The 72089-nt window shown below is 43.1% G+C and overlaps 2 protein-coding genes across 5 annotated transcripts in view; both read right to left on the reverse strand.

The window, feature by feature from the left end:
- Window positions 1-3829: 3829 nt before the first annotated feature.
- mkxa (mohawk homeobox a) lies at window positions 3830-32707 on the reverse strand. Of its 3 annotated transcripts, none has more exons than XM_086191820.1 (7): window positions 32611-32707; window positions 31150-31413; window positions 28873-29032; window positions 26492-26645; window positions 20920-21279; window positions 5045-5078; window positions 3830-4687 (listed from the first exon to the last, which is right to left on the reverse strand). In XM_086191820.1, the coding sequence occupies exons 2-7, from the start codon at window positions 31323-31325 to the stop codon at window positions 4480-4482; spliced, it is 1092 nt and encodes a 363-aa protein (XP_086047946.1). In that variant the 5' UTR covers window positions 31326-31413; window positions 32611-32707; the 3' UTR covers window positions 3830-4479. The 3 variants fall into 3 exon arrangements, with proteins under 3 accessions (XP_086047946.1, XP_086047945.1, XP_086047947.1); XM_086191819.1 differs by having other exon boundaries at window positions 32538-32697; XM_086191821.1 differs by lacking the exon at window positions 32611-32707 and adding an exon at window positions 32454-32515.
- Window positions 32708-49498: 16791 nt separating this feature from the next.
- Window positions 49499-72089, reverse strand: part of odad2 (outer dynein arm docking complex subunit 2) — a 50917-nt gene continuing 28326 nt past the window's right edge. For both annotated transcript variants that reach the window (XM_086191981.1, XM_086191982.1), the window contains 10 exons: window positions 71731-71940; window positions 71141-71374; window positions 68695-68805; window positions 68356-68510; window positions 63080-63260; window positions 62926-62987; window positions 60573-60687; window positions 57854-58042; window positions 57444-57665; window positions 49499-49776 (listed from right to left, as the gene is read on the reverse strand). In XM_086191981.1, coding sequence (XP_086048107.1) covers window positions 49672-49776; window positions 57444-57665; window positions 57854-58042; window positions 60573-60687; window positions 62926-62987; window positions 63080-63260; window positions 68356-68510; window positions 68695-68805; window positions 71141-71374; window positions 71731-71940 — 1584 coding nt within the window. In that variant the 3' untranslated portion in view covers window positions 49499-49671. The remainder of the gene's footprint in view (window positions 49777-57443; window positions 57666-57853; window positions 58043-60572; window positions 60688-62925; window positions 62988-63079; window positions 63261-68355; window positions 68511-68694; window positions 68806-71140; window positions 71375-71730; window positions 71941-72089) is intronic.

The raw sequence follows: 72089 nt of genomic DNA on the forward strand, positions 1-72089 counted from the left end.
GTTAGTTTTGAGGCCTAATTTATCCACCAAGTAATCATACTTGTCCGGCCCTTTGTCCTCATTGTGATTAGATATGGTTCACATAGTGTCGTTGATCCGAGCGATGGCCTGCATGCATCGCCTCTTCAAACACCCATGAAGTTACAGTTCATCCAAAACAGCCCTGAATGGTTCTGAAACGATTGCAAGAGCAGACCAGGTTTTTGTTTTTTTCAATTCCTTCAGGAATCTAACGATTAGTCCCTGCATTTTTCTCATATTTGTGTCCAAGGGCAGGAAAAAGCACAAGACAAAGTCCTGCCTCTAATGAGCAGGGGCTCTTTGGAGCATCCTTCACAGCGAGGGAACTAATTACTTCAATATGCCATAGGAGTCACATTTCCTCATCAAATGGGAAATGATTTTCAGAGCGTCTGCGTTCTTGGATTTGGTTTTGTGTCGTTTCTACTGTTGGTGAGGTTCACTTTCTGGCAGACTGAAAAGCCAAGGTGAAGTCCGGAGTCTGGCGCGTCACGGGCCACGCTAAGAGGGTATCTCCACTCGTCTGTCTGCTTCTCTGGGATGACCATGAAGTTCTATGGCTTTTCAGACCCATCGGTAGCACACAGGATGCATCAGTGAAAAAGATGAAATGAGAGCCAGGCGGCATGGGAGATGAGGCAGTTTGGAGAATAAGGCTCAGGAAAGGTGCGGGTGCACCCATCCGGTGCAGTGAGGGGTCACGGGTTAAAAAAGAAAACTTGATAAGATTATTTCAGGATATTTATGTGAGGTAGGAACCATCCCGCAGCGCCACGGCGAGTTCCACCGGGAGTGATGCACTGCCAGGTAAACCGGTGGGTGTTTGCTCAGTCCGCAGGCTAAAACGTTTTGTTCTGACACAGGACGAAGGGCCTCCCAAAACTGGGCACATTCCAGCATCTTTATTCCTCCCAGTCAAATCATCGGCACTATCTTCTTTTTTCTTCCAGTATTTTTTATTTTGTCTTTTAGATTTGAGAGAGGTCTTTGTCTCAGCTCTGTGGTCGGAGCTCAGACTGAGAGCAGGTGCTGCCCTGGTAGAGACGTTAATAAAGACAAGGATGAAGGGGCTCTTAGGTAAGTGACATGCACTGAGTTCTCCCTCGACTTCCAGGCCCAAACAATGTATAAAAGGCACAATCTTCTCTTGATGGTATCAAACATGACGGTGCGCAGAGCTCTCCAGGTACCCAAGTCGCAGCGGAGGATACAGAAAACCCATCCATGGGGAAATCTGTCTTTAAAGCCATTTATTTTTGGCTGTCGCAGCCCTCGAAGTTCTGAGGAACTTTTTAATTCCAGGATGATGCTGTGGTCCGACACCACTCAAGCGGGTCACATGGCAGATGCACCTCGCCGCTGTGAACGTTCGTCTTTTCCGGCAGTTTGTCGTAAGTAGTCCGTGTGGCTCTTACAAACAACCTGCAAACATTTCCAAATTTGTGATCAGCTTCAGTTTGTGGTCTGTCTTTGAACCGGCTGAGGTCGGTGACATCAACCTAGGAAAAACAAACCAACAAAATTCTTCGCGTGGCCATTACTTTCCCATTCAGAAGGACTGTTTTTCCAATGAAAAGGTTCGATTGCATTGTTTTCCCCAGAGAAAACGATCAAATACCGCCAGTACTGAAAATCCTGTCTCTGTCAAAACAAATGAAAAAGAATCCAAATTTATATAAATGAATAGAAATGGATGTTTACAAATGATGTCATTTTGCTGTAGTTTATCTTCAGGTTTCCACCAGAACCGTTCATGCAGGAGGAAAACCTCCTGTCCTCTTTAATGTGAGTTCATTTGCGGTGAAATATGGTTTCAAAAATACTGATCCAATTGGATCCATTTCTCTTTCAATCACTATTTATCTTTTGATCAAAATTTGCGGTGTGGGCCAGGACGCACCTGTTTAACATCGGGAATGTTTTCTTATGTCGCATAAACCAAACCCAATAAAAACACACCGCAACGCCTTTTGTTTCATTCTGAGGTTTATTCATTGCTTTGACCAAGAAACACTCTTTATTAAAATAAATTTTGAAAGAGAGCAAATCGGACAATACAAGGAGATATGCATTTGGTCATTGGATTGAAAATCCAGTCTCTGTCAAAACAAACGAAAAAGAATCTAAATTTATATAACTTAACAATAAAAAAAAAAAAAATAAAAAAATATGGTCACAGATGTGGTTTTTTTTGTTTTGTTTTGTTTTTTTACAAAGTCCATGATAATAATTTATAGGCTTTAATTCAAACTGTTGCTTCCCACTTGTCCAAATGATTGTGAAAGCAGGGTTTATGCTCTAGAGAGGCATCTTCAGTACAAAAGGTTTTGGCACCATCAACCCCCTTGTTCGTCTTGGGAGTTGCCGAGGAGCGACTACAGGTAGCAACAACTAAAGCTGCCCCGTTGTCTCTGAGGCCTCCTTCCCTCAGTCCCTCTCTAACCAGAGAGCACGCGTCGTGTGAGGGTTTCAAGTGGTCAAGAGGTTCAGAAGTTCGAACAAAAGGAGTGGGCCCTTAGCCAACCTGTCCGGATTAAATGTATCACAACGTAGTAGCCCACAACCCGCATTGATGACGCAATCGTGCCTTGGGATTGGCTAGTGCAGTTCATTTAGCATGCTTCCTTAAAAGGAAAACAAAAACAACCATGATGTCGTCCTTCTGTTATTTTTTTCTCTTTTACAAGTTTAAGGCACAACCGTCCGTAAGGTTCGGATGGAATTTGCATTTTTTTTTTTTGATTAAAAGCCAAGAATGGCAAGTGTATGTTTTTTTTTTGTTTGTTTTGTTCTGGATTTTTTTTTTTTTTTTTTTTTTTTTTTTTACAGTTTACACATTCAAGACATACAAAGAAGGTCAAAAGTCATTTTGTGCAGCTTCGCTCCCTCCCTAATTCCTTAACATCAGCATGGTCCGGGTTGCCATAAAGAAAACAAGATGAGTGTATGTTTACACACATACACAGTACCTTGAAGAGATACAAAAATTCAAAATTCAGCAATCCTCATTTTCTGAACTTGGCATTTTCCCTCCATTTATAACATATACACAGTACATAAGTACTCTCTAAAAAGAGACTTTTTTTTTTTTCCATTGGATGACAAAAAAAAAGGTCTAAATGTGGTAGAGTTCAGGGGAGCCAAGTACAAGATTCTGACAGACACAAACAAAACCCCCAAAAACGACCACACATACACAAACCGGCAATAATAAATAATTTGATCTCCTGCTGACAAAGAGATGATACTGAAATGCACGTGAGTAAAGTCGAACATCAAAAAGCAGGGGGGGTAAAAAAAAAAAGAAAAAAAGTCCGACTTGTTAGCCTGTCCTCTGGCTTCTTGTAAACAGCAATTTGAATGTAATGCTAAGCAGCTGAGAAGGCTCAGAATCAAGAGTCCGGGGAGCTCACGGTGCCTTTTTTTTTTTTTTTTTCCTTTTTCTGTTTTGAGCACAAACATGAAAAAGTAACACCGTCCACATAAAGCACTGATAGCACTGAGAGAAAACATCCCTTTTAGGCCGTGACATTCCTCTGCTGACGTGTACTGTACAGAACCTTCGAACACGCCAGCCGAGTCTTCACATCTGTGTGAACGTGACATCATTTTGGTGCAGCTTTAGAACATTTCGGCAACTAAAACTACTGATAAGAAAGGAATCCTTCGCTGGTTCATAAAATCCAAGGGTGAGATGTTTGACTGAGACCAAACATATTCAGTTTACAGTCAAAATGACCACCCTAGTCAAAACAAACACAATGCCTTCAAGGAATCGCTGTGGCTCATTTTGGAGGAGAGATGTGTGTGTGTGTGTGTGTGTGTGTGTGTGTGTGTGTGTGTGTGTGTGTGTGTGTGTGCTTCTTGAATTCATCAGCTCCTTGGATGGTGACCTCATTCAGTCCTTAAGGCACATGCTGTGGTGAGGACTTTTCATTTATAAAACCCATCCTGGATTATCAGGGTGACTCGAAACCTTAAAATAATCCTTTACAAATTGCTAAGAGGCACCACGTCTATACTTCGCATTCACAACAATCTGTGAGTTACTTGTCTAAAGACCAAAGGCACAAAGGTTAAAAATACAAATTTTTGTTGCATAAAAAAGAGGAAATTTAAAAAAAAAAATCAGTCATTAAAAATAAGTTAAAATTACAAAAGTGTCTTGTTTTGAGGAAATACTGCGGTAAAACTATCTTGTTTTTCAGCCCAACAACAATGACAACAACAAAAAGAACGCTCAAGGCCTCTTTCACCGATTACCAAAAAGACAGTCTTCTGTTTTTGTTCAACACTTACTCAACTTTAACACCCTTCGTCCTCAAACAACAGTCAACTTTATATTTCGGGGGGGGGGGGGGGGGGGGGGGAGTTTATTTGGACTCCAGCGAGTTTGGTGAAACGAGAATGTGTGCTGGTTTGCATAGAGAGACACACGCATCAGGGCACATTTCTGGGCTAGTATTTTTGTACAAGTGGCACTTTAACAGTCTTGATCTCTGCTATATGAGAGGACTTCTGGATGATGCAGCTGGTGGTCCCGGAGGCGCTGTCCTTCCCCTGTGCCAAGTTGGTCAAGGCCATGGCGGCATTGATCTCCTTCCAGTATGTCTCGTCTTTGCCCTTCACCTTCTCCTTCTGCGCAGCTCCGACGCCACTGCTGCCACTGACGATCAGCAGCACATGCAAACATGCACACGAAAGAACAAAACAGAGAGAGGAGCGTTAGAGTTCAAGTTCAGCCTGGTAGGAATGAAAAACCAAGATTTCATCTTCAGCGTAAAGCACTGTAGGATCATTCTTAGGGGGGACAGGGGGTCACAAAGAGGGAGGTTGTGTAGCTCACAGCAAGTCTCCCTGTTATTAATCAGGGGAAACGACTGCTCAGTTAGAAGTTCCAGCTTCAAAATAGAGGATAATGTTCTTATAAAAGCATCGCATTCTTGAAACCTGTGTTGAGTTGGTCAGGTGTCAGGTGGTGTGGAGCACCACTGCCCAGTAACATTCACATCACGACACTCACTTGTCACATTTACTCGATCCGTGGTCTGTGGTTTCTGAAATTCAGATGAAGAAAAATTGCAATCAATCAATCCATCAATCAATCAATCCATCAATCGATCCGTGTGCAATCCTTGTGGTCAAAAACAAGGAGGGAAGAGACGCATCATGTATAGGAAACAGAGCAGGAGCAGAGAGGGGAGGGAAGGACAGTAAAGGAAAGAAAATCAACGATAAGGGAAAGGAAGGGAATAAATGTTCGTCTAAAAATACTGCACTTCTACTACATGGCTCGTTTGGCCACCACAAACGATCCTGTGCACGAGGGGAGCAACAACCAATTGCCATTGGTGACAAAAATCAACAACAAAATAGTTTCAAATGAACGCAAGTCTCTGTTTTTGGCGCCTGATTGAATGGCGCGTGGTGTCCAGGCTGTGGAATCGAACCGGTGCAGTATAATTTAACTACGTAAGTGAGACCTCTCGGTTCAAGTCTGCGTTCAAGCGATGGTGGCCGAAGCACAGAGGCTGGACAAAAAGGATGTTTTACAAGAAGCCATCAAGAAGCAAGGCGACTAATAGGATTGAGTTGAGAGATGCTGCGTATGACTCACATACTCCAGTCTCTATTATTTTGTTCTAAAACAAATGGGCCCCAGCCAATGTAATTGAGTTGTCTGAGGAAATCAGATTGAAAAAGACGGAGCATAACAGATTTAAGTGGGAATGAAAAAAAAAAAGCGAGTGAGTGAGAGAAAGATGGATGTCTGTTGTGTTTTTTTTTCTTCTCTTATGGGAGCAATTTTTTATCTCATATGTGAAACATTAGCAAGGAAAAACGAAGTCATTAAACAATGAAACCAACCTCTTCAGGGCAACCAGTGTGTTTACGTAAGCATGCTTTTCACTCTGAGAGAAAAACGATGCATTTCAGTGTGTGTGTGTGTGTGTGTGTGTGTGTGTGTGTGTGTGTGTGTGTGTGGGTTCAATGATGTATGTGTTTGTGCTGAACCTGTCGTCTGTCTTGGGTCCAGCTCTACTTGAGTTGTGCCCAGCAGTGAAGAGGATGACAAATGCTAGGTGTTTGATGAGGCATTAAATGAGAGCAGAGCATCTGGATTTCTGAGCTGTGCAGCCTTCAGGCACTTCGGTTCGGATAACTTAACACAAAGCTGAGGCAAAGTGAGCTTTTAAGAAGTTCAGTCTTGGCCAGGTATGGGTGATTTGCACACTTAACTATGTTCAAAGGTCGCAAATTCTCTTGGAACGTCCCTTTTGTCCAAAAGACCTGAGTCCCGGCTCTCTTGCACGTGACTGCTTTTCCATCACCCTTCCAGATGTCCATGCAGAAACACACGGAGCGACATCCAGTCCCCTGCCCCCTCCTGCCAGCTTTTAGGGTACAGCAAATATCTAAACGTGAACTGCTGTTTGAACGAGCTCAACAACCGAGTTGTGCTCTCACACGTTCCCTCAAATCCGTACCGGGAATTTCAATCTCGTGATTGTTATATTGTATAAAGGAACTGGAAAAGCAGTTTTAGATGTGAACCATCCTGCTTTACCAGCTCCAACCTGACCAAAACCATTTGTAAAGATCCAAAAGATGTGGATCCTCTCTTCTAGAGCCTAATTACACCAAAGGTTTTGCTCTGTCCTGCTTCCAAGAGTGTCCCCATGCCACCCCACAATTGGCAGTGCCCAGTTTGCAAGGCCTGGGTTAAATGTGGCCCCCACGATGACATGTCTGAAGTTGTCCTGTTTGTCATGTAAAAGGTGTATTCCACAGAGAGAGATGGTCATTGCTCTCTCCAATTTTCTGGTGTTGATCATTTTTAGGCAGAGAGAAATGCGTGTGCGCGCAGCGCGCGAGAGAGAGAGAGAGCGAGAGGGAGATGAGGATGCGATAACCTAGATGTCCTAACCACAAAATTAGATTTCAGGTTTTAGCCCCTCAAAGCATTCCAGCAAAATCCTCACATTCCTGTCTGGCCAAAACCTCACTGCTGCGCAATCTTCCCCTCCGTTTTTATCTCGTTTTATCGGTGAGTCCTTTTTCCTTCATTTATCTCACTCAGTTCCTTCATCTTCTGTCCTCCCCTTGTTCGCCTCTTACTGTAGCCATTTGCTGTAAGACCCCTGGATCCAGGTACTCCAGACTGACCTTTTGTGTGGCCCAGCCAAAACAAATGAAATGTTTCCTGTCTGTGTTTTAATAAATGGTAACTCTGCACTGTCAGGAATAAGCTCTCCTTCCACCACCTCAAAGGTTATTTTTGACAGCCTGTGTTGGAACGATCTCTACTTTTTTTTTTCTTTCATATTTGCCCCTTTTTAAGTTTGCATTTCATTAAAAAGTGTGAAAACATCCTCTGCACGCTATGTCCAATCGTCAGTTCCTTCCCCTCCTAGTCCCGAAGAAATGTAGAATTCATTTCACGTACGAATGTGTCATTCTCCATCATCACAACTGCTTCGTCACAGGCCTATTACACCGTTTTAATGTGACGTTCAGACTCCGCCAAGACCATCCTCAGTGTGTAGAGTGGGTGGTGACAGCAGCAACAGGGACAACTTCAGCTACATGGGAGTAAAATAATATGCAGGTTTTCTTGTGTCACTGTGGAGTGCAGTGTTTTTCTTTCCACCCACAACTTTAAGTGATTCCAGTGTGTATGAAGCAGCCACTGTCATGATGCTCCATTCACAACACACAGAACAAAACAATGTTTTCTGAGCCCGTAACCCCACCACACACACACACACACACACACACACACACACACACACACACACACACACACGCACGCACACATGCAAACACACAAACACACACACACAGCCTCAGAACCCGGGATGTGGAAATGCACCACTGCTCACAAAAACTCAGTTTCCAAAGTCCTGTGCCTAAAACATCAAAAGTCAGATTTTTTAAAACAACAGCTTTGCCAAAGACTCCATAAATCTCTAATAAATCACAGAGGACCTTTTATTATTTTCCCTCTCTTTTTTTTCCTTGTTTTTTTTCTGTTTCTTTTACTACTACACCTTCAGTCCACTGTTATTGCCTTTGGGGTTTTACTGACAGTGGGGTTTCAGGGATCGCCAAAGGGGAAAGCTAAGAACGCTGATGGTGTCTGGCGTTAAGCTGGATACCCAAAAATACTAGCTCACTCAACAGCACTGACGGGAGAACCAAACAAAAAAGTGAGGAAAAAAAACCCGACGAGTCATCACAAAAGAGAAAATAAGGAAAAACAAGCTGAGACAGATAAATTAGAGAGATTAGACAGAGGATGAGGTTACACCTGTTAAGACAACTGTGGAGGAAAGCGGCTGACTGTCTTCATTCCCATCTGGTGCTGTTGTTAGCAACATGCAACAATAAACAAGGCCAGCCCTGTTGCAAACCCATGGTCTGGGCTGAATTAAGCACGCAAATAAACGCACAAACATACACTTTTATATTGCACTTACAGTGCGTGGCAGGCTTTTGGCTGGCTGGTGATCTCATCCAAAGCAATTTAGCCTAAGTGTCAATTCTCCACCAAAAATTATGTGTTGCCAAAAACACACACACACACAAACCAAGCCCGTGACAGTTGGGGACTGAACAGTGCCACATGGATGACATGTTTTTTTGTAGGGTTTCCTCGACCAAAAGCCAGTGGGATGGGATTATCGCTGAAAATAAGCACCATTGCCAAAAAAAGTTTAAGGAACTCACACATTTTCTTTTGCAAGATCCTTATCACAAATGATCACCACTTTTACGACTTCTTCTTTTTTTTAAAAGTCGCGTGACGCGTGAGTCAAACGTCACCTCAGCTCTCAGCTTGGCACTTCTTAATTTTTGGCGTGATGAGATTTAATGTGCATGACAATATCTGTAAGCTCACTCGGTCATTTTGAAGTGCTGGTTTTGTTTTTTTGTTTTTTAAGAGACATAAATGCCTCAAATGTCAAAAGTGTGATATTTAATGATGAATTTTCTTCTGTGGAACAAAACATGAAAATACACTCAGCTGGTGGCAGCATTTCAGGCATTTAAGTGAAACCCCCTTTTTTTGAAAGAAAAAAACGACAACAAAACAAAACAAAACACCAACTTTGAGACGGGGGAACTGAAGATTCACCAATGTGAACTCATTCCTGGGTTTTAAGACTCGTTACTCCACCGCTCTATTGGACCTAATTGTCTCTTGGATTATCTTGGTAAGTTTTGCTCAGTGAGGTGATGGATTTATGACACCCACTTCTTTAAGGAACCTGATCGTGTTGACCTTATGACCTTCGCCTTGATCATCTCAAATCAGGTTCCTGGAAAAAAAAAGAGAAAAAAAGTCTTATTTCTTTATTCTGAGGTCATTTGTTGTGTTTATCTTCACTTATACGGAAGTACAGTCACAAGATCGAGAGAGAAAACTTCCTCATCCGGTGCCCTCACACTGCAGCGTGTTTAAAAGCTTTAGCTAATGAATGGTTAATTATCTAACATTCACATAGGATTTATAGAATAATGATGAGCCATCAGTCAGAGTCCCCAGGATGTAAATAACTACTGAAGCCAGCAAATACAAACGCACAGACATGGATGTTGGCCCAGACGCCCTCCAGCTGAAAGGAAAAAAAAGACACGACTGTTTGGGAATCTTTTTTTTTTTTTTTTAACAAAATGTTTATCCAATCAATGTCTCTGAAGGTCCAATAAAACTCTTAAATAAAATCTTAGAATTTTAGGATGATTTGATTGGATTATAAAGTCAATGTCTTATTAATCTGAATCACCTGATCTTGCCTCTTTATATTTCGGGGGAACAAACCTACAAGATGAAACCAAAATGGAGTGATAAGAGCGTACCTGTACTCTTCGGCGCGTCGGAATTTATCGGAGCACATCGAATAGCTAATGTGTAGCGAAGCGCTGCGCTTACGTGGCAAAGATAGCAAAGTGCAGAAGTTAAAGTTGAAAAACTTTCCCGTCGATGTTTCGTATTTAAAACCTGCAGGCAGTTGTCATGCGTGCCTTTACGTGATGAATCTACAAAGTATACTTTCATCATTCATGAGTCAATAATTGAGTCATCAGTTAGCAGGTGCGTAACTGAAAGGTGATGTTGAGAAGTTGTTTAGCACTGGGCCACAGGAGGGATTGTTAAAAGCTTGCAATGGTCAGAATGATCCACTTATTCCACCGATGCGTGATGACAGATAGTTGGACGCGCACGCAAACACAGAGAGGTCCAAAATCAACAACTGAAGAAGGGAAATGAGCTGAGCTGATTTCCACTGAAGCGTCATAGCGGTGTGCGGACCTGACGATCCGTCTGCCTCTGATCTGCGGCACAGGTCAAGAAGAGAACAGATTATCGTGTCATTACACAGCCTGCTCCTCAAGCAGCCCGTACAGCGCTAACGTTGAGTCAGGAGTTACTGTCAGCGCAGGTGAGTCATCACGCTGCGCTTGTGTCATGAGGAACCTCCTACGAAATGTGAAGTTTCTTTCGAACCACTCAGTTTGTAGACGTGGATTCTTGGGTAAGTCACTGCAAGCCAAATGCCAATCAAGGACAACATGACAAATGCTTCAGGCAATACGTTCCGACATCTCTAAACGCTATCTTTTCTATGAACCGAGCCCAAGCCACAGTCTTGACTAACAGGAGCTACGCAGAGCGATCGCCACTGTTTTGGGGTTCATCTTTCTTTCTAGATCTTTCTCAAATTCTGTTTTTAAACAGTCTGTGCTTGTTACAATGTCAAGACGAATCTGTAAATTAAGTTGGAGATTGCTTGGCACTCCTCTCGCCTGCCTGCTTTCTCTTGTGTGCATGCGTGTCCTCTCTCTGTGGAGGTCAGCATGTCTGTGGGGATGTCTTAGATTTAGATCAAACTTAGCCTGAATTCCACGCCTGTTCGGTTTGCCCGTTAAGAACAATTAGCTCTCATACATATTAAGTAGTACACACTGACACAGTGAGAGAGACATCAAGCCACTGCCCCCCCCCCCCCCCCCCAAAATTCTCTCCTCTCCCTTTTCATGTCTGTCTTGACGTTTTTTTCCACGTCTGCCCAGCAGATGACACAATGGTGTGGCAACAGTCAGGGCAGACGACCAAGACTCAACAATGAAGATCAGGCTTTGTGTCTTCTTCTGAGATGAAGAAATAATAACAGCCTTTCAGAGATGTGAACACTGCCAGGTTGTCATTTTGTTTACAAGTACCAGTAAACAGAGTGTAATCAAGGCCCCTTTAAGTCAGCCAAAGTGAGAGGAGTGTCTTGACTAAGAAGGGAATATGCTGTCAAAACAAGAGCGTCAGCGTCTTCTTTGTATGCGCGTGTTAGTGGGGGTCTGTGCCGTCTGCCATGGTGTCATGGAAGAACAACATCGCAGACGATGAACACGTGAGCCTCTTATCACTGCTTTGATACTGGAACAAAGAGAGACACAATCGGGTTTTCTCATCACAGGTTTCCAAGGAACATAACATCCTCCAGGATGAACTGATGTTGTTAGCGGTGCGCAAAACACACACATTAGGAAAAGAAGCAGAAACCACAAGTAAACATTATTTGGATTTTTAAGTGTTTTCATGTGCCCAAAAATATCTGTTTTTTTCATGGGCAGGAGGACAAATGATAGGTTTACTCTGCAGTCACCACATCATTATGTTGCAATTCCTAACAGTGGTAGGTTGAATGGCCCTCTCACACTGTGTGTGTGTGTGTGTGTGTGTGTGTGTGTGTGTGTGTGTGTGTGTGTGTGTGTGTGTGTGCTCTCTGTCCTTGCAAAGTCACACCTCTGCTTTCTCATTAAACCTCTCTCCCATGGGAACACAGTGTCAGCCTATTGTTCTAGACACGGCTACAATTTTTTTTTTTTTTTAAATGGAAACAATTTGGGTTTATACAGACCAGAGAAGTGCAGCTCAGTTTCCCTCACTGGGCAGGCAGCTGTATTCACTGATGACCTGATTGTGTGTATGTGTGTGTCCCAAAAAACCCTGGCGTGCAGACGATTTAAAAACAATCAGGTTGAGCGAGCTCATTATCCTGCACTCTTCCATTTGTATTTGAGCGGCTGAAGTATTACTGTGTCTGACCCGACGTTGGTCTGTTAACACTTTTCCGCGGAATGATGGTTAGAGACAAAAATGTATCATGTCACGGGTGTTCATGTCGCTACAAAGTACAGAATGAAATTCATCTGAAAATTCGCCCGTGTATTCTACACGATGTGCGTTTTATCTGCTGAAGGCTTTAGTTGTCACTTCTCACATGTCCGCCTACCCTAATTCAAAGCTAATACGATGATCTTTGCAATGTCATATTTGTCTGAGGTCATCGCACAACTCAAAAATGACATTTAAGAGAACGGAATGTAACTCCGTCCATCCATCCATCCAGTTTCTACCACTTATCCTGTTAAGGGGGGGTGGAGCCTATCGCAGCAGCCTTCAAGCGAGAGGTGGGGTTCACCCTGGACAGGTCACCAGTCCATCACAGGACCAACACATAGAGACAGACAACCATTCACACTCACAGTCACACCTACGGTCAATTTAGAGTATCAATCAGCCTCGTCCCCTCTTGATGTCTTTGGACTGTGGGAGGAAGCTGGAGTACCAGAGAGAACCCACGCAGGAACAGGGAGAACAAGCAGACTCCACCCTGCGCCTGCAACATACCGTTTTTTTTCAGTCTTCCCCTTAAATACTGTGCTCAAATGCCCTAAAATACACATATACACATACACACACACTTGATTTTACAACACACAATACTTTCAGCTGGTAATAGAACAATTGTTCAAGAGACCACTTCAGTACAAATGTCCATCTGGGCATGATTACACTGTACTACTTTCTACTCAGCACTTGCAGGAGGATGTGAGAGTGTAACAGGGACACAGGTTTGGAAGGTGACATCAGGTCCACTTAGCCTTGTCCCCAAGAGTTGAGTTTTTGTGTGTGTACTCGCCAGCTGATTCTCCGTTTTCGAAAGTTCTTTTTTTCCTGACCAATGAATTATTTAAATTTATTGTCGTGTGTATGTTGTTTGGGTGAGACGACCATTTAACCGAGGGCATGGAAAGATAAGTTCCATCCCTTCTGTTGAATTGTAGTGGTGATTCTATGTCAGTAAAACACCACACACACACACACACACACACACACACACACACACACACATTTATTCCAACCTCCATCTCTGTGTCTTTCCCCGACACCATGCTGTCTTTCTTCTCCTAGCAGGCCACCACTGTTGGAGAAACTCGGTTCTACATCTGATTGGAATAAGTACCTCCCTTCAGTCCTCTCATCCCTTCCACGCTGAATCCTGAAGCCTGACTTGAGCACAGTGAGCAGTGAGTCTTGGCAAAAGCAGTTGCTTGGAACATCTCCCCCGTCCCACTCTCTCTGTCTTGCCTTTCTCTTTTCCCATGAAATGGTGGAAAGAGCTGTTCTTAGCCAGTCAATCCACATCTTCAGATTCCTTAATTGAAGAGACCTCATCCATCACTGGGAATGAGAGATACCCCAGCGTTGTCTTCCCCATTGCTCCTTGGCCAACAAGGCGCTCTTTAAATTTACTACTGCCTCCCCCTCTCGTCTGTCTCAGCACCTGAGGGGTTTTGTTGTGCCATCAGGTATGAAAGTGATTCATTTCAAATTACTCATCAATTGAAATACCTTCAAGGATCACAAAGCATTTGAGCAATTGAGCGTTTTTAAATCAAGAAAACATTGGGACTGTAATACTGAAAACTCACAGTCAATGCAATTACTACTCAAGCAACCCTCGATGAGTACGTTGTTGTCCTCGTTGAGGTACGTAAGCACTACGCACTTTCACTTTACCCTAGAAAACATTGACCTTCCTCAACTGGTGTTGGGCACAAAGCTGAACTTTAGAGGTTAAAGGTGGGACAAACCCTTGCCTCTGTGATACGGTCCAAGGAACCAGAGTCCCCGATTGCCATTTTGACATGTTGTTCTTATAGAGAGGCACATGCGAATCTAAAATTCTCCATTTTTCAAGACTCAGTTTCATCTCAGTGGTCAGTCTCTGTGAAACTGACATCAGAATGCATTGAATAAATGTAGAATTACAGTTTTTTGTTGTTGTTTTTTTGTCTTCTTAGGGAAAGATTCCATGATGTGTTGGGCTTGGTATCATGAAAGTATCCTAGCATGATTTGGTCATAGTTTGTTTGTTTCTATCCTGCAAGGACATCTTAAAATAGCTCCTGTAAAAATCCTCCAATCATATTTTAATTCTTTTCCCCATGAACGTCCCTTTCTCAGTAGCTACCTTTTGCTACGATGCCCTGCCTACCGCCACTTCTGAACCAAGAGTACAGCTAAGCCCACTCACAGCTGAAACGTAAGCTAGTGGTGGACAGGCCATTTAATCAAGTTCAGATTATGATAAATAACCAGAAAGGGCGACATATAAACATTAAATTCCAGGTTAAGGGGTTAAGTTTAATTCTGCAGACTCTGAGCCACAGCTTGAACTCTGAGTTGATGAACACAGATTTTTCAGTTTCCCAACAGATACTGAGAACCACTTCATTCTGTGTTCAAGTCTATGCTCACCGTGATTTAAGAATGTTCTTGACTTCTATAAAAGGCTGTTATTAATGGGGCACTGATATAATAGTTAAGCTTTGCAAAAAGAGAGAGTGAGGCTGAATGATTGATTTAAATGCCTGACAGCTTTGTGAAACAAATCAATCAAAGACGTCTAAATAATAGAACTTAAAAATGTAACACATCAGATGGCAAATGTCTGAACGTACCTGTCGCCACTCTTGGTCCCACTCAGTCTGGTCAGGATAACAAATCCAAGGGTCACATCCAAACCTTTTCCTCTTGCATACACTTGTCTCCTATTGCCATCTGGTAAACAACAAAGTTTACTTGACTGATTTACATTAAGGGGCTGCATGGTGGTGCAGTGGTCAGCACTGTCGCCTCACAGCAAGAAGGTTCCGGGTTCGAGTCCCCGGCTCCAGCACAGGATCTTTCTGTGTGGAGTCTCCATGTTCTCCCTGTTCCTGTGTGGGTTCTCTCTGGTACTCCAGCTTCCTCCCACAGTCCAAAGACATCAAGAGGGGACGAGGCTGATTGATACTCTAAATTGACTGTAGGTGTGACTGTGAGTGTGAATGGTTGTCTGTCTCTATGTGTTGGCCCTGTGATGGACTGGTGACCTGTCCAGGGTGAACCCCGCCTCTCACCTGAAGGCTGCTGGGATAGGCTCCACCCCCCATGATCCTTAACAGGATAAGCAGAAGAAAATGGATGGATGGATTTTCATGAAGTTTATACACACTTCATTGATAATCTTTAATTGTGTATTAAAGAAACTTTTTTTTCAGTGCAATTTTTGTTACATTTCATTCAAATGGTTGAAAAGAATCCTCTTTTTTGCATTTGTGCTGAACAGGAGTACATAGATTGACTTGGGAGTTTATAGTGGGCATAACGGAACTGTTGTTTTTTTTTAAATGATCAAAACAATTGCTCTTTTAAAAGAGGTGCATCAGAAAAAAAATGGAAACCATTTACTGGCCACTGAGTTACTATTACTTTTCCCCATCGATGGAAACACTGGCATCTCTACATTCACCATCAAGCAAGTGGACTCAGCTGCAACCCGAGCGCATGAAAAAAACCTGGCAAAATGTACCACTGTCAACCCTGTTTAATATGTCTGACCAAGATCACTCAGTCTCCTTCCGCAGAAATGTTGGGAGTTATTTGGTGTATAATGATCTATATGATATTAGACGGGGTGAAATCTGGTACCAAGCAAGAACAAAAATATTCTGCCAGATTCCTGCCATTTAATATCCCATTAAAGGGTAATTTGGCATGAAACCCCTGGCATGTGTGATGGAATTCTACTGCTCCTTGCATTCAATGAAATTCCCTGCAGGCTTTGGACTGTAGGTGTGTGCGCTGGCGTGTGTTTGTACTGGAGATGTGGGTGTGCTTACATACTGACTGTGTGTGTGTGTGTGTGTGTGTGTGTGTGCGTGTGTGTGTGTGTGTGTGTGTGTGTGTGTGTGTGCGCGCACGCGGGTGTGTGTGCAAGTGAGTCATTTCAAGCCAGGAGAAGTTTAGTTTTCCACTGGGATAAAATCTACACTCTCCATCTCGTGCCACGTCTGACTGCCCTTTGTAGTCACAGATAACACAGTGGGTTCAGGCCATGACCATAACAGCCAACTAGCCCATTAATGGACCCTTATCCAATGAGGTGATGGTTGCCAGGCACATCACTTCTACTTTGACCAATCACAATTGGTTACATCAGGAATTCTGCAAAAGAATTTGCTAAGAGACACCATTTGTTTTCTTGCTCTCGAGCCTTTTCCTCCCCTCTGACTAAAAACGTCAGATATACTGTCATGGTCAAAAAGAAAAGGGGGGACACAGAGAGTTTCAGTTAGATTAATTTTCTGTGTATTTCTCTGTATAACTGATAAAACTACAGATTTATGTGAACTGACTATGGCTAAGAGAGACATTTGCTCTGATTAATAAAAACACTCTAGAAGTGTTTCCTGAGAAAGAGGAGTGTGTTCACCACAGTGATATGCGGAACATGCAGCACACGGGGGACAGAGGGTGCATGGGAGATGATGTAAACCCGAGATTAAAATGATTCCTCTCTGCCTCCCTCTTTCAGTTGCTTTGTCTGTGATGGAGAGATCAAAAGTGAAATTAACTTTTCATTTTCCTGACATTTCTTTGTTCTTTTCTTGGTCCTAGGGCCCCAGCAGGTGCTCTTTCCCATGAGTCAACACCGCCTCTACGAACTTTCCAGGCGAGGACTCTTAAGTTTCTCTCGCACTTGATGGAGTAACACTTATTTAAATGTGCCAGAGTCCAAGAAATCCAAGGGAGACACATCAGTGCCAAGGAATTAAATTAAGCACAGAGATAAAATAGTTACTGTCTATTAGAAACAGCAGGCTAGCCAAGTGAAGTAATCCTTTATTGGGATTTCTTTTATTAAAATCAAGTAGAGAGGGAGTTACAAAAGTCTCACTTGGTCTACGCGTCGCTTTCTCTCTCTCTCTCTCTCTCGCCTGTGAATCCTAGCAGGTGCTTCACTGTGAAAAAACCCAGTGTCTGTTCAGGTCACAAAGTTTCAAGTTTTCCGTCAGTACAACTGTAACCATGGCAGTTGATGCATTCAGTACAAACCTGTGAAACAATTACGCTCCCTTGTAGGAAACACATTTTTTCCACGAGAAAAACTTTGAACGAAACAAAGTAAAAAACCTGCTCTTCCCTCACAAGGTCTTGTCCCCTCTAACTCAAGAACCTCCACCTTCTAATCCACCCCGCTCGGCATTTCTATGTCCAAAACCTGCAAAAACTAAAGTAAGTGTCAGTCGGCCTAAATAAAGGCCTAGCAGGCCATCGTGCAAACATTTTCAACTTGCCTCAATGGTGCGCTTTACTTTTGCAAAGAGGTGCTTCTCCATCGGCACTCCCCTACCCGGAAAATGAGATCGGCCAGCGCCAACCTTTTAACGCCCATGAACAGGACCCAGAGGAACTCCCCAGCCTCACTGCTCCAACCCAGAGGAACTCCCCGGCGACGCCTGTCACTCCCTGCAACATGGAAGGCTTCCTGTTTCCTTTCAAATACCCTGAACTTAAGGTACTATTGCTCAGGCAGTATGTATTGTTTGGTTGGTCGGTTGCTTCTGAACTGACTTGAGTAACAGAAAAAAAACCCACTCATAAATATAGCAATAGTTATACTTGACAGATGAACAATAAATCTCACGACGGCATGGTGAAAGACCGAACTGAAATCATTCTGACTGATACTGACATGCAGTCATTTCAAATTTTGAGTGGATAATCATTTTCCAATTGCAATTTTCATTTTCGCTGAACACAACTTTAAAAGAACGATTCGGTGTCGTGAACTTTATCGGGTTCCGTGCGTTTTCGTACCCCCAGAGAACAAGACGTGCCCGTCTCTGCAGCACCACAACGCTTATGAACGCCCTGCATAGGAATTATTGATATTCCCTTCATCAGAAGACTGCAGCTCCTGAGATTTGTACACTGCGCCTGACCACACTGTTGCACAATGATCATTCTAACTTCATTCTTTAACATATCGTTTCAAATAGTGGAAACATTAACAAAGCTGTGGACTTTATTCGCGAAGAAATCAACCTTAATCGCATAAGAAATCATTTGGAAGCAAAGGTTTGAGATAACATTTTAAATCAAAGACAGGATATCGGTCATTTCACGGAATTCCTGCCTGATGCGATTCGATATTTCTGTCCACATAGATTTCCCCTAATATTTGCTCATGCTTCTTTTTGACTTTTGTTGCTGCTTTGGAGCTTGTAAGTCGCTGCTGCCGGAAAAAAAAAGATGCACTGAGTGTTAAATATGAAGGTAAGTCACTCAAAGTCTGTAAAGTGACATTTTCTATAGGATTATGGTTTTGTGAAGGATTGCGGTCCTTCTCATTTGTGGCGAGACACATTAAGAGCTCAAAACATGTGCAGCCAATCTAAAAGTAGGCAGCTGGAAAAATCATAAGAGGAGCAAAGCTTCTTAATCATGATTTGGATGGTCTTTTCTTTCAATATGCTGAAAATTAATGGCAGAAAGTGTCTTTTTTTTTTTTTTTTTTTTGAAGGAAGGGAGGTGAATGTGCTGTCGGCTACCTGAAATTCCATCGAGGAGAAATCTGTAGCATGGATTTAAAGAAAGCAATATTTTAAAGACATATTTTCAAAGAAGGTGTGAGATGAGACAATGTCATTTACACGAGCGAGGTTTGAAGTTGCGTTAAGGAAATGTCACATGACAGACAGACACACAAAGCGTGACAGTTTCAGCATCGCTCGCTGACCCCAACTTTCCCTCTGCGCACAAACACATGTTCCTACTAAACGGATCAACACAGCACAGGATGCAGAGGACGACGGAGCAACGGTCCACGATGGTTCGCTCAGTTCAGATGTCAACTGAGCGGTAGAACAAGCAAACTGCGTTCTGAAGTGGAAGCACTTTGAATCTCCCCATTTACAACAGCACCATAACTTACAACACTAAAAGGGTGTTTAACTCCGTCTGCCGTGACCGGAGTTATTTTCTGTCCTCGCCCCCACTGAGTCAACTTCCAGCAGGCAGCAGGCTGAGGGCTGACCATTCCAGGCTATCGCTCAGGGAAACAAGGGCAGAGAATGTTCACTTAACTCTTTCTTCTCAAATCAATAATTCATGAGAAAAACTTTTGGGATACAAAAAACAACCAACAACAACAAAAAAAAGCTTTTCTGCAGCCATAGCGTAGATCATGAGCTGCCACCTAATTTCTATCAAAACGAACAACATCAGAAACATCATCAACAACACCCCCTGGATAGACAACAATCGTCACCTCACGTACTTCACCTTCAAATCCTTACACATTCGACAAATTCTCCGTGTCGCCAAAATCTTTTAAGATATGAATAGTGTCCCGTTACTTGCATTCCTAAAAAAAAATACAGAAATATCATTGACCCACAGCATGAATGTCAACAAAGTGATGCTATCTATGACGGGGACAAGTGAGCGTTGCTCCAAGAGCTTGAACTCCTCTCCGAGGTGTTTTCAATTGTTCTTTAAAGTGAGCTTCATGTTGTCTGCCCAAAACCAACACACAGCCCGTTCGCCTTTGCCCCCGCTCGCCCAAAAGGACCTCACGGCAGGATCAAAGACCTGCAGATCAGTGGTCTGAGGGTGAGAATGTGTGTCTGGCTTATTAAAGACTGGTCAGAAGCACTGGCGGCGGGGGGGTTCTTTCTCTAGAGTACGTAAGAGGCAGCACACTCGTCACACTATGTCCCAGGGTGTGAATGCACGTTTTGTTTAATATTGGAGGCCTGAAGGTAATCTCCGCAACAAACACCATCCGCATCGCGCTGATCACGCCCAAGCGTAGTCATGGCGCACACCAAATGAAACAAAACAAACTTGGCGACAAGGACATAGAAGCCCTTTGTCAACATCCCCAACACAATGCCACCGCCAAGCAAATGAATGGCCAAATATCAAACGCTTCATCCTTACCGCATTTTCACTGCTGCCAGCGCTCAACCTCGTGCTACACACACAAACAACTGAAAACTGAGACGCCGCATCAAAATAAGTCCAAAACAGTTTTAGATGAAGGAAAATACGACTGAGAGTGAAATGAAACTCCAGTCAGAGAGCACATGTCGCTATCAAACGTTCCAAACCGTTGGAGTCTGTGGAATTGCTCTGGTTCACTGGGTTATCATCTCCCTGGCACACGTCGCAATCAGATCTTCGTTTACTGCTTCACCGACGCTTTTACAGGAATCTCAAATGTAATAATTTCATTTGGAAGCAAAAATGATTGATTTGGCTTTTTTTTTTTTTTTTTTTTTTGGTTGTGGAGAAAAATCTCCATTTTTATGCTGGCATGGATTTTTTTTTTTCCAACAGGAGGGCTGAAAACAGCCCCGGGGCTGAAAAGGTTAAATCGAACTGATACCTTTTTAAGGCGTGGGGCTGTCATAGCTGCATCTCCACTTCAGTGGTAATGAGAATCACATTCGACAACACAAGTGCCATGTGAAATAAAAAGAAAATAAAAAAAAAAGAGCAATGGGATGGAACATTGTGAGATGGTAGCAGCAGCGTGATACAAACGGAGGCAAGACGACAGGCAGAGGAGCAGCCAGTTGGAAATAATGGACCAGCTGCACAAATTAAAACAAAATGTGCAGAAGGAAGGGACAAAAAAAGAACAAAAGTGAAGGATGTTGTGTGTGTAAGAGAGACTCTGGAGGGGAAAGAATGCAAGAAATGTGGCTCCTTACCAGCCCGATAAACAAAGTTCGCCTCTGCCTCAGAGGAGGACGGTGAGAGCAGCTCATCATCATACTCATTGGAACTGAAGGAGCCCGAGTGGTTCCTCTTGCGAGCATCCATGATGGCATTGGCCACCATGACGTGGCGCAGCGAGTCATTCAGGTAGCGGTGCAGCAGACTGCTCTTGTACTTGGGAGGAGAGACATAGTCCTCAGCCAATGAGGCAGCTTCGGTCGCTGAGTGCAGCCCAGCTCCCATACCCATGGCCATGCCCATCATGGAGGAGCTCTCCTTCTTGATGACACTCTGGTACATGGGCTTGTTGAGCTCTTCAGGGCCAGTCTGAGTCCTCTGAGGGTTGTCCCCATCTAAACCATGGGGGGAGATTCGATGTTATTCAGATATACAGCGCACAAATGTGTTTTCCACATCTTAATATTGTATGACTGAGTATTTTAGCTGGAAGACTCACACCGTCCTGCATAGAACATAAGCCTTCTTTGACTTTTTTTTTTCTTTCTATCAAACGTGGAGCTGCTTATCTACTTAACTATTTTTAAAGGACCCATTTTAATTCTGGCTTTTCCAGCATCAACGTGAGCCACGCAGGAAATGAGCGTGATCCTGCAGAGACGGTGCTGTGACCTGCCCTTTTGATAACCCTTTAATTTGATCCTTTTAGAAGACGTAAATGACGTTTCTGGCAGATAGTAAAAAAAAATCAAAGGACCGAATTTTAAATTGCTTCATATCTCACGCTGGTCAACAATGGAGGCATGTAGCTGGAGTCATTATCAGCTGTGCAGTAAAGCACCGTTCAGTTGCATTCAGCCCATTTATGGAGCTAAATGGGGCCAATATGGTCGTTTATGACATGAAGATTTTTTTGTTGTTGTTTACAACTGATTTTTTTTTCTTTTGTTAAATAGAACAACTGATAAACCCCTGATTGTCTTCCATTAAATTTGGACCTCAGCTAGTAAAACCATAACTTATGCAATTAGCATCAATTCTCAGAGCGATCGCAGCCAATTTCCTCAGGAAGTGCCTCTCCCCTTTTGGATTATTTTCATATATTTTAAACGATTTCTTACAGAAAATACTTTTGACGGCGATGGAGAAACATGAAATGAAACATGGGACAAGGAGGCTCAAGCTAACTAGACATGAGATTTTATATCTTTTCAAATGACCAAAGTAGCCAACACCAGGCTAAAGATAACCTGTTAGAGTGAAACAATGTTCCATTTCAAACCCCCCCCCCCCACACACACACACACACACTGATGGCAAATCTTTATTACTTTCATAACCTATCAAATCCCATCATGCTTCACTCCAGAGAGCGCTTGGCCAAAATGCATGAAATAGCTACATTATCACATTACAGTATACATAAAAAAAGTAATCTTCCTGATGGCGCAACTCCATGATTAAGGTTGAGAAAGGGAAGTGAAGGGGAAGAAGAGCTCTGACTACACTTTCTAGACTGATTTATGCTTCCTGGGTGCCAAGAAAAGCCAAGCAACTGCTCCACAATAAATACATGAGCCTGAAAACGGCACAGTCAAGGAAGACAACTGGTTCTTATCACACCCAACAATGGGGAACGCAAAGGAGAGGTGAAAGGCCAACGCAGGTAAAATACAGCTAAACAGCACTGAGGCTTTAAATACAGCGGCACATCTGTGACCGGTCCCGTCTGCGGAGAGGAGCGAGTTTCTCCTGCTCCTGTCTGTGTCACGCAGCAGCGGCCAGCTGTGAGTTCTGTGAGAAGGATCGCTTATTTGGTAGCAGTAGTACTCCATGATCAGCTGCTCCGCATGCTGCTGTGTACTTTAACAACTGATTGATTCATTTTTATATCTAATGAAAAACAGAGCGACCCACAACATTGTACTATTACCTTACGTTTACTACCACGATTACTTTACATTTACTACTCCTGTTACCTTACGTTTACTACCCCTATTACTTTATGTTTACTACTACAATTACCTTATGTTTACTACCACGATTACTTTACATTTACTACTCCTGTTACCTTACGTGTGCTACTACTATTACCTTACTATTACTACTACTATTACCTTAAGTTTACTACTATTACCTTACGTTTACTACTACTATTACCTTACGTTTACGACTACGATTACCTTACATTTACTAATACTATTACCTTATGTTTACTACTACTATTACCTTAAGTTTACTACTATTACCTTATGTTTACTACTACTATTACTGTATATTTACTACTACGATTACCTTACGTTTACCACTACGATTACCTTACGTTTACTACTACTATTACTTTACATTTACTATTACTACCTTACATTTACTACTATGATTACCTTATGTTTACTACCGCGATTACCTTACGTTTACTACTATTATTACCTTATGTTTACTACTACTATTACTGTATATTTACTACTACGATTACCTTACATGTACCACTACGATTACCTTACGTTTACTAATACGATTACCTTATGTTTACTACTACGATTACTTTACGTTTATGACTAATATTACCTTACGTTTACTACTACTATTACTTTACATTTACTACTACTACCTTACATTTACTACTACGATTACCTTACGTTTACTACTACAATTACCTTACGTTTACTACTACTATTACCTTACGTTTACTCCTACTATTACCTAACATTTACTACTACTACCTTACATTTACTTCTACTACCTTACATTTACTACTACTATTACTTTACATTTACTACTACTACCTTACATTTACTACTACGATTACCTGACGTTTACTACTACAATTACCTTACGTTTACTACTACTATTACCTTACGTTTACTCCTACTATTACCTAACATTTACTACTACTACCTTACATTTACTTCTACTACCTTACATTTACTACTACTAAAAAAATAAATGAGTAAACAGGAAAATAGAGACATAAATAGGAAGGGTGCTCAGGACCCACATAGTCAAGCACACAGCACCCAAAAACCGGCTGAGCTGATGAGTCTCGTGTGACCTCAACGACAATGAAACCCAGACCTCACACGGCACAATGACTCTGTTAGACCCATACGGTCCTGAGCGCCCTTCCTATGGAACTCAACACCCATCCACAGTTTGATCCCAGCCCTAACCCATGTGGATACCAGTTGAGTCCATGAGCAGCCAACGAACCACCTGAACACCAGCTGAGCCGACGGTTCTCATGTGACCTCAACGACTCTGGAACCCAGAGCTCACACGCGACAGCCACAGCTCTGTTAGGGGCCCACACAGAGTCTTAAACTCCCAACTCCCTGACAGTGACTTAGAACTGAAGAAGCCTCTTGGATGAGAGGCAAAACATCTCAAAGAAAACTGAAAAAAGCCCAGTTGCCAATGACAAAGCACTGGGGAGCCGACCTTGAATCACATGACCAAACCATAATGGATGGTTGCCTGTTTACCCTCCATCCAAAGCACATTGCCCCTCTATTTCCTCTGCAGATACAAATAATATCCAGAACAATATGCGCTGCCAGTGAGATAGAATTAAAGTATGAGTCCCAAACCTGATGAAATAAGTGGGGGGAAAAGATAAAACACCATAATTAAAAAAAGAAAAAAAAAACTGTCCTCTGGCAGGAGGAAAAATCAAAAAAACTCTCGATGCTGTCCCTGCCAAGGCTGTAATTTTGTAATTTCAGCAGGTTGAATTTTTTGATTCAGTCTGGGCCAAATTAAAATTACAGCTCTCATATATCAGAACCACATGGAGGTAGTGTACTTGCTCTCCATTCAATGCGCTGTCTGAGAAAGAATTTTGAGAGCTGTGTTTGAGTGTCTACTTCAGAATCTGCCCTGAAACAACCCACACAACCATCAGGCTGGACCGTCATTATCATACTCAGGCAGATGTCTCTGACATCCAAGTCTGCCACCTCTGAGTAGCACTTTCCGTGCGTTTGCTACTGTAGCTGCACAACAAGCTGGTGGAAAGGTAAGTGAATGCTAGGCTCAGGTCAACTCCTGTAACTATGGAACAAAAGTATAGAAATAAATAAATAAAAATACACATTATAGGGTATATGGGTCAGGAGTGGGAGCAGGATGGATCATATCTTAACCATAATGTGACAGAGAGAAGAATCAGTGAAATATATAGAGTCACTGGAAATACAATGGCATGTGGCAGACACAATGTGAACACCATAAGCACATTCCTCGCCCAGCCACATGCGCCGACTCTCCCCCTCAAAAGTTTAATTAAAGATTACTGACGCCACAGCTCTCTTCATTTCTGCTCATGCTTTCAACACGTATGTACATATCTATGTTCTGTTTGTTTTTTCCTCCCTGCCGTGTTTTCTGCACCGTCTGTGGGTATATATATATATATATATATATATATATATATATATATATATATATATATATATATATAAAAAGGTGGTCACTCCCTTGGGCTTCCGCATGTGTTTGCAGTAAATGCACGGCTGACAGAGAGATACTTATTTTCCATTGTAGGCTGAGAGAGAGAGGTTGGCTTGGTGGGGTGTCTTAATGACAGCGTTTTATAGCCACCGGCCTCTGTGTCTCTCAGCTGGGTCGCACACATGCTATTTATACACATGCAGAACAACACTAAGGGCAGCATCAACCAGCTTCAGGACGGGCGGAGATGGAGGTAACGTGGTCCTCCGCCAACCCTCGGCTCCGTCTATGTCATAATGCTAGATTTGAGGGGCACAGGCGTGATGTAAGCGGAGTTTTACGGTTACTCGGTACAAAGAGCGTCAAGTTTACACAAGGGTTTTTATGATAAACTCTCTGGGGTCAGTATCTTGGACAACTGCTTTATTCATCAGTACATTTCTTGAGAGGAATTATAGTTACAAATCCAAGATCCTTGTAATATTTTTTGAACATTCTTAGCTGCAGGTTTAGTCATTTAAATCACTGATTAATATTCATTTAAAATTATATGTTGTTGTTTTTTTAAACGCTTTGGGGCATCATCATCAGAGCGGCGGTCTCACCAGAGTATCTGAGTCCACAGCATTTAGAGGAAGACGCTACCTGCCTGGTTTATACCGAATAAGTCGAGAACTCCGGTTTATTAATCAAACGGCAGAACTTCTATCAATTTTTAGATCATGTCGAGAAAAGACACTCCTGAATTGAGTGATTTAAATTATTTTTTTGTGGTGTCAAAAATGTAGGAAATAAGGTTGTTTTTTGTTTTTTTTTTTGTTTTTTGGGAATATCACAAAAAAAAAACAACTTATATCTTTAACAATGGAGTCTACGGACCACTGCCTGTCCTACACTGCTGATGTGCTCTGACACTGGACGGGTAATTTCTTGGCCTGCGCGCAAAAATCTGCACTTAATCCACGTATAATCAAGTGACCGCTTGTTACATGGTGAGTGTGGAGGTTTTGGGCTTCGGGGCAGTAGATCACTGTGTTTTTTTTCATTCCAGCCTTGATTATACAGGAGGGACTGTGGATTCTGACTATACTTTGAAAACACAAACTCTAAACTTAGTAGGGAGAGAAAAGAGGAGAGGCTGCTGGTCAGGTGTTGTACCTTCTGAGCAGCTGTCGTCACTGCTGACACTTAGCCTCTCTGCATTGCCCTGAACATACTTGTTGTAGAGCTTGATCCTGAGCGCCCAGCTCAGGTCTGGCTGCCGCACTGTGTTCTTCAGTCGCCTTCTGGCATTGGCAAACCAGTTAGAGACCTGAGAGAAAGAGAAACAGAAGGAAGTGGGAACACACCAAACAAACAGAAACAGAACCCTACATCCAAAGCAAAGCAAAGACTATCCTTTATCTTGTGAGCCTGCCATTTCAGAAAAAAAACCAAAAACCAAGACAAACCAAAATAGACAGAAACAGTCTGGCTCACTTCAAGATAGACCAGACACTCCGGAGAGATACCCCAATATGCATCTTTTCTGCATTGACATTTACACCCCAAATGTCAGACGGCCAGCGTTTCACTGACTAACGTTCTGACAGACAAATGTCCCGTTCTTCATTATGGACTTAAACAGGCTCCTTTCAGCAATACATTTCTGACCCAACACGGCCTTCAAGATGCAATAAAAAAGGCAATTGATCCAGCACTCTTCCTCTCACTGGGAAAGGAGACCATTAGATGTTCTACTACAATAACTTATCACGCTCAATAGACTTGAGGAAGCTTATGAAGTACCTCATGCTATAGTACTTATTTTTCAGATCCCCTCTTTCCGTATCATGTTTCTTAATAACGAGCCCATCCCTCTGTCTAAAGCCCAGTGCTGTGGCAGACTAGACCAGTACATGCGGCTTAGATGGAGGGGATACGAGGCCAATGGAGACCAAGAGGTGACATGTCGACGCCGCTAATGTGGTTTGAGCCTGGACGTATTGATGTAAACACACAGAAAAGCGGCCTGTTACCACATGTAAAAACAGGTAACTTAAGGCGTGATCCATTACAACACAGGATGGTGCTCCGGGTATTCAACAGAAAATCAAGGGACATTTAAAACAGTCCAAAAAAAAAAATCGCATTGGCAGATTTGTAAAGCATGATCGTGATGAAAATAATCTACCTGCCTGTCATCACCTTCACCACCCATGACGCACTGACCCTGCTCCCTACTGGCATGGCATTTAGGTTTCTGCTCGAGAGTGTGTGTGTATATGTGTGTGTGTGTGTGTGTGTGAGTGTGTGTGTGTGTTTTGGTGGGAGGGGTGGGGGGTTGGGGGGTCAAACCATCCCGTGTCCAACACAAAGCATTCCTCTTCTCTCAGTTTGCCTTTACCAAAACAAACATCTCAATTAGGCCCCAAAATGAGAACCAGATTACGCATCACGGCCAGAAGCACGAACAAAAAGCCGCTGCAGACTTTCTGAGGCCAGATCGGTGACCTTGTTAGCTAGATGATACTGTACATACACAGCTGCCAGACGCGTAACACACTCGTATTCACAACTGCGATTTCCTATCAGGGGTCAGTCTTTCAAACACCCAGGTACGATACTCCCAAATTATCAATAGAGGGTGGAGTAGAACTCTTATTTTGATATCAACACCGGGATCATTGAACAACCAACGGTTGGGACCTCAAAGGGGCCGCAAAACAAAGAAGAAACTACGTTTGAAAACAGGAGCTGGCATGGTTTTTTTCATGAAACACTAAAATCTATTAAACTGCAATACCACAAGAGAATAAAACTTTTTTTTTTCATGGATTGGCAAATTTGGAAATTTAAGTTGATATCAGCCTGATGGCCGACATATTTAGTCGTCCACTTTTGCTCACTTCTCTTCTTCTTTGCTCGTCATCTTAAGAAAACAGCGATCTATGATTTATGGGCTTTGGGTTTTGGGAAGAAGAAAACCATGACTTTTTCAAATACATGATATTTGTATGTTTTCTTCTCTAAATGGGGAATAAAAAAGCTAAATCAGTGGTAAAATATCCCATCCATTCATCCATTTTCTACTGCTTATCCTGTTAAGGGTTGCAGGGGGGTGGAGCCTATCCCAGCAGCCTTCAGGTGAGAGGTGGGGTTCACCCTGGACAGGTCACCAGTCCATCACAGGACCAACACATAGAGACAAACAACCATTCACACTCACAGTCACACCTACAGTCAATTTAGAGTATCAATCAGCCTCGTCCCCTCTTGATGTCTTTGGACTGTGGGAGGAAGCTGGAGTACCAGAGAGAACCCACACAGGAACAGGGAGAACATGCAGACTCCACACAGAAAAGTGTAACCGGGGCACAAACTCAGAACCCTCCTGTTATGAGTTGACGGTGCTAACCACTGCACCACCATGCCGCTCTAATAAAATACCGGCTTATCAGATATCTGAAAAAAAACAATGCAATATGATGAATTTCTAGTGACTTCTCCTTCAGCAAATGCTGGGTTGGGGTCAGGGGTCAACTAGAAGGTAGACCAACCTGGACTAGGGTCATTTGTGAGCCCAGAGCCAGTAGGATTTTCTCCGTCTTGGTGGGGTAGGGGTTGTCGCGATGCTTGTAGAGCCACTGCTTTAACGGCTGTGCCATGTCCTGAAGGGCCTGGCGCTTGTGTCGAACTTTACCACCACTTGGACGACCCCTGTAAGGTAGAGATAGAACGTCATCCAGTTACTCTGTGTCACGCTCATCATTACATGATATCAAACATGAAAAAATGGTAGCCCGTGTACAAGCAAATGCTGTCTTTCTGTCTCTCAAGCACAGCAGCAAACAAACTAACGGAACACACTTATTCTTTCGGTGAGAATTTCCACATGCCAGTCGCATTATTCCAAATTTAATCTTCAAACATAACTAGAAATTGGTCAAAAGATCAGGAAAAGGAATAGGACTATGGTGTTCAATGAAACAAATGAAGTTGTGCAGAGGCAAGTCTCCAAGCCGAATGCATGTTGTCTGAAGTCATGAGTCATGGAGAGAAACACTGGGTAGAACGCAACTTTGTCACCCATAACACGACAATAAAGTCGGGAGAGGCTGGACTGAAAGAAAAAGAGACAACAGCGCACAGCAAGAAACCACAGCAGAAAACCCCGAGACCCAAAGGCCTCGCACAGTTGATTCTGCATTGCACGTCCTAAAAAAAACGCCAACACCTTGCCGTGAAACACATTTTGTTCAGGCATGCATTTTTTTGCTAAGTAAACATTTCATACTCAGGAAGAGTGGATCCAGGACAACGTAGCTGGGTAGCTGTCACTGCCGCGTCACCAGAGGAGAAGAGACTGTGAAAAAAAATACTGCACCGCACTTCTGTTTTTCCCTTAAAGACAAGAACTAGGATACCTGCCCAAAGGATGCTGACAAACGCTGGAGCAGGACTTGGGTGTACACCAAAGAGCCTTGGAGTTAAAAACACATAACCTAATGTCTAAATTCAGCAGGGGTGGTGAGTACAGCTGCTGGCAAATACTGAAGGGATAAACCATCACTTAATCTCTGGAAATGTGCTATTTGGAAACACGGACTCCCTCTTTATCTTTATACATACATACATACGCACATATATATATTTATCACTGAAAACTATTCCTGCTAGGGTTTCGTCTCACCTGTAGTTTCAGGTGTTACGAACCTGTAGATGTCAGTGTGGTGCTATGATCCTCTTGTCCTTATGTCTCCCTAAAAAAAGCTCACTAAATGTGGTCTACTTTCAAGTTTACCTGAGGTTCATTTTCAACAAAAATGTTCCCTGGGATCTGGATGAAGAACTGTAAATACCCTCCGTTGGTTTCTTAACATTGGTTAAACCCTAGCATGACACACACAGACCTCTGTTTCTTTGCTGTAACATTTTTCATCAGCCGGGACGCTGAGCTCAGGGCAGCGCTTCACACTCACACAGGTGACTCACCAAGCTCCTGGCTGAGGAAGCTCCTTCAGGTCATTACTAACCCTCTGTTCTCGATGTGTCCAATAAACATGCTGGTAAAAATCAAACAATCAACGGCCAGACACAAACTGCTCTGGCACCTGTTCCCTGTCTCCGGAATTAAAGCTAAATAAAATACTTAACAATAACACTTGGCCTACATGCGTCCAGACCAGACCACACAACATCTGAGGGGGCCAATTTATTTATTGGAAACAGATGGAGACCTCCATAAGACAAGCTACCCAAAAAGAATGACCTACTTATTCATTCTAAGATTAGCTGTGCACGCAGGAATATTTACTATACCGTAAAGTGGTGGAATTGAACTCCGCGAATCCATCAGATCATGTTACGTTAAAGGGAGACAAACAGTTCTGACTGCGTTATCAAATTTGCCTCGCAAACTTCAGATAGTTGAGACAGGAGACTCTACTTTTGGACCTAAACGGGTATTGCGCACATAAACAACCACATCAACTCGATCCAAATCTTATCCTAATCCTTACCCAAGCCTATTCTAACAAAGCTCGTGCTCATAAAAGCAGGTTTCTAGGGTAGTTTTAGAAACCTGTCCTTATTTGTCTTATCTGAGCATGATTTTCCTATCATGTCCTCATTTCGCGCAGGAGATTGAGAGATCAGGCGCTAATCAGGTCCATGATTGCCGGTCGCTGTCTCGTTGCGCGAACCTGCGCCGGTTGAAACAACCGTGGAGCAGAGGGAGCCTACTCCCCCTCAGTAATCCCCCGGGGGTTCCCCGGACTCCACACCTTCATTTAAGGCACGCACGCTGACCATCAGCGACCGAGTGCTCCACGTACCCGCTCCTCCTGTGTCTGACGGCCTGGTTGTCTCTCATGGCCTGGCTGCTGGAGAGGAGGTCCGGATGCTGTCCGTCCATGACTTCTAGGTAGTTTCTGCTGCTCATCTCGACCTCCTTGGCCTTGTCCTCAAACAGGACCTGGCTGCTCAGCTTGTTAAACACAATGGTGTTCATCCTTGTTCAGATATTCCCGAAAATAAATAAGGGGGGGGGGGTAGAAAAAAAAGATCCTCCGGCGTGTCACTGCGTCTCCGTGTCTCTCCTGTGAAACAACAATGGATTAAAAAAAAAATTGGAAAAAAAGGTCCATGCAGTTACAAGCCCTTGTGTAGACGCTAGAAGAAGTCGTGAATGATGCATATTTTTGTGAAAATACGCGCTGTTCTCATAAATTATATTTTGCTGTGCATTTTGGCTCGGGATCACGCTTCTCACTGCCCGCTTAGCGGACTTTGGGACTACGTTGATGAAGTGATGCCTCCATAGGAGGAGGTTCTACGTGAACGCTGCATCTGCGATGTGTAAAAGGTGAAGCCATCAAACGCGCGCAGACACCTCATGGTACATTTATATCTCAAAGCAATGAACCAAATCAGGATGAATGCACGTGGGCTTCTTTTTATTCCATTTCATTCTTAAACAACCTAAATCTCTTCACGTGTAAATTGATAAACTATTGTCTTTTCAATGTTAAATCGGTTTTGTTCTGTTTTTGTTTGGGGTTTTTTTTGTATACAATAACTGATATAAAACGAAATTCTATGTCACAAACTACAAGGTGGATATTGTTCACACGTTCAGTGGATTTGAACCCTAAACAGCCTAGACTGCATCTTTCGGGTTCGTATGTATTTTAACGTGTAGTTCCAGCAGCGTGCGCGTGTGTGTGTGTGTGTGTGTGTGTGTGTGTGCGCGCGCGGTGTCTCCGCTGCGCTGCGGGCGCATGTGGCTATAAAGCCGGGATTGTTTATTTTGGTTCGTGCGCTCCCCATTTAATGCAAAGACAAACGCTCCCGTAGTTCGCGGGGATTTGACAGTTTATTCTTCCCTACGAATTTGGGGTGTAGCTGATATTACTGAGCCTGTTCAGCGGAAAGACGCACGGAAGGGCAGCGCCGACGCCGTCCCCAGCAGCATGGTGCCAAACACGCACACAGACTACCATGTATGCCGAGATATTTAAAAAAAAGTGACGAAATGACCTAAAAACACCGGCTGCGTAGCTTGAATGACTGTGACTGTGTCTCTGTTCATGGACATACGCGAGCCATGTACAGTACCCTCATTACTCATCATACCTACCGATGTAATTACGGGTCTTTCCATTCAAAGTTGGCTAAACAGGCGCGTTTATCCCAAACGTGAATAACCTGAGCGTCTTCTAACCTGCTACTGAATCTTGAGGTCCATTCTTGTCGCTACAGACGGCTCAGCGTGTCGGTGTGTCTCGGTCGGTTACCTGTCCCCGGCCCCTCCTGGGTCTCTCTGCTGTGTATTACAATCCAACTTCCACTCGCCCATTCCCTGCTCACGTGTTACGGTACCGAGATCCTGAGCTCAAACCACACGGACAGCAGTGTACTTCTCTGCTTTATCCAGGGACCTCCGCCGCGTTACCCAGGACTCTGAATATTTCACCATGCTCATGTTTCCTTGCACACCGCCCGAGCCTTCGAACATTGTGTTGATGGTTTACGCCGGTTCTAGGGCCAGCAGAGAGGGGAGAGGAAGCGAGGCACCACGCTGCAAAAAGTAGACTGCCGGTGTCACTAAGATCATGGTAGTCAGAGAAAACGAACTTTATACCGATGCAGATGAGTTTGTCCGTGTCGTGACACTTTCTAGATCTAAAGCTCCCCGGGTGTTGCGTTCATACCTCTGACATCTGAACATGACACACAACCACTGCCAGCAATTTCATCTTTTTAATTTGCTGGATTTCAAAGTACTACTACTGCATTTCTGTTGAATGGTGACGTGTGAAACGACAGTATTGGGTCTATCTGCCTCCGGTGTGAAAAACAGACAAATGTTATGCAGAGTTCCAATGACATGCATGCACACACACCACCCAACACCGAAGTGATTTTAAGCGAAGTACCGGGCTACAAATGCAGCAGCATCCTACAATCCTAAATGTAGATGATGAACACTTGGAGTCATTAGTCTCAGGAACATGCCACGTTTCGATGTTCCCGTGATGAATCTCTTAAAATTCACTAGGGTGAACTTTGACGAGCATGATTTTGATCGTCTTTGTGTTCTTTGACTGTGAAACGACTTTAATTGAAAATGTTGCTTTGTATGTTTGTTTGTTTGTTTGTTTGTTCAGAGGAACCTCAAATTCTCTCCGTCAAATAAAGTGACAGTCCGTTTGTGGGTCCTTTTCTAGTTGAGCTTCAGTTCATTGACGGCCAAAGGAAATTCACAGTGCAGGGAAAAACAGCAGTACACATATACGCACAAACTCAGAGTTGTTGGTTTTTTGTTTTTTTTTTATAAAAGTTGGGGTATTTTGCACTTTCACTTCACCACATTTCAAAGGAAATGCTATAATTTTTACTCCTCTATATTTACAATTTGACCACATCAGTTAGTTACTTGGCAAAAGAATGAGCAGAATTTTGACGCCGTCAGCTACGGATATAATCAGCGCAGCACAAATGGAGCACACTTCAACATGACCTTTAGAGGTCTGTGTGACTGAACACACCAACCGCTTGAAAATTTTGTCATCCTGATGTAAAATTAAGAAATCCCCGTCCGTATGGATCCATCCAAGTCCACTTATCTCTTCGCCAAGTGGCCCAAATCATATCAATGACAAAAACACTGACAGCGCCACCCTACCATGACATCCCATGTTGTGGTAAAAGGGAGAATTTGGGATTTGCATAATAAAAATGGTGGTGCAGTGTTCAGCACTGTGGCCTCACAGCAAGAAGGTTCTGGGTTCAATCCCCAGCTCCAGCACAGGATCTTTCTGTGTGGAGTCTCCATGTTCTCCCTGTTCCTGTGTGGGTTCTCTCTGGTACTCCAGCTTCCTCCCACAGTCCAAAGACATCAAGAGGGGACGAGGCTGATTGATACTCTAAATCACTGGTTCTCGAATGGGGGTACATGTACCCCTGGGGGTATGTGGAGGTACTCCAAGCTTTACAAAAATATGTATATTTTAAAAAAAGCAGTAATCCTAATAATAATTAAGTCTTGAGAAATAATTATATTAGATCAAGTTTGATAAAATACAAATGTGTGTTCATACACTGAATTTTATATTCAGTATTCAATTTTAATATCCTGAAAAAAACGGACTCTCCCAAAACCAAGTTCGTTTGACCCATTGATCCAGCATCACTCGTCAATAACCTGCTGTTTCCATGACGACGCGCTGTAACGATGGAGATGTGGCTAAAGCGCAGCAGCGATGCGGCTGAAAATACAGAGAAACGAGTGAAAAAGAAGGCGAAACCAGAGCTGACGAAGTACCGGAAGTAGGCACTCAAGGCACTGTGTTTTTTTTGCGGGGAGCAATGAGCCAACGCTAGCAAATCACTGCTGTTAGTTGGTTAACTTGAATAAATCAGACACTGATGGCACAGCACTGTACCTCTTTATTTTCTACCAAAATGTTTTGCGCATGTCAGGGGGTACTTGAATAAAAATATTTCAAAGGGGGTTCATCACTGAAAAAAGTTTGAGAACCACTGGTCTAAATTGACCGTAGGTGTGACTGTGAGTGTGAATGGTCGTCTGTCTCTATGTGTTGGCCCTGTGATGGACTGGTGACCTGTCCAGGGTGAACCCTGCCTCTCGCCTGAAGGCTGCTGGGATAGGCTCCACCCCCCCATGTGGACTACAAACAGACATGTTTTCAAAAAGGAGCATTATAATGCACATTGACACAGCCTTCCATTTTCATTGTGTCATACTCAGCGGCACCTTCCTGTACACGTCATATCCTCAAGACTTTCCTTCAGTGTCTTTACCCTGTGTTTTAATTTCTTTGCGCACACGACACATTTGCTATACGTCATGTGAAGTCTGTTGTTCCAAAAACAGAAATAGGTTACGCCAGTCAAGGTCTCCAAAGAACTCAAGAGCCTCCTACAATCACTCACTCACACACTCTACTTCTGTATATACACATTTTGTCTGTCGTCTGCAAGGTCACAACAAGCACATTTCCTCAACTCTGCATTTAGAATTAAAGCGATAGCAGCAGTGAATGAGAGAGCAGGTTCTGCTCAACACACTGATATAAATATTTGTATTCATATAAATTACTTGTTTGTTGTCTCAAAAATGTAAGAAAAACAACAGGTTAAAAAAAAAAAAGTAGTCGTTTTAGTTCCTGATCTGAAAATCCTGGTTTCACTTCACATCGGAGTGAGTTTTTATTAGTCGCTAATGATACGGGGCTACTTTACTTGTAGAAATGATAGGAAACGTCCGCTGCATGTACCGCACTCAATGGGTTGTGTGACGTTGGAAGCCCAAGCAGCAAGCTAACGTAGGAGCCAAAGAACTGCAGCTCCTTGTGAAGCCGTTTGAGGTTGACTAAAAAAAAAAAAGTGAGTCACTCCCAGTAAACCTCCATGTTGATGGGAAACTTTACAGCAAAAGTAAACATGTAAACAGTTTGGAGTTATAATGGGTGTGAATTTGATATCTCTCTCTCTTTTGAATTATATTAAGACTTATATACGTGCATAATGGGGGGGGGGGGTCCTAAATTTGACCAATTAGCAAGGTTGTCATGGCAAATCTCAGTTCAAAGAGCAAAGCAAAGTAAATCAATCAACAAACAATAGGATTGTGTCTACATCAGAGATTAAACACCCCCCCCCCCCAAAAAAAAAGTCTTCACAATATAAGGTTGAGAATGTATTGACAAAACATTCCACTTGGTTCTTATAGAACCACATTCAGGTTCATGGATGATCATTTCATTGTATAGTCGGGGTGTGCATTTGTTGACAAAACTACACGGCAATGCACCCGATCGTTCATGACATGTAGCGCATTAAAAAATTTGCAAAATCTACTCAAATGCGTCAGTTGATTGAAGTAAAACTCCCAGTGTTAGAAAACTAACAAACAAAAAAGAAAAGTGACTGCTGCTGTAACTTCTTGGCGCATGAAATTGTCGAATAATCGTCATCATTATCACGGCAGAACCTAAAACATAAAAGTAACTATCATAGTGCCACTGTCAGCTTGTGCGGGAAGTATCCGTGGTGGCTTTAGTATTGTTGCTGAGCTCCACGTACTGTAGTGAACAAGAATAATTCATAGTACTTATTTGAGGAATTACATAGTCCCTTTCAATGTAAGCTTATGCCCCTGATTAACTTGGAACCTTAGCAGTATTTGTGATGCTGCTCACAGAGGAGAAGCTTTGTAGCTTCGAAAAAGGGATCTTTTTACGTTGTGAGCTTAAGTGGTTAACGGCTGTTTCTCCAGAGATATTTTACAGCGCACTAAACCTGTTTGCAATGCTTTTTAAAATGTGATCTTTCGCTGCAAGCTCGTGCCTCGTCCGTTTTACACTACGTAAGATGATCCGTCAGTTCTTAGTCCGGGCCACTTTCTCTTTTACAACACGATCGGAGTCTTTTTCTCGGCGTTGGAATAAAACTCACCGTGCAAAGCCGGCTAAAAATGTAGTCATGGTGTCTGTGCAGCAACAGTTACTTCACTGCGATCAAGCCAAACACCAACCAAGTTCATTTTGACACCACACTAAATATACATTCTCACTCTATATCCTTGACTTTCATGATAAAACCTGTCACATTATGAGTCATAGGTCACCCGCTGTGAGTTCTTTTGGGGTTTATCCAAGGTAGTGGTTCGGAGGACGTGACTAAGCAGCGAGGCCCATATGAAGTTGGGGATCTGTGTAATTATAGGTTTTTGCACTTATTTTCATTTAACGGGGGAAGTTAACTTTCGCTAACAGCTTGTGCAAACATTCTCTGAATGGTCCAGTCTTGTCATCACTTTAATTAAGGTCAGGTAGGGTTTATTTGCTCAGGTTATACACAATATGTACATTTTCCCTCTGAGTTACCTGCCACGACCTTGTGACTGTTTTCAAAACCTTCAGCTCAGCTTAATGTGCCCTGGAGATTTGGCAAATCATTCGGTAGTATCACTTTTATCGTTCTCCCGCGGTGACTTTCTCCAAACTCTCTTATTAGTGTGTTCCTGTGTCAGCCTCAATGCCTAAAGTCAAGGAAGACCTCAACACTGGGGCTTTTTTCCCCGATCATCAGGCCTGCAGGGCAGACTCTGGTCCCCACAGTGCCTCCAACCCCACGGGAGTTTTTTTTTAAAGTGTTCTGATGCAATTTCCTGCATTTCCGTGCGTTTTAGAAAGAGAATCCTAGAGACTTCATGAGTAGTTTGAACCACTTCTGAACACTTTAACAATAGCGTTGCACACAGTCGTATGCCTGCATTGACACTCCTCTTCCAAACGCTGTCCTGCTGCTCGTTGCATTAATCATCTTCAGCAGAACAGACACAGGCCTATCATAAAGAAAACAATTCACCACCAGCAATGCATGTATCTTCGTCTTCATGAGCTTCAGCTTGTTTAGACCTCTTTGAAAAAAATCGCCCAAAGTGAGCGGCTTTCTTTTCCGGCATGTCAGCAACAATGGCGTGCAGGTGACAGTCTTTTAACCCGTTAACGTGACTGGGTGCCTGCAGACAGCGCCTCCACGCTCTGAGTGGCTCTAGCACTGTAATTACAAGTCAAGCTTAGCTACGTTATTGGATTGGTGCGCAATCTTTTCAAGGATAATAAACTCCAATTCAATTTTATGTCACTTACTTCACACCTTTGATAAAAACCATGCCCAAAATTGCATTTATTCGGCTATCCTATCAACATATTGGAGCTCCCCCAAAACTTCACAAACAATGTTTCCAGAGGAGCTCATGTCACCACTAGGGGAGCCATGGCTCCCCCTTGTTCCATTACAACAAGCGTCCTAGATTAAGTGTGGCTCCCACTACATGACTTAACACTTCACCAGGAGTAACTGTGGCCTCAAAGACAGCAACTTGGGCTGCGTCCACCAGTCCAGACTGGCTGAGCCAGAATTGCCACCAGATCAGTATAAGCGCAGGCTCTATGCATCACCGTGACCACAACTTTATCACACCTGGTATCCAGTAGGAGGTTGACTTGGGTCTTGGACTCCATGTCTCATATCAGATCCTCCAAGTAAACGATAAGGAGTGCATTCATGGGGGTGGGGTCTGTGTTTAAGAGCTTAAAAGCAGAAGGAATAAAAGACTTCGTGTAACATGGCTGTTCTGAGTTGTTATAATTATACAAAATCTGTTCTTTTATTTATTATCTCCTTATTTACACATGCTTTTATTTTGATATTCAGCTTACAGCAGGAACCGCATTTATTGTAGCTCCTCCTTGTGACTCAAGTTCCTGAAGCGGCGGTGTCAGAGCCAGAGAGCGTGGCCGAGGACTCGATGGCTGACTCATCCTCTTGGCTTCATCCCCGACAGTGTGTATCCCTCCCACCAATGCTGCTACCCTTCCCTCACAATCCCACCCCCCCTCCCCTTGTCCCCTAGTTCTCCCCTCACTAACATCTCACCTAATGGCCCAGACAATAGTGTTTTCTGTAGGTATGGTAGTGTAGTGAGGCCAGTTTGTAGGTTTTTTTGAAAACGTGGTACAGTTTACACCACAGTTCAGCGTTCAGCGACCCTCCTAACCTTAGTAGGTATCAAATACTGCTGACTTTATGTGCAAGTTATGGGTATGGGATTTGTTTTGGGCCCTAGTTTTTGTATGATTCAGATGTTTGTGTAATTCTGGGGGGGGGGGGGGGGGGGTGTAACGTGGCTGTTTTGAGTTAACTACACAAAATCTGCTGTTTTATTTACTATTGCCTTCTTTACACATGCTTCTATTTTGATATTCAGCTTACTGTATATCCAGAACCACAATTATTGTAGTTCCTCCTCATGACCTGACTTCCTGTCGTCTTGCCCCTGAAATATTGGGTTCCCCTCACCTCTGCCCCCTTCCTGCTACGGTCAATTTAGAAAGAGTTACATGACCATTTTTCCCAGCCCAGTTATTCTGTTTACCCCTATTACTCTTCATTTATCCACCCCTAATGTGTGGTACATGCTTTGTTCGTGTGTTTATTTAGTGTGCATTGTCGTAACTGTTTTTGATGTGGGTTGCAAATTCTAGCTGGAGCTACCTGAGCTAGCTTTCCTGATGCAGCCCTCTAGTTGGTTCTTTGATGCTGCAGGCTTTGAATACAATGGTCAGAGGTCAAAGAATGAGAGAAGTTGTCCGCCGCCTTTCTAAAAAAAAAAAAAAAAAAGTGGAAACACTAACACAACGCAGACAGACACCAGTAACAGCTGGTGCCGTTCAACCCATGTGATCCGCCGTTGCCTGGCTACCGTGGACACTTGTTGCTGCTGCTGTCTTCCTCCAGCATGCTCCATGGCCCGCACCGCGCCGGTATTGGCGTCATGTTAGGTTGTTATGCTTTCAGCAAGGCTATGTGTGCTAGCTGAGCTGTATTTATTCTGTTGGTGTTTTCTGAAGTAAAGGATGTTGCTGTAAAAAAAGAAAAAAAACATACTTTTTAAAGTTTCCTTTTCTATGTCCAAAGTCAATAGAGTGCATGGATAGCTTAATGTTTTAATTTCATTACTTTTATTTCATTTTGTGATTGCACTGCCATTATTGAAACAGGTTCTTCAGTCCAGGACCCATAATGTGGCATAATGTAGCTTCGGGTGTGGGGAGGGGGCAGTCAGTTTTGCCATTTGTGAATGGGAGGGGTGGAGCTGTGTGTCCTGTTGAGGTTATTCATGATCAGGGGACTAATGAGTCAGTGTTATGTATGTCAGGTCCTTGTGTTAGCTCAACACCTGCACACGTGCCCCACCCCCCCCAGGTTGTTGCTACAGGCACATTAGGCAATGTTATTGCTGATTTTGCTCAGTGGATTAGCAACAATATGACAGCAACTTTGCACACCATGCACCTGCCCAGAAGTCCCCTGGCCCAGTCACCAAGCAGCAATAATGTGACTGTCGATCCCACACAGATTATGGTTGTAGTCCAACCACAGTCCAGGCCCCCTCCTCTTTTACAGAGGTGGTGAATCTGAGATATTCTCCATTCATGAGTGAGAAGATATGATGAAGGGCTACATGAACATGGGAGGTGTGAGCTGATAATGAGCAGGCTGGCGGGTAGAGCGAGAGATGGGGTGAAAGTATTGCTCTCTGCAATTATCCTGGGGTCAGTCCAGCTGAGCTTCCCGCCATGATTTTGGACATTTTCAAGTGCAACTTCAGTGAGATCACACACTCCAGCATGCTGTTGAAGGACTTTTATGGGACTATGCCACGTGACTCCGAGAGCGCAATGGATTATTGGATCTGACTGAATGGAGCCATCGCTGTCCCTGATGAGTGCCTCCGCAGGTGTGGCTAAGGTGTTGAGGATCCCAGTGCTGAGGTCGTCATGATGTTTATCAGTCACTGCTCTGAACCCAGCTTAGCTGTGTTTTTTAATTTAAGCCTGTGGAGTTGTGGACAGCAGCCGAAGTTCAGGAGAGATTGGACGGTCATGTGAGGAATATGAGAAGCACAGCTGCCCGTGACCAGACGCAGTCTGTGGGGTTCCTTGGTCACATCGTTGATGCCAGCGGAAGTCTGGCGACAGTTGCTGTCGTTTCTGGCTTCCACAAAGAGGATCTGATGGATGCTGATGGCTGCACACCCTCTCAGAAGAAAGTCAGGTCCTTTCTCTGCATGGCGCTGTACTTTCAGCATTCCATCCCTGGCTGCTCGAGTATTGGGAGACCACTCTTTGCCTTGACGGGAGGGCAGAAGCTGAAGCTGCAGGGCTCTAGAGGGAACAGGAGAGCAGGACATTCTGAACACTGACTCCCCAGGATTGGGACACACAGTTTGTGACAGGGCTTTTGAAGGCTTGAAGTCTGCATTGCTTGATTGCGCGGTTCTGGCACGCCCAGATTTTGACAGGCCTTTCATCCTCTCTACTGACGCTTCTCTGGATGGGTTCGGAGCAGTGTTGTCTCAGGTCCCTGCTGGTCAAAACAAGGCCTGACTCATAGCATTTGCTAGCAAGTCCCTCAGTCGCAGTCAAGCAAAGTACCTGGCCCACAGGCTGGAGTTCCTCGCTTTGAAATGGGCTGTGTGTGACGAGTTAGCCATTTGCTCAAGGGCCACAAGTTTACTGTCTGGACTGATAGTAATCCACTCATACACATCATGACGAAGCTGAGGTTGGACGCCTGTGAGCAGTGTTGGGTCTCTAAACTGTCCTTGTACTCGTTTGAGATCAAGCATGTTCCAGGGAAGCTAAATGTGGTGGCTGATGCTCTCAGTAGAACCAAGCCTCGAGGCCAGCATCGCCTATCAGAGCCCTACTCTAGACTGCTAGAGCAGGTGAGCAATGTCGACAACAGTTGTGTGCAGGATGCATTCCATGTGACGTGTCTTCCTCAGTGTACTGAGAATCCCTCCCTCTGTGCAACCGATGGCATGTCCTTGTCAGAAGATGAAGTGTCACCTCTCCTTTCCTCCTGTGGCGACTGGGACACTGGGCCAAAGCGGAGGGCTGCTTTATTGGAAGGCCATCTTGGCCAATTGCTTCCTCCTGGTCAAGATGTGTTCCCCTCCCTCTTGTCGGCAGATTTGTGGAGCCACCAGAGCCAGGATCCAACCATCGCCAGAGTTTTGTACTTGGTTGAGAGGAAGCGCAGGCCTTCTAGACATGAATGAAACAAGGAGAACCAGATGGTGCTGCGGATACTGAAGCAATGGGACAAACTCACTGTTCTGGTTGGGATCGTGCACAGGTACACACAATTCTTTGTTGGCCCCATTTGACAATCAGCTCAGTGTTTTCTTTGAATCTGAGCTGTCAATCAAACATATTGCCAATTTGTTAGGGTCAACAATCTGAACCTCTTCATCGTGGATGATGCTTGCTCTTGGTGTAACCTGACTTTGGCTAAAGTCAGTGATCAGGTTCTTAGATTTGACACATTGAGATCCAGTAAATGATCATTGCACCATTTAATGAATGCTGGTAGGTCCTGAACATCCTGGAAAAGAGTCAGAAGAACTGTGTCATCTGAGAATTTTGACAATGGAGCTGCCCTCTTTCACATTTTTCATCGTGTCTGACTTCACCCTCAAGTGGACCTCACTGCATGCGAAAGGGGTGCCAGCTGCAAACCGGTATAAGTTTTAAAGACTAGAAAGATAGGAAGATGTGTGGAGACGTTCGGCGTACGTGTAAGCTGTGCCAGCACATCGGCTGGTCTGATAGCGTCGGTAACGCTCCTGTTCTGGGTACACTGTCACATGATTACCTGGGACATCTTGACCATGTTTTTGTTCAGTCTTTTGTATAATTTACTGTCTAATGAACGTTGTTCATTATTCATGTACATTATGTACATATTTCATTCACTGTCATTTTATACCTACAGGAGTTCAGTTGTCAGTTTGTGGGTTTGTGGGTTTGGCTGATGGCCTGCCAGAGGGCTGATGGAAACGAATGCTTTACGAGATTTAGTGATTTCCTTAAACCTCCAATTTAAGTTATACCCCTTTCCTAAAACACATTTCACTTAAAGGCACTTTGATTCGGAAGTCCAGGGGCAGAAAAAGGCCCAACATGATGATTTACGTCATACCTTGCACAGCCTTAAATACAAGAATTCTTTTTGAGCCAGCGAATGAAAAAAAGCGAGAACTGGGCATTTATTGGACATCATGGATTCATGGAGGAAACACCTTGTTTTTCTTCATTAAATGTGTATCAAGGGATCCGACTATGAAAGATGGCCTTTAATTTGAATCAGTGTTAGGTCCATGTCAACACCTTCTGACATTGCAAAGCAAAGTCCAGTCTCTGCACCTCTCATTTCTACATATTATATATCATAGCACACAGACTACTTGTAAAGCCACAGACATATTTGTAGACTTTGCCAGCTTTGGTGGAAACTGTGACAGGAAAAAAAAATTGCAGGTTGTTTAAAATGACCCAATTACTGTTTTCAGCAGGGTTTTAAACATTCAGGACACTAATCAATGAGTTATGTCCATGTGCCGTCCGTCCAAGTCCACTGAAAGCAATCAGGAGTCAAAACCAAATGCAATCAGAATTTCTCCTTTAAATTACAGCGGGGAATAATTGCGTCTTGGAGCATCCGTCTCTTTTAACCCATCCCTGTCGCCTCTCTAAACACAGCTTTCCAAGAATAAACAATTGGCTACTAAACAGACACACAGGCAGGATACCAATTAAGTATCCAATGTACATGAACATGATGGATGCGTCTGTCAAATAACATGCTTTCTTTGTAACATGGATCGTCTGATTTTCATGCACAGTCGATCAAAGTTGAATTTAGTCATGTGTGTTTTTGAGCATCCAGTCCCTGCCAAAGCATACTCACTCATACTGGAATAACAAAAAGACCAATTTTACTTGGTCGTATATAATGCCAGTGTGAAAACATCAGCTAAATGTTTCGGTTATTTGTATGTCATCACCTCTATAACTCTGGTTTTACTATCTCTGGTCACTGAGTCTTCAGGTATTTCTCTCGGTGAATAGACAGTTGCAAAGCTCGGAAATATCTGGGAGTTCTTGGGCAAACTGACAGACAGCAGTGAGCTAGACTGGAACATTTTCTTAATGCATTGCACAGAGGGAAGGGGCACTCATTAATGTCAGAAATAGAGCAGGACAAAGGAATTTTACTCAACAGGACGAAGACGTGAGAAGAATGCAACATAAGGATGAGACCCTAAAACACAGCCGAAGAAAAAAATAAGCACATTTGGGCCATTGCCTAATTCACACATCAACAAATAAGACTCCTAATCCAAAAGAAACCCACAGCTGCATTTACTTCAGTTTTGTACTGTGCGCTCATGGCTGAAAGTGCACAATCAGTTACAGATTTAAATAGGATGTTCTATAATTCCATCGCTGATGATTTGTTGATTTGGTGCTATTCCCCTCAGTTGCATGTCTTCTCTTTAGCTCCAGAGTTGTGATAGCTTGATGAAAAGATCCTGACGAAAACTCTGGGGATAATATAATTTTGGTAGGGTGCCATACAGAGCTCTCAGATTGATTCACAATCCAGTGAAGGAAACCTGGCCAGGCTTATGGTTCACAGCTGTGCTGCTTGGAGCTTGTGCCAATTCATTGCTGTCTGCTATAAGACAAACTTGGCATTTCTGTACATCTTTACTTAACATGATTCTTAGCTGCAAATAAATACAACGGCCTATTAGCTATCAGTATCCTCCCCTTTCAAGTGTGTTGTAACAGCAAGACGAAAAAGCTCAGGAAGCCTTTGGGTCAAGCATAAAATGTACGTGAACCCAAGAGTGACAAGTACACTTGACATCATCACAATTAAAAGGGAGCAGAGCGAGCGAGACAAATAAATCAGCATTAAATTATACACCCTCAAAAGTGCCATACCTATTAAAAAAACAAAAAAGATTAAAAAAAAGGGCAATCAGTGCATTTTAAAGTCGTACCCACAGCTTCCAAGTTTCATCAAATTGGAGCAGTGGCTTACATTTCACAATTTCCTCAATTTCAAGGTAAGTTAAGAGAAAAAAGTTTTGATCCGCAAACGCAGCTGACAGGCCCAGGCCCCGGCTGTTCTACCTTACACTTACAGTGGCAAGCAGGTAGACACCAGACACCGATGAAGGCTTTTTCAACAGCAAAGTTTGAGTTCGGGACGAGCAGAATGGCAAATTGAAGTCCTTCTCATAGAGCCGAATTCAGTCTGCAGCACTTCTCAGTTTAATGGGGTGAAAATGTCTGCTTTCAGAGGAAAGAAAATGCATTTAGGTATATACTAAAATAAATTACGTATTAAAATGCAAGCAAATTTCGTTGTCGTCGTCCTCCTCTTATTCGGTTGGTACGGGTCGCGGGGGCAGCAGCCTCTGCAAGGAAGCCCAGACTGTCCTCTCCCCAGCCACTTCCACCAGCTCTTCTGGGGGAATCCCGAGGTGTTCCCAGGCCAGCCAAGAGATATAATCCCTCCAACGTGTCCTGGGTCGGCCCTGAGGCCTCTTCCCAGTTGGAAATGCCTGAGAACCTCCCTAGGGAGGCGTCCAGGAAGCATCCTCACCAGATGCTCAAAACCCCTCAACTGGCTCCTCTCAACATGGAGGAGCGGCGGCTCTACTCTGAGCACCTCCCAGGTGTCCAAGTTTCTCGCCCTTGTTTCTCCTCAATTTATGAAAACAAACAGTGTTTCAAAAACCATCTGAAGATGAGAAAAATCCTTAAAACACAGATTCATTTCCCGAAACGTTTGAGAAAACTGTGACAATTCACTATCCATTTCAGGAGGAATTTCACAAACACAACTTTTCAGATTACACTCAGGAAGAACATTGAGGGTAAAAGGATTTAATCCGAGACACTCCTGAATGTATTTGTATTCACCTGCTCATGGTTCTAAAGGACTATTCTGTGTACGTGTAGCAACAGTTGTTGCACTGAATGGTACATTTTAATGGAGTAGCCATCTGTTTGCTGGAGGACACAAGCAAAAGACAGATTCCGTTTTTTTTCCACAGCTGGGCTATTATACTGTAATGATAGAAGCTCTGGAAAAGCAGCTCCCTTTGGGCTGCTGGTGGGCAGGACAAAAGGAGCCAATTAAGTAGGTTAAAAAAAAGAATTAAAAAAAAAAAAGCTCTGCCCTGCAGATGTTATGCATTGCCATTGCATGGCTGTGTATTTCAGGCCATAGAAAACTAACATATATCCATCCATTTTCTTCCACTGATCCTGTTAAGGGTCGTGAGGGGTGGAGCCTCTTCCAGCAGCCTTCAGGTGAGAGGTGGGGTTCACCCTGGACAGGTCACCAGTCCATCACAGGACCAACACATAGAGACAGACAACCATTCAAACTCACTGTTACACCTACGGTCAATTTAGAGTATCAATCAGCCTCGTCCCCTCTTGATGTCTTTGGACTGTGGAGGAAGCTGGAGTACCAGAGAGAACCCACACAGGAACAGGGAGAACATGCAGACTCACACAGAAAGATCCTGTGCTGGAGCCAGGACTTGAACCTGGAACCTTCTTGCTGTGAGACGACAGTGCTGACCACTGCACCATCCACATATAATGTTTGTATCTGAAAAATAGAATCTTGAAGAAGAAAGTGGAATCTGGAGAAACTCTATTTTCCACTTATTAAATGTATTATTTGCAATTGCCCATAAAAACACAAATAATGAATACTCCTACAACATTTTTCAATATTTTCTTCTTCAGAAATCTCTATTTTGTGTGGATGTACGTCCTGAATATATTGTTTGCAAATACGAAAATAACAATATTAAGGGGTCGACCAAATTCTGATAATAATTAGGTGCGAAATTCTGGTCTGTTCCCACATGTAATTAAATCAATTTGCCTTAACAGGAGCTTAGAAAAAAAAACTTGTATGAAAGTTAGAAGCATACTGACACCTCGAATCCTGACGACAGGCCACAGCTGTCATGATCATTAACATTATCACTGCTTTCCAGAGCTTAATGGAGACGTTACGCTTGCAGACTTGCAATCTGTCTCAGTTAACTGTGATATTTACCCCGACGTTTCTCTGTTCTTTATCGTTATGCTAGTGTGTCTACAGTTTGTACACCTTGGAGAGGAATTTCAGGAATCATTGGTGCAAATGAAAGCCCTTTTCGTCTAAAATATCTTCAAACTGGAAAAAACAAAACAAAAAAAAACGCAAAAGGGTCCCTGGACATCACTTCAACCGTTCAAGAATGACAGAATTGTCAGATTTTGTGAGCAAACAGTGGGCGAACACGAAATGTAAGGTTTTGCACCAAGCGACCCGATGGTGTGAGGGTGCTGCAATGATACAACAGCTAATTAATAAGAAGCCGTGTCCACCCCTGCTCCTGAACTGCCAGAGAGCTCTCTGTTTGGATGGAGCTCTGAGAGACCGTTGTACACCATATTTTGAATGGCAACTGATGGCGAGCAAGAGCACACACTGCAGCGCAACAGTTTGTGATCTCACAATAAAAGATTTCTCCCCACTGAAGGCGACAGCCACATCCAACGACTGGAGAGACCTTTTGGTTCATCTCTTCCTTTGAATGAAACATTACTACAGAACATCTGGGAAGAAAAAAAAAAAACAAGTAAAAGGGTACGACCACGTTTGAAAAAAAAATTGAGCTACAATAGCATCATGATCTCGAAGGGCTTCTTGAACGTAAAAAAGCGACCTATATTCATCGTATGTGTAAGAACGTCCTATGTTAAAGAGTATTTCCACTCTTTTGTTAAGCGTAATAACATAATGGAGCTCGGCTGCATCCATCATCAACTTATGCTCAGGTCTGGGCGGGGTGAGGGCCCGCTGTGAGACGAGGCAGAGATACACAGGTGTGGCACGTGCCAGGGAACACATTTTTCCTCAGAAAATGAGCAACAACGTACAGTAGGGATATCCCTGCACTCCTTGTGTGAAGCAATGAAGAGCAAGTCTGCAAGCACTGGCTCTGCCACAGGCCGCCTATGCTGAGGGACGACCTCCGATTTCCTCTGAATAATGTCCCTGTGTTGGAAAGTGGGCCAAAGAAAGTGTCAGTTTCTTCTCTCAGATGGTTTGTAACTCAACTAATACATTCATAGTGGCTTTATGACCAATGGGCCTGAGGGACAGGCTCCTGGAACCAACGTCCTACTTCCTCCCAGCCGCTGCCTGGTCCTCCACAGGGTTCAGCATCAGGCTTTGAACAGAACAGAGGTTACAGAGTTACTCATGTCAAAGTACCCGGAAGCAGTGGACACAGCTGTTGTTACATACCTTTTTATTCAGTCCACCGTATGAGAAACCATGAACGCCTGAAACTGTGGATCCACAGTCTGTATTCACATAACCGTTGGCTTGGATTTCTAAGGGCTTCACCACTGCTTTGTGAATGTACGGAAACGCGGTGTGTGATTGGAATGGATTTTTGTAGACTTTGGAGGACATCACATGAATAGATAATTAGAACAATAATTAAGACAGTATCTGCAAGACAGCGCATTATAAAACAAATTGACAACCCTTAACCACGACAGGACAACATACCAAGCTGACTCATTCAAGTCTCGCCCAACAAATGTTCTTCAAATGCATGAACGTTTTTTTCAAATGCTAGCATGCAACTATTTTAGCCAACATGTCATTGCAGCAGCAAGCGCATCATGGAAGGCTTGCTAGAAAATGTGAGGAAAAACATTCACTGGCTTGGCTCCGGTATCACCAGACAAATGAAGAAGAAAGAAGACCGCTACAGCGCCATCTTGGATCATTTAGGTGCACGCAAGCATCCCATGACCCACGCAGACTTGAGCTGCATGTGTAAATTCCTCTAAGTTTTCTAAGCGTCTTAAATACTAATTCTACTACTAATTAGTAGCAACGAGAATTCAATGAATAAAAGGGCTAAAAATGATATTTACACAAGGGAATGGTCATGTGGCTACTCAATAAAACAGCACGTGTCCTTCAAAATCTAGCTTTTGTGGCCGCGGCTTTCCTCAGCTCCTTGTTTCATTTGTGTTATGGGCACCTGTGTGTGTGTGTGTGTGTGTGTGTGTGTGTGTGTGTGCGCGCGCGCTTGGGTTGCTTTTTGAGAATTTACTTAGGGACCACATGCAAGCACCTTAATTATTGCATTGTCTACATAAAAAAAAAAAAAATCAACAAGTTGAATTTCCCCCCAAATCTCTTATTTTAATAATTTTATGGATGGTTCTCAATAAATGCCGTGCCAGCGGTTTAGGAAGAGATTGATCCAAGTAAATTCATCTCTTCAGTATTTGTTATGAACAATTCAACACTCCTGCAAACCAGTTGATGATAAAAGCCAACAGCCAAAACTGCTATATACAGAACTTACAATCGGTCCTTTTTGTAGTTTTGTGTGGGAGACAACACATGGAAACACAGGCGTTCACCAGGCACTTGTAAAGGTGGCCCCCTGGGGCCTCACCTGGCCGCTCACGAATCTGTAAGGGATGAGTTTAAGGTATCCACTAATTGCTGTGGACGGTTCAGTCTAATTAATCTAACTTTGTTCGATTTAACGAGATCATTTTTCGTAAATGTAGGACTGGGCTCCCATGGGAGTTTCTTACTGGATGGACTGGTACTGGACCAGGTGTGGATCCAAAAGGGTTTTACAACAAAGCAAAACAAGGAGTGTAAATTGAACTGAGAGAGCTGCGTTTAATAATCGTATCATCACATCCATATGGGGAAGCGCTGTGATGCAACATATCTGAAAAATACAGGGCGCACACACATTTTTGTAACACTTGCATATTAATTTGATTCACTACACATTTAAAGTGAGCACTTCAGAGATGCTAGCGTACAACGCAACTCAAACGTCAGGTCTTCCTGTTGGCCAGGGCAAGGAAACGGATGTTGCGTACACAGCCAGCAGCAGCTTCCTGGAGCAGCTCATCATCAGAGCCCATGATGTGGATGAGGGGCTGTAGGGATATACAAGGCAGAGGAAAAGAGTCTCACAACAGTGAACGAACGCACTTTTGGCAAAACACACATGCACATGTTGCCATGTCAGCATACACAGCCATTTACAAGCGCTATGGTGATATATGCTGGAGATATTGTGTTAGTCACCCAGGCTGCACCAGCACACGTCCCTGTGTGTGTGTGTGTGTGTGTGTGTGTGTGTTCCTTGTATCCCGCTTTCAAATCAAACCTCAGCAAAGAAGTAACAGCTGTGGGCACAATGATGAAAGAAATGCATGGGTTGACGTTAAAAAATACTGAGCATGAACCACAAAACTCAGCGGCCTCTCCACCACTCCAAAGGTCAGCCTATATCCAGCTATCGGTGGCTTGTGTTGGGGATCTTGTCAGACCTTCCTGTGGAACAATGTTCTGTCCTTTGCAGAAATCTCAAACCTTTCTAATGCACTTCATGGTTACGCGAAAAATAAATATCTAAAACAGTAACATGTTCAAAGAGTGTTGTGTAAAGCAGAAGTAGACTAAGAGAAGCACTGAGTACATGAACGACGGGGGAGGGGGACTTTTTTTTATCTTGAGGAAAACCACTGTGGTGTGTGTGGGCAGCTGCGGGGCTAAAACCTAAATAAAAGTAAAAGCAGGCATGAACACTCTGGTGCAAGGGATGAATCTAAATGTGTTCAATATGTGCGTCTTTGTAAAATCACAATGGTGTGCCACTGAGGTTTCCTAAGCCTCACTTGCAATTATTTTGGATCGTCGTGTTTACATCAATAATGAACCAATGGCAACATTACATCCCCCAAATAAGCACTTAAGGACTCCCCGCTTCTAAACAAAATTAAGCCTTGATAAATACAGTAACCATTGAGTTGTCTGAGCCACTTTAATTCCCATATATCAAGAACTTATTCCCAACTGAATGAGGGATTTTTTTTTTTGTTGAAGGATTCCTTTTATACAGCAGGCTTACATGAGGTGTGTGAACACCATCTGTTCTTTCAGAGCCTGCTAGTTTCAGCCGAGCAATGTCACATCCTCCTTGATCTTACTGGCAATACAGAGGACAATATTTGGACCGCAACTGTCGAAGCAAATGTAGCAGCAACTAAGCCTCTTTAAGAACATGAACACACCCCCAATATTTGATTAAGCTGATAACCAGGCAGGTCGTATGTTGTTGTTTTTTTTTCTCCACAGAAATATCTGGGAAGTCATCCACAGAGACTGGTTTGAAACATGCAGAGGCTTTCAAAAAATATTTAGCTGGTGATTTGATGAACCACCGACCATGGGCTTACTGCAACCAGACGGAGCGATGAACTAATGCAGGAGCTGAGGCCAGTCAGGAGAATCGTGAACACATCTTTTCTATTGTGATTTTCTTTCAAAGAAGACATATTTTCCAGTTCTGACGTACAGTCCCCAAGGCCATGGCAGCTGACCTCTTCAAGAGGATTTGAGTGTTGTTTTGAATGAACAATCTCCTCTCATGTTCATTGCACATGAACCTCGACTACACCTCCTCAAAGGGTGCTGATGGAGCCTTAACTGGAAGCCTGACGAGTTGCTTCTTTACGTGATCTTGTGACATTCTCATAAAAGCGACTGCCAGACTCACTCGAAAACATCAGGCCCATCTCCATTTTTTTCTTTTTCTGTTCCCTCACTCATTAACATAAAATATGATGGTAGTCAGGCAGCACGGTGGTGCAGTGGTCAGCACTGTCGCCTCACAGCAAGAAGGTTCCAGGTTCCAGTCCCGGCTCCAGCACAGGATCTTTCTGTGTGGAGTCTCCATGTTCTCCCTGTTCCTGTGTGGGTTCTCTCTGGTACTCCAGCTTCCTCCCACAGTCCAAAGACATCAAGAGGGGACGAGGCTGATTGATACTCTAAATTGACCGTAGGTGTGACTGTGAGTGTGAATGGTTGTCTGTCTCTATGTGTGTGTCCTGTGATGGACTGGTGACCTGTCCAGGGTGAACCCCGCCTCTCGCCCGAAGGCTGCTGGGATAGGCTCCACCCCCCAACCCTTAACAGGATAAGCAGTAGAAAATGGATGGAGGGATGATGGTAGTCAGTCAAATCTTTTCTATTTCTCTTTTGACTCAAGTGTTTGTGTAAGGACAAATAAGTCTCTATTACGTGTCGGTGAAGATTCTCAGTCAGCAAGGTCATGGTATCTCTTCAGTGCTGCGTCGTGGCAACTGGGCAGTTTCAGTTTTCTTAAAGACGTTTGGCCACTCATCCCAGAGGCTTGAGACAGTCACCATTACATCTCTTCTGTCACATGAAACAGTTGGTCAGGGAAAACCTGAGTTGTGTTCATAATACCTGTTAGAGCAGAGCTTAAGTTGACCTTGAACTCTCCAAGTAAAATGCAAACACACAAACCCCTCTCTGCACATTCGCACAGGCATAGAGAACACATTCCCAGGGGTCTCTGCACAAAGATAAACAGTAAAAGGAGAGCAGATGACAGAAGAGGTGAGCCAACTTTTGGGCCAGAGCTGGAAACGGATGTGACCCTGTCTTGTGTGGTACTGTATGTCTGGCAAATAGAAAATAATATTTCTGGATTTTATTCACTTCATTTTGTGGAAAAGGGCATTGGACATTCAGCAGTCGGAGGTGTCGGGTTCCTCTCAATGCACCAGTGTCAAGAAGTATATGTCAAACATTTGCCATCTGTTTTTTTATGATTTTTAAATAAAACACCTCCATGAGCAAACTGACATCCGCAGGCCCACTTAAACACGCAGCTTACCAAACAAGTCTCTTTTGTGAAAAGAGAGGATGACTGAAAATTGCCAAGGGGCAGCATTTTTGCCAACTTCATAGCATGTTATTCAGAGGTCGCCAAATAAGCGCTCCTGAAATGCACAGCTAGGCTAAGATAAGCATGTCTCTCTTGACTGGCTTTTTTTTTTTTTTTTTTTTTTTCCGAGCTTGCTCTTTCCTCCCATCTGGGATCTGTGAGAATATAATACAGCACTTGTTAGATAAACCCTCACCGTGGCAACATGAACTTGCCCCACATTTGAAAAGTGAGCCGTGAGTTTTTGAGATTTCTGCACTTCAGGGAACTCCAGTGAGTCCTGACCTCCAAGAAGGGAGCAGGGTAACACGCTCCCCGTCTTCATCTGGCTGAGGGGGAGGGGGGAGGAGCAGGTGTGTAGTCTAGGAGGGCTACGCATAACGCTGCATGCGCGCACACACACACACACATTCAGTCACACATGGAGGTGTCATGGTGTTAAGTGAGCTCAGGTTCAACTGGGTCTTCCTGCATGCGTTCAAACTTAAATTTCCCTGCAACCCCTGTGCAGCCATTACAGCTCCAGAGTTTCGATGTTTCAGACACTGCAGGGTAGGCAAACAGCAGTGTTTAGCTGGGCTGAGGGGAAGTTGGTGAGGAAAATCAAGGTAAACAACATTCCCTACAGCCGCAAGTGAGTGAGAGACTGTTCAGCTGGCTTCTCTGTATTCAAGAGGGTGAGGGAAAGCACATTTCACCTCAGTAACTTTAAAGGGGACCTATTATGCCTTTCCAGCTTTTCAGACTTGATAAGTACATTTAAAATGTTGGCTATGTGTTCTGGAGGATGTGGAAGTGTCCTATCATGAGGTAGGCATGTGTTGAAGTAATCCCCAGGGGCAGTTTCAGGCAGCTCTGCACTGCTCAAAACGCTCGTATTTGGAGAGTTTTTTCAAAAGTCTCATATTGTGACATCACAACTTTAGGGGAAGGTCCATAAACAGCAACTCACCTGGCTCTGGTATCAGTGCCCAGTGGTGTTGCCGCCCAACCTGCTCTGCCATGAAAGAATACGGTCGGACTACAGAGCTACGGTGTTGTCGTCGAAATGGCGAATAGAAAGTGTGTTTTCGGGCGCAAACACTTTTTACGTTTGCGTGGACTTCCCAAAGAAGATGAATTAAGGCAGCAATGGGAAGATTTTTTGTTTTCTGGGGGGCAAGTAACTCTTTCGCCCTCGCCGCTCGTGTGCTTTCAGCCGTTCGCGGACAGCAGTTTCCTAAACAAACCTCAGTTCGACGCTGGGTTTGTGAACAAGCTAATCCTGAGGGCAACTGCTGTCCCGTCTTTACATGGTTGTGAGGAGGACTCGCAAAAGTCGTTGCAGCAACAGAGGTTCAGGTTCTGTATTGTCGTTTTCTGGGTCAGATTCTGGGTGTAAGACGTATGTGGGTGAATCAATGTCGTCCACATTTTTAAAATGCTACAATTGTAAACAAGCCGGTTACCGGGTGAGGCAACTTCCTTGCATGTGAGAGCAGGCGTGTTACTAGGAGCAGGAGGAGCAGGCCCCTCGATATGTTGACCAACTGCAGCAGAGTTGGCGCAGTGGGGGAAGAGAAGGTCTGTGTGTGTGTGTGTGTGTGTGGGGGGGGGGTGTTGAATCCAAGTGTTTCAGAGGGAAGCAGGAGAGAGGCAGAATAGAAGCAAACAGACTGCGAGATGTGAAAATTATGGAGTTACTAATCCGAGTTTTAAGTTTATTCAAGTGGCTGCAGAGTAGTAAGCAACACAACAGTCGGTGTCTGAGGAAGAGTTTCTCACTCTAATTGATGTGTAATGACAATTATGACAAATTAATAAATGAGGGAATGAAAAAAAATGAATTAATACATTTATAAAAAGCCCTCTCAACCAGATTTTAACAGACAAAACAAAACAAAACTTATCAAGAGAAATAATTACAGGGCTTTTAAATTGTCGTTACGCTAAACCTGCCAGTGGATTAAATGATAAAGCAGATGTAGTCTTTTCTTTTCTTTTCTTTTCTTTTTAAATTTACCTCACAGAGTAAAAGCCCTAAACATAGAAAAAGCACAGAAACAAAAAAAACATAGCAGGATCTGGCAAAACCTACGTCTTGGAACACCCTCAGTTGAAAAGAACCAAAAATTACCGCTTGCATTTTGGTCATTTCGAAAAAGTTCACTTCACAAAGCTTTTCTTATGAAAGAGCCTCTTTAATAGAAATAGCTACCCGCCAATGTCTACGGGAATTTATGGTTTCAGCAAAGAATGTCCCGTCTTATGAAAGCAACGCAAAGGCATGTTGATTTTGTACAGGACACAAAATGAAGCACATCGATATAAAACTGTGAGATACCAAGAGTAGATGTCAAACCAAACGGCGAGGGTGATTCATCTGGTTGGCAAAAACTTCCCTGTCACTTGGTATGCGTTTCCTTTGAGAGCGAGCGCCTCAATCTCTTTCATGATCAAAGTGTGACGCGAGAGCCCGGTATATTCCAAGTAAATATTTTGATAGGAAGATAAGGCAACAAAATAAAAGGCAAAGAGTATTTAGGGTGACAGTATACTGACTGATGGTAATGCTGGTCTGAACATTAATAGGTGCGCTACGGAGGAAGGTTACCTTCCATACAAACTCCGGAGGAAAAGAAAACCTTCGCTCATTTAAAAACTATACACGACAAGTGGGTCACAGTTTTTGAACGCTTGTCATAACAGACTGCGTAAAAATTCTCACAATTCTTAAATTGTCTTGTGTTAAATTGGACACACAGCCGCATATCAAGTGTGTATTAACCCCATCAATCCCATTCAGAACGACTGCTGGTATTGTTTTAACGTGTTCTATCTTCAAGTTGAGATATTAAACAAGCTGTTATATTCTTATGTTTGGCCGAACTGGACTAATAATCCATGTATGACCCAAACTCCTGTGTAGTCATATTTTCACCATCGGTCAGTGTCTGCTGCTCTTTCAAAATGAATGGATGTGAAGTGAAGTTCATGCCGACTGCAACCACTAAGGCACAGAGTCGCCTCCTAAAATGCTGCTGCAGAATGCCAGCTTTTTGTTTCTGTGGTGGCAGGTGGCAGGTGGCAGGTGCCGGCGCCGGCGCTCACGCCAACTTCCCCTTTCATTTGCCTGTTGAACTACAGCAACACAGGAGTACACAAGTAAAAAAAAAAAAAAGTATGCTGAAATTATTCTAAAGCTTTAAAGATTAGAAATGTTTAAAATCATTCACGTTTGATTAGACTTAGGAGTGGAGTAGTAGTTTGCTTTATTAACCTCACTATTTGAGGCCAACTGTACAATGTTCTTTTCTATATATATGTATGTGTGTGTGTGTGTGTTTAAATAGGTTGAATGTGGAATGTGAAGTTCACTCGGTTAAAGACCCATTCAATACCCATCAAACACAGTGCCGACCCCCAAAACAGCCTAAAAGTTTGTGCATATAAAAAATTGATTGAAAAAGTGATTGACAAAGGGCAGGTGTAACTCCATACCGTACACTCCGAACCTACCATTCGAACCTACTCTTGTTTCTTAGGGTCAGGTACATGAATTCCAACCTCCCATTCACACTGGCTGAGACTGAAGCTAAACTGAACAATGAGGCTTCCTGTTTTTTTTTTTTTTGTGTGTGTGTCTGAGATTAAGAAGAAATGAAACACTGGTGCTCTTATGTGGCCTTTGGTGATTAAGCTCATTAGAAGTCCAAAAATACACTTCACAACAGTGTTGCAACTCCTAACTGGTGCATTAACAAGGGCAAACATAATGAAAGACTAAAAAGGGCGGTTTGTCTTGAATTAGCACGTGCAAAGCCCAGATGGAGTTACAAAAACAACTTTCAATAGAAATTTCATTTTGGAACGTGTCAGGAGGTAACATAAAACCATTAGCTGACACTGGCGCAATATTCCTGCAAGGCAGGTGCCTGCTGAGAAACAACAGGTGGAAAGATTTTTCACACCTGAAAAGTCCAGTAGAACCCCAAGCTGCTGTGTTCTGACCGTGACCACGCGCTGCTGAAACCTGACAAAAACTCATCACTATTGGGAAACTGTGAAATAACAGGCGCCGTGTCACAGTCCGTCCGTATGGAAGAGGACTGAATTAGGGAACGAGACAGCATGGTTTCCCCAGTGCTGACATACAGTATAGGTACATGCTAATATCAAGTCCACAATGATCATGATCTAGAATCTCTCATGAAAACCAGGCACAATCATTCCCCCTGCGCAAGGAAACACGGCAACACCCAAACGTTAGCTAGAATAATGCCTGTTTTGTTTTTTAGTTTTTTTTTTAAGACAACTACAAAACTGCCACAATAAAAAAAATCTAGCTGATATGGATGGGGAAAAAAAGAGTTGTCTTTAAGGTTTCATCGGCACTGACCCTCTTCCTTGGCCTCCACCATATCACTGCTGCATTCTACCCCGATATCCAGGAACAGGCCCTAGCAACAGTTACCCCCAGCTACAGCCCTTTGAATATGCTGTAATGGCATGTAGGGTCTACCAGAGAAATGGCACTTCACACACAGTGAGCTGTTTGCTTTTCTGAATTCCCATGATGGCTTGAAAGTGGAGTCATGTTTCCGCTGGTGAATGAAAAACACTTTGTTTCTGCTCCACCGGTCAAAAGCTCTGAAAATAGTCACAATTTTCCAAAGTTTATTACCCAGTGTTTTTCACACACCACCAATACAAGGGTGGTTGGAGGCCAAAGCACTTTTTCCAGGAAATTATGCCAGATTTTGTCTAAAAGGCATCAGATTAACTCAAGTACTTTGCACATTATCCCCCCCCCCCCAAAAAAAAACAGTAGGTAAGAAATCCAGCTTCAATTGTACTACAACTGACCTCAACCACTCCTTTTTCGTGCATGGTGATGCAATTGTTTGGGTCCTTGGACAGCTGGTAGAGGGCCATTGCAGAGCTCCGGTGGACTTTGCTGTCTTTAGACCTCAGGTAGCACACCAGGCGGGGCACGGCTCCAGCCTCCCCGAAGGACGCCCTGTTGAAGCCCCACATGCAGCAATGGCAAATGGCCTGAGCCAGGTGGCAACGGAGGCTGTCATCAGTCTGTGTGACGGACAGGATGCTATTAGGCCCCAGACATCAGTTTTAATCGTGTAGAAAACAACAAACTCAGCTACAACTCTGCAAGAGGCTCTGGGCAATAACGCTAAAAATCTTCCTCTAACTAGATTTATGTCGCCATGAGCAGATATAGGGCAAAGTGCAGCATTGGTGAAGTGAGGTGCGCTTACTGTATTAGTCAACTCGGCCAGCAATGGGACGACCCCATGATCAGTGAGAACTGCCAGATTCTCCTTGTCTTTCGCTATTTTGGCAATTACAGCACAAATGCTTGCCAGCACCTTGATGTTCGTTGACTTCAGCAAATTAACGATCAGTTCCAATCCACCGACGAGTGAGCGCACCATTTCCCCCGCATCCTAGAGTGAAAGAGTGGGTTATTGGCCGCCGGTGCGCTTAAGACAATAAAAGAGGAAAGGGATACAAGGACATCTGAGAAGACAAAATAAAGGACACAAGGTAAGCACAAAGTACACTGAACCAAAAGGCGGAACCAAATACCAGAAGATGGCTGTAAATAAATATTCTAAATTTGAAGAGGCATTTGAATTGCAAGAAAAATCTTTTTTCTTTTTTTTTTTTTTAAAGCAGCACCACAACAAGGCAGGCTCTTTGCCCGGTATCACGACTGTGACCTCTGGAGTTCTTGCATAAGCCTGGACCACCGCACTTCCTGCTGTAGATTGTATACTTGATATACATATACAAAGACATTATGTCTGTCATATAGGACACAAATTATTACATACAGATACTCTGTGGTATAACCCAAAGGTTTACTGACAAAATGTGCAAAAGGAGATATTTAGAATGGGTTCGAAACCATGACTATTTTAATGGGAATTTTCAAACATAACTTTTTTAAAGTTTCAACAGTCTTAAAAATGGAAGTGTCTTGAAACAGATGTTCAAATTAAAAACACCCTCTCCTTCTGCCGCGTTTTGCATCTGAGTGAGCAAGCAGTAAGTTTGACATCTTTGTCAACTTCCTGGGCTCCCATCCCAAACTTGTCATAATGAAGGCAAAACATGGAATTGAGAGCTTAGAGGTGACATTTAAAGTTTTTGCTCCAGTGTAGACTCAAGCCTTCATGGTTTGAGTTCATGGCACCAGTGGGTACCACAGGACTCGAATCCACTTATGGGGCAATGCTTCACCAGACCAAAAAGCTGGTCGGGAGTGCTGAAAGAACCACAAAGGAAGAGCTGGCAGAGACACTGCTTTTAATATGGCTTGGCACATCATGCCACTATTTAAAAAAAAAAAAAAACACGACCAAGTGTATTGCCAGCCACAGAAGAAGACATCAAGGTGGCTGGGTCCAAAATTGGTCGGTGTTTTGAAAATAGAACTCAACTCTTCCCCTGGAAAAAAACAAATAGTTATTATGACAGGATGCAAATCCCAAAGGAAGCTTAATGGGGTCAATTTTAACATCAGTGGACAACAGCGGAATTTAACAAGTATATTGTAATGTTGTTCTTATCAAATGTACTTCTCACAAAAACAGAAGCTGATGAAGAGTTTTTGGTAAAGATGAATGAACTGCTGTGGGGATGGATGAACGGCTGTGTGCTCTGTGAGCTATGGCTCCCCAGGCTTCAGTGTATGGGCTCTTTGATGCCTTGCCAGAGGACGAGCCATGAGTGCAGTGCAGGGTAGAAGGGGCAGGAGCTGATCCCGTGGACACACACAGGAAGCTCTTCTTCAGGAATACTGATGATGGCTGGCAGGGAGTTCCTGTGACAGAGGAAGCTCTCTCAAGCCACCAGCTGTGATAGACTAGCCTGAATCTCTTTCATTGCGGGGATAGGACTGCAGATCTCAAAGCCGCAGCATTATGAGGCAATGCACGGAAACACCTTCTTGCTACTCATCTCGATGGGTAAAGAGCACTATTTAACTCTTGTCATTGCCCTTGACTCAGAAAGAGTCTCTAAAAGCATGTTTGTGAATATCCCTCAAAATTGGCCTACCGACATCCAGAAAAACAATGTCAGACTTGTTAGCCCTCAATAGCCGGTCCTGATTCCCCCATTTCCCTCCATATGGTCGCCATGCATCAATTTCTTTTCACTTATGGGCCTGAGAAATTCCACCCGGCAATAAAGAAGAAAAGGGATTCACCCCAGGACACCTGTCTGCAGCAAATAGATCTACTTAAACTTTACCAGACTGTCAAACTGACAAGCTTTTTACCTTTGTGATCTAATAAAACAAATCACATTCGTATTTGAAAATCGACAAGCGCTCATGTGATCAGAGACCTGCTGATTTGTAACTGTGTAACGAACACGACGACCTCCAAATTTCGTGGTCCGCCATGATTCTTTTCATAGTTATATCTGGAGTTAGAACTTGTTTCAACATTTCTTCAAAGCAGGACATGTTTTGGGCCGACTTGCGATCACGGGGGAAAATTATGGCACCCTCTGCTATATGCCTGGATTGTGTGCCTCTATAGTGAGTAGCATGTCAAGGGAGGATTTTCAACTGGGAAATCAGAAGCCACGCCACAGGATATTACTTGGTCTTTCTCCCTGCCTGCTTCCAAACTCAACAACCTCAGTGTGCCAAAGAGGCTTCTCTGCTTCATATTAGCCAGTGGTGCATGTAAGACTCCTCTCTGACATAGCTCTGCCCCTGCTAACCTTTGAGCAGCATACTGCAGGGAGAAATCAGCACACAAGCATGGTGATATAAGAGAGCTTCTGTTTGTAACTGGAGTGTTACTCTCAGATAACCCTCCATTCTGAAAAAATATGAAATCTGCAGACCCAAAGGTGTCAATGAGGCTTTTCTGTGGTTTTAATGGAGGGTTATAAAATGGGGGCAGAAGAAAATTGAAGTAAATGTTATTTGAAAAACGGCTTTGTTCTTCATTGTACCTTTGCATTCTCAATACATGGACAGAGGGCCCATGCAGCACTGGACTGAACATCTGGATTGGAGTTTTTCAACAAGGACCACACCAAGCGGACTCCATCAAGCTGGTCAATGATCCTTTGAGGAAATAAAAAATTGATGTGAGAAGGAAGAATGGAAAAGAACAAAATGAATTTAAAGATGAGGTTTTAATTACATAAATATCCGATGAAGTAAAGTCTTATGTTTAAAATTGACAAGTAACCTTTCTGATGGTTTATTTCTCTCAGTATTCTGGCCAGTGACGGTCTTTTCACCACAACATACCATCAGTCCTATTCATCTCTCAGCCTGAAAGCAACACAACATCTGCCCACTCACATCACTCTCTGTGGAAAAGCTGGCCAATGCTATGACCAGAGGTTAACTTGTATCTATGTATAGTTCTTTACAGATGATTTTTAAATAGGAAATGAGACAAAATTACACTTTATGTCGGTGGCTTGTTTTTCGGCGAGAACCAAAAAAAAGAAGACTTCTTTCCAAATCAAACAGAGCCAGAGTCAGGTTGCTCTATATTGCATAGAGCCTGCGTGAAGTTTACTTAACCATAAGCTGTATTTCATTCCGTACATGGCTGGAGACAAAACTGAAGTGGGGGTCTGCAGAACTGCATCATAATGCGTCTGTTGTCTGGTACAAATAACTTTTAATGTGTTCCTGAATTGTATTACCGCCAAAGAGGCAGACACTGAATGCTGCCATAATTTCTTAGGCACCCCCAAATCACAGTGTCCCTGTGACTGGCAACGCATGTACACTCATCAGGAATGTCCCCGGCACCATCTGTCTTCTGTTTGGACATAAACCAGCCAAGAGGGATCACAACACCAGCTTTCTGTTTGACGGCGCCTCTTCAATTCGCACCAAAATCAAAAGTTGAGTGACATTTAATTCACCATAACAGCTCTGTCTTGCAATAAAAGAGGTATGAAACAGATGAATTGCTGAAGTTGCTGCTGACATTGATGGATTAGCGGAGGTGACCACAAATCCGAGAGGCATTCAAAAATTCGTGCTCACTCTTGTAGCTCCATGGGATTCATTGGAGGAGACGCTATTTCACTCTCAACCAGTAGGTAGCATGCGGTTAATGATATATCATTAACCGCATGCTACCTACTGGTAAGGAGTGAAAACAGACAAATGACTTGTATATGGAAAAACTGAAAGTTATCAGTGGTTATGGATGACCTCCGTGATGATTGCACCTATAAACATAAGGTGGTAGTCTGGAAAAAGCTCTGGTTGGTAAAATTAAGTCATTGCAACTGACAGTAATTGTGTAGCTGTGTCTGTGTGGCAACGGCGACATCCTATTTGTTAGGTGGCCAAACACCACATAATCACCGTGAAGCTGAAAACCAGCTAAGGACAGTGTTGGGATGGTGAAGGGTGCAGTCAAATGTGAGTTATGCTAATTGCCCATCAAACTACTGTATAAACTGTGTGCACGTCTCAAAATAAATCATCACAACAAAGCGGAACAAAAAAAAAAATATATATATATATATATGTGAAGGAGCTTAAAGCTGAGAGTTTTGATCAAGGTTTCAGTGTCACATGGTCTGGCCTAAATATACACTGTGAGAATACATGGAAAACATGAAGAGTCAACAAATAAAAACCCATCTCCTGTGTTGAGCGTGTAGTTTTTGAAATGCTTCACTTTGCATTTTGCTTCCCAAGAAATGTAACAGGCTGATTCAACTTTAGTTAAATAACAATGTCGATTCAGACAGGCAATTTGTGTTCAGTGCAAATTGAGAAGGGTCTTCTAGTCCAAAAAAGCCTCATAAAAGCAGTGAAGCAGAGATGGAACCTCCAGAATGTTCTCTAGAATTGAGGGTCAGGTTGAATGAACAAAGACAAGGGCTGCTTTAGACTGTGGTTCACTGTTTTCACAGCCATTAAGTCTTGGACAGGGCAGGGCTTTAAGTATGTGTTTGACTAGCTGAAGTCCTGAGAGTGACCACAAAGCTATAGTAAATAACTGTGAATTAAACCACAAGCATATTTAAAACAGCGGGGAAAATAAACTCGCTTTTCAAATATGTAATTAAGCTGGGGATAAAAGAGCTGTATACCTGCAAAATTACAAATTAAAGAACATATATTCATTTAGGCACGTGACAGGGTAATGATATTGTCCATTGATTCCAGAGTGGCATTCCACAAAAACTGTGTATCAGTTCAGGAATGACGGTGAGCCCTTCTGAGACTTTTACCTTGTAACTGGAGTGTAAATCAAAATAAAGTAAAAAAAAAAAAAAAAAAAAGTGATAATAATGGTGAGATGAATCGAGATAGACTTACGCCATGTTGTTCTTATCTGTGGCACAGGCACCCACTGCCTTGGTTACATTTATCAGCAATGCCTGTTTGAATGACACAAATGATAAATGTGAATTCACAAGATACACGTGTATATAAAACCACAATACAAAGATCCGACTCCCTGTTAACATACCTGGTTTGTCCCAGTGAGCAGGTTGATGAGTGGCTTGATGCCTCCGCACTTGTGGATGATAGCTGAGTTACTTTGTATCTGGGCAAATTCTCCCAAGGCTCCAATGACATTAACCAGCACCTCCTCAGGCTGATCAACCAGCAGGCCAACCAGGGTCTCCAAGGCTTTATACTCTTGAAACCTTCCAGGGGTGGAGAAGAGGAGGAAAGTCCAGCGTTAATATTAGTTGATCATGTTGGATTAATTCTTAAATTATGTGCTGCATGTAAGGGAGCTAGAGCTAGAGGTGCGTGTGTTTGGTGTGTAAGGTGAAGCTGAAGCCCCTTGAAATTCGCCTGGATGATTTCTCCATGGGGAGAACATACACACTCCAGAAAGCCCCAGCTGGCCAGCAGATTTGAACCAGCGCCTTCTTACTGTAAGGCAACAGTGAGGCAACGACTGCTACAATGCTGTCTCATTACAGTTATAAAGGGAGAACTAAACAGAAAGAATCCCGACCAGAAACCTCTCTGTACTTAGTGGTGCATTGAGCTAAATGCTACAGTAGCACGCAGACATTTATGCAGTGCTGTGTTGTGTTGTGACAAATGTTTAGGTCTTTTGTTTAACATTACTAATCTCCATTCATTTTGCAGGTTCTGGTCAGAAACCTACATTTTTAACCCAGCCTAATGATTGTGCGGGGTGAAAATGTACGAAGTTGCCACCATTATCAGAATTTACAATGTAGAGGGCATGAATGCTTGTACCAATTTTCAGGAGAATCCATCCCACAGTTGCTGAGACATTTCACGTAACACACAAATTCTATGTGTCACATTCAGTCTAGACTTTGCATATTTAGTTACTTACCTTGTAAATTGATTTTGTTTCACGTCCTGTCTGATCCTCATCTGTGCTTTTTTCCAGCTGCCTGCTATTACAGTATCTTTACAACCAATACAGACTAGCAACTCTATTTTTGCAATCTCATCACTGGCCTACAGACCATGGCTACAATGTGGTATACTAGAGTAAACATTTGAAGTGATGTCATGTGATCACAACATTCAAGTTCAAGTCATGTCAATCATAATTCATTTAAACGATAATCACGATAACAACTCAGTGCATTAGGAGAAACAATCCCCGAAAAGGTTTCATTATGTCAGTGTGGACCGAAGTCTGATCAGAACAACACAAAGAGATGGACAAACAAAGTGACGTGAACATCCACAATTGAGACAAGGCTTCATGTTATTTGTTGTCTAAGTTAGGTATAGTAGCAGCTACATTGCCCTCAGCCACATGGATAGAGATCATTTACTGTAACCCCTCAGTGCATGAAGTTTTCCCACGGCTGCACACAGATGTCCCTTGAACATATTTTGCATGATCAAAGCTTTGCTGTGGCTTGGAAACGCTCTTTCCCTCTTTTGCTGTGATTTTGCCTTGTTTGCCATCGCTATGAAGCTGTAAACTATAGTAAACATTTTAAGGGATATAATGTGGTCACAAAAAAACCCAACAAACCTCTGATGTACAGTTAAAGTTCTACAACTGTTTTTATTCACAGTTACGGTTGCTGGCATCACAGTCCGTAAGCTATTGTAGATGGCCAAGGTCATTTGGTTTTGGTCAGGGTCCACGGACACACAGCCTATTCTTACAAGAGAAAACACTACTAATGAATAGACAAGCTGCCAAAGTTAACTTTAGTAAAATTCACCATAAAGAAAAACAATGGTTTTCCTATGAAGTGTCATCTGCAGCGGACTAGAGTAGAATTATCTTGTAATCAAAGACATAAATTTTCATAAATGAATGGTAAGTCATGTCTATTTTTGTTAAGCCAATCCCAACTGAAAACAATATGTGATGTATGTGATGGTAAGAGGAACGTTATACAAAACTGGGTGAAGCTGTGTCGACTGCAAACACTGTACTTAACACAACGGGAAATTTCTATAACCATGTCTTAAGACACAAGAACCACAGTGGGGCTCCTATGCATCATAATGAAATGACTGATTGCTTTTTCGTTTTCCATTCATCTGCACTGGTAGGACACTCGTCTGAGAGCAGAGAAATTAAACGCCGCTATTTATGATTTCAAACAGGCAACAGAGAAATTTCAAGGACCCCGCAAGGAGACCCTGAAAGATATTTAGCACTTACAGTGCATACAAAGTAGCTTCAATTTGAACAGATTACTGTTTGTCATTAAAAACAACACGACAGCAAATGGCCTGGGTGATCGCGCAAGGTTTGTGAGGAAATATGAGGTATTATTTGGACAAGCAAATGTGATCTTGTTATCACAGGGCTGGAACAGAGGTACTGAGGAGGAGTCGATAATTCAAAGCGAAACCTTCAATCTTGACTCTAAATATTACTGTGCTGGCAGACACAGTTACAGACTTGGCAGTCATGACTTTCCATTGCAAAATTGTTTCACTCAGTCTTTTGCTGAAGCTTTTTACAAAATTTTGTGTGTGTCCATAACACCTCAGGGTACAGGCTTAGGGGTCACATATCAATGCATTCATAAATCTGCACAAAATACAGTTTGTTTCCAAGCACAAGTTACAAAAGGCTTTTTTTCTGAGTAAATAGAACCTTGGCCCAGGTAGCTTACACTGTAAAATGCTCTGCAAAATCATAAGCTTATCACCGAAAATGTTGTGAAGTGGCACATACAGGCTCAAATGAAGGTTCCCTTGATAATGGCCAGACCGTGCAGGATATCAATTTGTTTTTTAAATACCAAGGTCTGTTTCATTTGACATCAATGAAAAATCTGAAGGAAAATTTTACTCACAGAAGCCCTGTTAGCAATTAGCAACCTTTCATTTTTTTTCATAATTTTGGCTTGGTTACTACACCAAGTGTTTGCCTAAGATATCACCCCCCCCCCCCCCCCACACACACACACACACACACTTTTGTGCGGACCTTCCATGGACTTCCATTCAATTGGACACCCTAACCCAAACCTTCATCTCAATCCTAACCCAAAGGGATTGATGCCTCATCCTAAAATTAATTCTTTAAAACTTTGACTCTTACTTTAACCAGCAACTCCAAAAATTATGTAGTGTCGTACTTGGACTGGTCTGTGGTCCTCGTGGTAAGTGTTTCTACCAGAAAAGGCCCCCCCTAAGTAACAAATCTAGGTGCACACACACACACACACACTGAGAGTGTGACAGAAAGACCAAGAAAGGAACTAGAGCTATTTTGTGGTGGTCTCATTGCAGTCTGATTAAGAAAGCTTGGTGACACTTTAAATTTGATGTTTTACTGTCGTACATTAAGCTGCCAATCCGTGGCTGCTGTCAAAAGGGTTCCCATTCTTTCAGTTTCAAACCCCTTTTTTGAAAAGTAATTCAACTGCTAAGAAATTAAAGTCGATTACAATTATGGCCTTTTTAAAACATGAATATCTACTTCTAATCTGATTACATATCATTCCATTCTCATTCATTACGTTGGTTAAAGGAGCAGTGACATGTGCATCTTAAGAATGCGATTATCATGACTCTTGCAACTGCAAAGAAATCCTTGCATAACCCTATAGAGCAGTGGACTCCCAGTTCCAGTTTGGAGGACTTAACTAACTTAGATTCTAACTGTAGGACATCATTCAGTCAGTAATGAAAAACGAAGTGCAGAAAGATTCATGACAAGGATACTTGGCCTTTCCCCCCCCCTTATTTTTAGAATTCTACGACCATTTGAACTAGCCACTGTTTTTAAGAAATGAGAAAAAAACTTTCCACATGATCTCACCTCAGTAACAAAACCTCAACTTTCATAAACACCAGAAATGGTAAGAAATGATGTATAAACAGTTGTTCCTACTCACTGTTATTTTAAGGATACTGTACTTCACTTGAGTACATACTTTAAAACTTTCCCCTATTTTGTGCTTTTGGGGAGAATTATTGATTTTCTTTTTCATTATTGAACATATTCCTACCATCAAGACTGATTTCAATCAAAATGAACAGTTGTTTGCCCTACACTGTCAAGAATCGTAACCAAATGGAATAATACGTTACCATGGTACTACATTAGTGCATGGTGTTTATAGCTTACTTCTCTGGTCCGACGCTTACCAAAAATGTAAACGACCAAATCGTTGTTTCAAGGGACGGTATCTAAGAGCCAGGGCAGTCTCGGAGCATTGTTTATTTTAGAGAGAAAATCAGCCTTAAACCATGTGACGGTAAGGCACACGTGAAAAGTTATTCCAGAAATGTGAATTGTGAGGGAATCAGGGAAAATGGCACTTGAATAAACCTCTGTCATACATGGCAAATGATTAAAGGTTAGCTGTTGGCCCGTGTCTTCTGACATTAGAAAATCACTTTCTCAAGTCTGATTCTTTCAGTATGCTTACTTTTCATATCTAGCCCCTATAAAAGTAACATATGAAGTATCTTACTTGTTAATCTTTTTCTACTGATGAATGATGACACTAATGTACAAAGCTGGCAAAACCCTGTATTCTACATCCAACGCTGCTGTTACCCTGTGCACATACGAGGGGTGATTAATCCGTGCAATTTCCCAATTCAATTCAATTCAGTTACAATTATTGAGGTCTCGATTCGATTACCAACCAATTTTTGATTAACAATTCTTGATTACAGATTATTGATTTTCCATTTTGACAGTAACCTTTAATTTACTCTGACTGTGTGTTCTGTCTACATGTTTAGAGCTCCTTCCATGAAAGCCAAAATGATTCCACTCACTCGCTTTGAGCCCAGATGGAGCTGGGTGGACCGGTTGCTTGCTTATTGCTGGCCGGTTCTTCATCACTCATTTTGCCGCTCACTCGCTGTCTCGCTCTGGCCGCTGCTGCACGTGTGTAACATTCAATTTCTGTTGACCACGGTTTATGATTTTTTTTTCCCCCAACATAAAATAATGCAAAAAAAAATCATTTTTGAAAATTTCTTAATCAACTCATACTCTTCTGTAACATAATCACGATTAATTTATCATCGATTTTTTTTCACCACCCCTAGCATATACTGCTATTTATCTCATATCTTCTAAAAAGTTTGAGCATGTGTAAATTAAATGCCTTATTGCAACTACTTCCCTCTACTTTATGGCTAATTTGATTGCTGTTTCCATGTAGTGAGTGATTTGTCACAACTTAAAAAACACAGTCATTCATCAGAAGTTATGAAGATACAGCGGCTACAGTGTGTAAATGATCCCTGTTCAGTTATGAGAGAGACAGAGAGAGAGATAGAGAAAGGGAGACCCTGACATACATAGCCACATTCTCCGCGCTGATTGAACACTTCCATATGGCCCTAGTGGCAGCCGCCAGGAGTGACTTGTTGTCTGCCTTGTTCAGTAGTGAAACCAGTGGCTGCAAACCTTTGTACTTGCGCACCAGGTCACGGGTTTGCTTGTCCTCTGCACACTGAAAATCAAAACATAAGATCATGTTTAGAAAATAATTCCTCCACATCTGTGTCTAATTATGAGGCAAAAATCGAAGGAAAACATTTTACTCCAAATTACGTTTTTTTGTGGGTTTGTTTTTTTTAACCTCTTGTCATTTTTGGGGGGCATCTGATGACGATGAAGGCAAGCAAAACAGGTACCTTGAAGATTGCACTTGCGCAATGCATTTTTAGCTCATCGTTGTCACTGCTGAGGTTTTTGACCAAATCTTTGATCATGCCCTCAGTCTGAATGACAGTCCTGTAGCTTTCCTGTAACACAATAATTGATGGACCATGTCATGAGGCACTTATTCTAGTGTGTGCTTGTACTATTTATTCAAATGTACATGACATTTGTTTGACAGTCAATGCTAATTCAAATTGCTTTGCATGTATATATAATAAAGCCATATTTCTTAATGTATTACATAAAGTATGTTTAATTTTTATTATATGTATTATTTCAAAGAGCTTATACATTCAGAAAATCCAATTAGAAGGCCAAAACCAAAAATGCATTCATCCATCCCTCAGTACATTTTGACACAGTGGTGCAGGACCTAGAAGTTCGTTTGTAGATTGATCATCATAAAGAGTGAGAAATTGAATTTATTTGTGCTATTTTCAACAATGGAATACCAGGCCCACACGGAGAGGAAAATTCTGAGATTTATAGAATAAAGTTGTGAATATATGAGAATAAAGTCATAATTTATCAGAATAAAGTCGAAATATTACAAGAACAGAGTCACAATTTTATGAGAAACATTTGTAATTTTAGAAGAATTAAGTCATAATTTTAGGCTATTTCAGAAGTCCTGGTCGGACATGCCTGGAACACCTCTTGAGGCGTCCAGGAGGCATACTCATCAGATGCCCGAACCACCTCCACTGACTCCTCTCGACATGGAGGAGCAGCGGCTCTACTCTGAGCACCTCCCGAATGACTGAGCTTCTAACCCTATCTTGAAGGGAGAGCCCAGCCACCCTGCAGAGGAAAGTCAGTTTTGGCCACTTGTATTTGCGATCCTGTTCTTTCAGTCATTACCCAAAGCTCATGACCATAAGTGAGGGTTGGAACATAGATTGACTTGTAAACTTAGCCAAAAGGCTAAGCTCTCACTTTTCAACAACGGACTGGTTTAGCACCCGCTTCACAGCGGATGCCGCCCCAATCTGCCTGCCAATCTCCCGCTCCACCCTACCCTCACTCATGAACAAGATCCCGAGATACTTAAACTGCTCCAACTGAGGCAAGACCTCCCCCCCAACACAGGGTGAGCAGGTCACCCTTTTCCAGGTGAGGACCATGGCCTCAGACTTGGAGGTGCTGATTCTCATCCCTGCTGCTTCACATTCGACTGTGAACTGTCCTAGAAAGGAGGTTGTTGCTTGATGGGTTAACCCTAACCCTCCACCAAAGCTGACCCCCTCCACCATCGGGCTGCACCTAGAAATTCTGTCCATAAAAGTTATGAACAGAACCTGTGACAAAGGGAAGCCTCGGAAGAGTCAAACCCTCCCTCGGAACAAGTCTGACTTACTGCCGGCAAAGCGAACCAGACTCACACTCCACCAGTAGAAAGACTGAACTGAGGGTGAAGAGCTGATCCACGGTTCCATGGCCGTGACGAAAACCACATTGCTCCTCCTCCGTCTGAGGTTTGACTATCGCTCTGACCCTCCTCTCCTGTACCCTGGCATAGACCTTTCCAGGGAGGCTGAGGAGTGTGATCCCCCGATAGTTGGAACACACCCTATAGTCCCCTTTCTTAAAGATGGGGACCACCACACTGGTCTGCAACTCCAAAGGCACCACCCCTGATGTCCATGAAGAGACGTGTCAACCAAGACAGCCCTACAACATCCAGAGCCTTGAGATACCCAGGGTGGATCTCATCCACCCCCAGAGTTTTGCCACTGCTGAGTTGAGTTACTGCCTCGGCGACTTCTGCCCCGGAGCCTGGACGACCCTACCCCAAGCACTCCCCCAACTCTGTTTCCTCCATGGAATACGTGTTGGTGGGATTGAGGAGTTCCTCAAAGTCTTCCACTGTCCAATTATCTCCCCAGTTGACGTCAGCAGCCTCCCGTCCTCACTGTAAACAGCGTGGGCAAGTTGCTGTCTTCCACCCCTGAGGCGATGGACGGTTTGCCAGAACCTTTCCGGAGCCAACCGATAGTTAATCTCCTTGGCCTCACAGACCAGCCACACCCTGAAGGCCTCCTTCTTCAGCCTGATGGCTCCACACACCTCTGGTGTCCACTAGAGGGTTCGGGATTACCGCCGCGACCGGCCCTAGCAGCCTTTCGGCCGCAGCTCACGACAGCCGCCTCGACAATGGCAGAGCGGAACATGGTCCATTCGGACTCATTGTCCCCGGGATGCGGTCAAAGCTCTGCCAGAGGTGCATGTCGCATATTGCAACTCTTTTTTCATAAAAACTATAACTTTATTCTCAAAGTCTCAAAAAATTCTCAGTGTGGACCTAATACTCTGTCATAATTTTCAACTACAAATAAATCAACATTTAGTCGTCTTTTGAGTATTTGGATGGTGTAAAGGTTCTTTTGAGATGTCATCCAGTAAAATAGTGTAGCTCACCTCTGAGGCGCACTCCTGCAGGGTACCGACCACAGGGATAAGCATGCTCTCATTAGGAGACTTTAACAGGCGTCCCAGCAGAGGTATTCCACCTGCCTTACGGATGGCCTCTTTGTTCCTGATGCTTTTGCTGCAGCTCCAGAGTGCTAAAGCCCCACAGCGTGCTACCACTACATTCATATCCTGCTTTTCATTCTGACGGGCTAAATCAGGGGCACAGTCCAGCAGTTTCACCTAATCAGAATCCAGACACACATAGTACATGTGAATAAACAAACATGCATAAAAATGCTAAAGCTCAAAATGTGGGCTAGCACAGGCTATTCAGATTTGCATTCCACTTAGCTAAATTGGGGAAATGAGAAGTTTCATCTAAAAGCAGTACGATTAATATCAAGAATACTTGAAATAAGTCACCAAAATCTTTTTAAAACTTTCCATGGTGCACAGGGTATGTGTATGTGGTACTGTACAAAAAAAGCAGATACATAAGCAGTCTTAAACATGAAGAAAAAGATCACGGTATGATCTGCAGTTTCTTACTTTTTTTGATGTTTTTGCTGCTTATGTACATCGCAGAAAATACTCACCAGTTTCTTGATGCCGCCATATTTTCGTACTGTTCTTCTTGCTCTGTGGAACCTGGCCACATTAGCAATGGTCTCAGCTGCTAAGGCCTTCAAGTCTCTGACTGGTGAGTCAAGGATCTTCACAATGCTTTGCAAGCCTTCCATGTCAACAATGGCTCGACGGATTTGCACATTGAGACTTATGTTTCTCAGGATTTTTAGAGATCCAATCTAATCACACACAATACATTCTGAATCAGAACAACAATTTAACAAGAATAGGTTTGTTTTATGTTCGTCAGCGATTTTCATGTGTCTGCGCCAAGATGAGGCCTCCATGGCCTACATCCATTTTGTAAATTGGAGGCTTAATGAGTCAC

This window comes from Aulostomus chinensis, chromosome 21, assembly GCF_037954235.1.
Source record: "Aulostomus chinensis isolate RoL2024-O1b breed Wild chromosome 21, RoL_Achi_v1.0, whole genome shotgun sequence".
Taxonomy (NCBI): domain Eukaryota; kingdom Metazoa; phylum Chordata; class Actinopteri; order Syngnathiformes; family Aulostomidae; genus Aulostomus; species Aulostomus chinensis.

Bases quoted from the DNA above. Each gene is read 5' to 3' on its own strand.
- mkxa (XM_086191820.1), bottom strand. From the start codon at position 31,325: ATGAACACCATTGTGTTTAACAAGCTGAGCAGCCAGGTCCTGTTTGAG. The intron at 29,033-31,149 runs GTACGTGGAGCA...TCTACCTTACAG, and splicing joins GTCAGACACAGGAGGAGCGG to GGGTCGTCCAAGTGGTGGTA. The intron at 21,280-26,491 runs GTACAACACCTG...CCCATGGTTTAG, and splicing joins TGACGACAGCTGCTCAGAAG to ATGGGGACAACCCTCAGAGG.